Source organism: Carcharhinus amblyrhynchos, chromosome 23, assembly GCF_965287045.1.
Source record: "Carcharhinus amblyrhynchos chromosome 23, sCarAmb.v2.hapA, whole genome shotgun sequence".
NCBI classification, from domain to species: Eukaryota; Metazoa; Chordata; class Chondrichthyes; order Carcharhiniformes; family Carcharhinidae; genus Carcharhinus; species Carcharhinus amblyrhynchos.
Window position 1 is genome coordinate 9,529,859 of NC_137346.1, and position 72,089 is coordinate 9,601,947.

The 72,089-nt window shown below is 47.9% G+C and overlaps 1 protein-coding gene across 1 annotated transcript; it reads left to right on the plus strand.

The window, feature by feature from the left end:
• The first annotated feature begins 8,247 nt into the window (after positions 1-8,247).
• Positions 8,248-28,175, plus strand: mrps23 (mitochondrial ribosomal protein S23). The gene is made up of 5 exons (XM_080210796.1): positions 8,248-8,326; positions 11,720-11,896; positions 20,342-20,419; positions 23,372-23,495; positions 25,259-28,175. The coding sequence occupies exons 1-5, from the start codon at positions 8,283-8,285 to the stop codon at positions 25,403-25,405; spliced, it is 570 nt and encodes a 189-aa protein (XP_080066922.1). The 5' UTR covers positions 8,248-8,282; the 3' UTR covers positions 25,406-28,175.
• The last annotated feature ends 43,914 nt before the right edge of the window (positions 28,176-72,089 follow it).

Sequence of the window (72,089 nt, forward strand, 5' to 3'; positions counted from 1 at the left end):
AATCCCTGCAGTGCAGAAGGAGGTCATTTAGCCCATCGAGTCTGTACCAACCTCAATCCCACCCAGGGCCACAACCCCGTGCATTTACCCTAGATATTCCCTCGACACTACAAGGGAATTTAGCATAGCCAAACCACCTAACCTGCACATCTTTGGACTGTGGGAGGAAACCAGAGGAAAGCCACGCAGACACAGGGAGAACATGTAGACTCCACACAAACTGTAACCCAAGCCAGGAATTGAACCCAGGTCCCTGGTGTTATGAGGCTACCGTGCTGCTAATGTTGGGTGATTATCCATTGTGACCAGTGTGGGAAGGGGTAGTGGGTGACCTTTCCCCACTGCTCTAAGCCTCCTGTTGACCCGTGCTTTGTTCGGTCTTGCTGCCAAGAGTGATAGACTTTCTCCAGTGACCTGGACATCATTTTATATCCCAGTCTTTCTAAATAGTCGGTGCCATGTGTTTGGAAGGTGCTGTCGAAGAAACCTCTGTGAATTCCTGCAGTGCATCTTGTAGATAGTAGATGCGTTGGTGATGGAGGAAATGAATGTTTGTGGAAGGAGTGCCAACCAAGTGGAGCTGCTTTGTCCTGGATGGTGTTGAGCTTCTTGAGTGTTGTTGGAGCTGCACCCATCCAGGAAAGCGGGGAGTATTCCATCACACTCCTGAATTGTAGATGGTGTATAGGCTTTGGAGAGTCAGGAGGTGAGTTACTAGCCCCTGGCCTGCTCTGGTAGCCGCAGTTTATGTGGCTAATTGTAAGAACTGGGGGGCAGCCCCCTCAAACCTGCTCATTAAGATCGGGGGCTGATCCTCAGAGTTAGCTCCACCTTCCTGCCTGAGTCCCATGGGGTCCAAAAATCTACTGCTATGAATCTTGAATATAGTCATCCATCCCTCTCTGGGGTAACGAAAAGATCTGTACATATCTCTCTCAATCAGAGAGACAATTTTCCTCCCACGGTCAAAAGATGTGCAGGTTAGGCAGATTGGTTGTGCTAAATTGCCCCTTAGTGTTAGGGGGATTAGCTAGGGTAAATACGTAGGGTTATGGGGATAGGGCCTGGGTGGTGCAGACTCGATGGACCGAATGGCCTCCTTCTGCACTGTAGGATTCTATGATTTTATGATGTGGATAGCAGTGCCTGACACTAGCCAGCCAAACAGAAAAATGAACCCAGCCAGAGATGATAAAAATAGCCCATGTAATGAAAATGCAATTTGACGTATCCAGTCACTGTAAATCAATGGACTCTGAAACTAATGTATACAGTTAAACCCTGGTGAACACACATCAGTTGGAAAAAATACGTCTGGAAGCAGGATTTCTGCAGCCTGCTTTTTTTATATATATATTTACATTTTCGGGAAGGGAAATTGGCCATTTTTGCTTTAGCTCATTTAATCTGTCTGACTGTAGCCAAATCTGAGTGTAACACTTTATTAGACATGAAGTATATTCACATCTTACTTTTTAATATGTGAAGGATGTTAGGCGTACTGGGTACTGAAAGCCCATAACCAAAAAATACTGTCTGATTCATAAATTTGACATGATGGGAGTGATTTGGTAGATTAGAATGGAGAGCTGAGACGTGGTCTGTGTTTAGATGAGGTGGTTTCGATGTGAAACTTTGCTTTGCAGGGTCCATTCTCCCAGGGCTAAGGAAATATATTTTGTTAATTCACTAGTGGGTCCCTTGCGAATCTGCACACAGTGAGTAAAAATAGCTAATTAATGACGGTGGCACAGTGGTTAGAACTGCTGCCTCACAGTGCCAGGGACCCGGGTTCAATTCCAGCCTCGGAGTTTGGACACTCTCTCCATGCCTGCGTGGGTTTCCTCCGGGTGCTCCAGTTCCCTCCCGCAGTCCAAAAACCGTGCGGGTTAGGTTGATTTGGCCGTGCTAAATTGGCCCTGGCGTCAGGGGGATTCGCAGGGTCAATGTGTGGGGTTACGGGAACAGGGCTTGGGTGGGATTGTGGTCGGTGCAGACTCGATGGGCCGAATGGCCTCCTGCATTGTAGGGATTCTATGAAAGTGTTCAAACAAAGGCATGGTAGCACAGCGGTTAGCACTGCTGCCTCACAGTGCCAGTGACTTGGGTTCAATTTCCTGCATTGGGTCACTGTCTGTGTGGAGTCTGCACGTTCTCCCCATGTCTGCGTGGATTTTCTCCGGGTACTCCAGTTTCCTCCCACTGGTGCGTTGGCCATTTAGCATAGCCATGCTAAATTCTCCCAGGCACCAGAGTGTAGTGACTAGGGGATTTTCACAGTAGCTTCATTGCAGTCTTAATGTAAGCCTACTTGTGACACTAATGAAAAAAACACTACTTAATCCAAAGTTTCTCTGATGTTTAAATCCGGGTCAGTTGCAGCAGTGTCCTGTAGACGAGTTAGTTTGGCACAATTGGCTGGACGGCTGGTTAGTAATGCAGAGCGACAGTGTGGGTTCAATTCCCGTACCGGCTGAGGTTATTCATGAAGGTCTCACCTCCTCAACCTTACCCCTTGCCTGAGGTGCGGTGACCCCCAGGTTAAAAGGACCTCCAGCCAGCCATGACTCCTTTGCTTTTGCCTGGAGACTAGCATCATTGAACGGTTGCAGCACAAGGAGGTCACTCGGCCCTTTGGGTTCATCGTGCTAGCTCTCTGTAAGAGCGATTCACCTAGCCAATGTACAAAGTACAGCTCAGGAACAGGCCCATTGGCCCTCGAAGCCTGTGCCGATCATGATGCCCTAATTAAACTAAAAAAGAACCCTCTGCCCTTACTCGATCTGTATTCCCTTCCTATTCATGTCCCCATCTAGATGCCCCCTAAATGATGCCAATCTGCCTGCTTCCACTAGCATCGCGTCCTGGTTAACATTTCTCCCACGAAAATAAATACTTAGTTCTTTCTCACAACGGAATTGGCAATCACAATTATCCAGGACAACTTACTGCAGATGCTGGATTCTGAAACAAAAACAGAAAATGCTGGAAAAACTCAGCAGATCGTTCACCCCCAGCCCTGCAGATGTTTTCTCTTTAGGTAATAAGCCAGTCCCCTTTGAGAATCCACGATTGATCCTGCCTCCAGCACACCCCGAGCCGGTGCATTCCCGACCCAAACCATTTGTTGCGGTTTCAGAAAAAAACTTTCTCTTCATGAGCCCCTCTCACCAGTCACCGGTTACTGACCATGCAACCCAATGTCAGTGTGCGTGCTCCACGTTAATCTACGGTGACTGAGGGTGATTGTAACTCTCCAGCTCGCACGCCAGCTCACTATCCCAGTTTGGTCCAAATTTGAGGTTTAGTACTGCCAACTTTCTCCTGTGTTTTGGGGAATGTAAACATTGAAGAAACTCTTCACTTGTATCCAATTTCAACAGAATTTTTTAAAACGCTTGCAATTTTGCTGGTGCAGTTAATCAGCTGTTGCCCTGCTGCAATGCTCCCTTCCCAGGGTGGCAAGAGGCAGCTCTTGTCTTCCTCTCAAGGCATAGCGTGATGCAGAAGCAAAGCCTTGTACACAAAGTTTTAAGAGCATCGTTTCCCACTCCAGTCTCTCATTTCAAATTATTTATAAAAATAAAGTGGCATCACACAGTTTTATTTTGACATGGAGCTGAAAATATAAAAGCCAAAAGGAAATTAAACCCCAACTAACCCAATCCTCCCCCATCAAACAGCAATTAAACTCCAACTGACCCAATCATCCCCCATCAAACAGCAATTAAACACCAACTGACTCAATCTTTCCCATCAAACAGCAATTAAACTCCAACTGATCCAATCATCCCCCATCAAACAGCAATTAAACTCTAACTGACCCAATCATCCCCCATCAAACAGCAATTAAACTCTAACTGACCCAATCATCCCCCATCAAACAGCAATTAAACTCCAACTGACCCAATCATCCCCCATCAAACAGCAATTACACTCCAACTGACCTGATCTTCCCCCATCAAACAGCAATTAAACACCAACTGATCCAACATTCCTTCACCGAATGATAATTAAATTTTAAGCAACCCTAAGGCACATTTAGCCTTATTTTCCCTAACATGAGCACTGGCCTTTAAGAAACAAGGGAACTTATCAGCTAAGTAATGACTTCAATCAGTCCACTGAGGTTGGTGTATTGGAATATGAACTCCCTGATTAAGGAGCCAATTGGTGGGCCAATCAGAGAGTCTTTTCCTTGTATTTGATGAGGAGTGTCAGTTCCTCTGGCACCCCTGGAAGTAGACTGCTGACTGATAGCACTCTGTGTGCTGCTGTTGGAATTGTAAATAAAAGGGTTTTGGTGAAGGGACTCCAAAGACTTATTACAGGAATTAAAATGGTGTTCGGAATCCAACTTCCAATAGATAACATTACATCAACTAAAATTAAATGAGAACAAAAAAAATTTAAAAGCTAAATTGTTTACAATACATAATACACTTTAAGTTAAAAAATGTTAGCGATGTCTTAGAAGAAGTATATTGTCTTAACGTTAAAACAATGGCAGATTGGGACTGCATGCTGCTCGCTACGGCCTGGAGGGTCCAGAGCTACAGGCTGTATCTCCTGGGGCTCCTCTGACAACACTTTCCAAACCCATAACCTCTCCCATCTAAAATTTCAGGGGCAGCAAGTGTATTGGAACACCAACACCTGCAAATACCAAACCACCCTGACTTGGAATTATGTCACTGTTCCTTCACCATCATAGAAACTAGGAGCAGGAATAGGCCAACTGGCTCTTCGAGTCTGCCCCGTCATTCATTTTGATCATGGCTGATTATCAAATTCAATATCCTGATATCCCCCTCCCTCCCCTTCCCCATATCCCTTGATATACCTGTCCTTCTGAGGAAATTGTTATCAATGTACTGCTCCGAGCTGTTCTATTTCTGTAATGCGTGATTTGTCATGACAGATTATTGTGAAATTAGCGCATCTCATTCTATTCTCCCTAAAAAAAACTCTCGTGAACCAGCGAGGCAGTCAGACAGAAAACAGGTTTATGAACTGAGGAGTGGTTAAGATGGATGGAAAGCCCCCTTTACAACCAGACAGCCAGCTCTGAACAAAGGCGGGGAATTCTCTGTTCTTTTTCAAACCATTCCATCAGGGAGTGCAGCCTGACTCTGTCTCTTAGGAGAGAAGATGTTCCCTCTCAGAACTGTGCTGTGTTACATCACCAACGATGGTGGCACGCTGGCACAGTGGTTAACACGGCTGTCTCACAGCGCTAGGGAACCCCGAGTTCGATTCCCACCTTGGGTCACTGTCTGTGCAGCGTTTGCACGTTCTCCCCGTGTCTGCATGGGTTTCCTGCGGGCTCTCCGGTTCTCTCCCACAGTCCAAAGGTGTGCTGGTTAGGGTGCATTGGCCGTGCTAAATTCTCCCTCAATGCACCCGAACAGGCGCTGGAATGTGGCGACTAGAGGATTTTCATAAGTAGGTTCTTTATATAACTTAACATCTGGCCAGATATTACCAAACTTTAAATAGTACCCGCCTCTCCTCCTACTTCTTGATTATTTTACAGCCTGGGGTTTTTCCTCTGCATTGGTTAAATTTACCTGGATCCAGTTTCTCGATACTTTATTAAGTAGCTGATACCTCCCCTTCATGGAGAACCCCGTTTGTGACACTCATGTAGAGTCATAGAGGTTTACAGCGTGGAAACAGGCCCTTCGGCCCAGCTTCTCCTTGCCACCCCTTTTTTAAGCTTGTCCCAATTGCCCACATTTGGCCCATATCCTTCTATACCCATTTGAACGTCTAAGTGGATTTTAAAAGACAAAATTGTACCTGGGGAGTCTAAAACTAGAGGGCATAAGTTTAAGTTGAGAGGGGAGAGATATAAAAGGGTCAAAAGAGGCAATTTTTTTACGGTGTTTGAGTGGAACGAGCGGTAGTAGTAGAGGCGGATACAATTTTTGTCTTTTAAAAAGCATTTAGACAGTTACATGGGTAAGATGGGTATAGAAGGATAGGGGGCCAAATGCGGGCAGTTGGGGCTGATTCAGTGATTTAAAAAAAAGGGTGGCATAGACAAGTTGGGTCCAAGGGCCTGGTTCCATGCTGTAAATCTCAATGACTCCATGACACAAAGCAGGAACTCACCCAGACACGGGGAGAACGTGCAAACTCCACATGGACAGGCAGCCGAGGCCAGAATTGAACCCGGATCTCTGGCACTGTGAGGCAGCAGTGCTAATCACTGTGCCAACATGTCACCCATTCGTTACTTTCAGTTGTAATGGAAGTGGGGAGTAGCACTGCTCCAAACAGTTTGCCCTGGGGGTTAATGGCTGAAGGATCAGGCTGGGGAAGGAGAGAGCAACATAATAAGAGTTGAAAATGTACAACCTCCTGTGTACCAGAGACGGGTTGTATGTTCTGATCTGCGACTTCCTGAGCATACTTGAACAATACTTAATCATTTACTGGAACCATGACACATGGTCACTGAGTCAGAATGTTGTGGGTTCAAGTCCCATTCCAAGACTTGAGCACAGAAATGCAGGCTGACATTGCAGTGCAAGGGAGCTGCACTGTCGGAGGTACTGGCCTTCAGATCTGATTTTAAACTGAGACCCCCACCTACCCTCTTGGGGATATAGAAAGGACCCCTTTGCCCTACCCTCAGATGAGAAGGCCCTATGTCCCTCAACCAACATCACAGAATAAACAAATCAACCTGGCTGTTGTCACATTGCTAACTATGAGATCTTGCTGTGTACCGGGTGCTCTGGTTTCCTCTCAAAAGCTTTCTAGTTTTCCTCGAAAGCTTGTGAGTTTACTATCAAATAAATCGGTTGGACTTAAACCTGGTGTTGTCAGACTTCTTACTGTGTTCCTCTCACAGTCCAAAGATGGGTGGGTTAGGTGGGTTGGTCATGCAAAATTGCCCCTTAGTGTCAGGGGGACTAGCTAGGGTAAATGCATGGGGTTATGGGAATAGGGCCTGGGTGGGTTTGTGATGGGTGCAGATGGGCCGATTGGCCTCCTTCTGCACTGTAGGGATTCGGGGATTCTATGACAAATTGGTTGCTGTGTGTCCTATTTTACAAACACAGCTTTACTTCAAAAAGTACTGAACGGTTGCCTAGTGTTTTACAATATCGTGAGGTGGTGAAGAACGAATGCAAATGTTTCTGTCACCTGTAGATATAATTCCAGTGATACTTTAAACATAACCGGGGTAATACTCATGTTATAGATCACTCACGTGGCATTGTAGTCTGGAGCAAAGGCTCCAACTTTAACACCAACACATACAGAATCTTTCCCGCTCTTCCTTAGTAGGTTCAGGCTAAAACTTGTTTGGCAGCGCACTTTTCCATCGCCACCTCGTCCTGGAGTGGGACTCGAACCTGCCACTGCTGGGTTAGATGAGGCAGAGACACTACCCATTTTCACAGCAACTTCATTGCCACGTTAATGCAAGCCTGCTAGTGACAAATAAAATATATAAACTTTTAACACTGTGCCACAAGATGTACACTAAATATATATATATGTACACTATCATCTCTATATAAATACACACAGACTACATATATATATACACACATATATACACACATATACATATATATACACATATATATATATACACATATATAAAATAAATATACAGATATAAAATAAATATACACATATATATACACATATATAAAATAAATAAACTTTTAACACAGTGCCACAAGATGTACACTAAATATATATATGTACACTATCATCTCTATATAAATACACACAGACTACATATATATACACACATATATACACACATATATATATATACACACATATATAAAATAAATATACAGATATAAAATAAATATAAAATAAATATACACATATATATACACATATATAAAATAAACTTTTAACACAGTGCCACAAGATATACACTAAATATATATATATGTACACTATCATTTCTATATAAACACAGACTACATATATATACACACATATACATACACATAACACACAATGTATATAATTCTATATACCATTCATAATATACAGTAGTTATAAATATAATGTGTATATAATTTCTGTGATGCTGTCAATGTGAGCTCACAGCCCCAGTGTGTATTTCCCTGTGTGTGTGCTGGGTGGGGGGAGTGGCTGGGAACTAGTTGCTGATCGATGAGTAGGTGCTGGATGGATTGAGCCTGGCTCGGGGTTTGATTGTAGGGGCTGGAGGAGTGGTGATTGTTTCCGGGTGAGAGTGCAGCAGCAGCAGAGGCAGTGAGGACACACACAGAGTGAGCATGGCTGGCAGCAGGCTAGAGAAACTGGGCACCATCTTCACCAGGTGAGGCTGCAGTGAGCAGCAAGGGGCTCACTCACTAAAGACTGCCTTAACTCAGGGAGCTGGCTAAAGGTGGAGCAGATCTCACCCCCCACCCCTAGGACAGCCCTGGGTCAGATTCTGGGTTCAGGTCCCAGCACTGAGGGCAGTGCTGCACTTAGTGTGAGACTGTGCTGAGGGCAATGCTGCACCGAGGGCAGTGCTGCACATAGTGTGAGACTGTGTTGAGGGCACACTGAGGGCAATGCTGCACCCAAGGCAGTGCTGCATATAGTGTGAGACTGTGTTGAGGGCACACTGAGGGCAATGCTGCACCCAAGGCAGTGCTGCATATAGTGTGAGACTGTGTTGAGGGCACACTGAGGGCAATGCTGCACCCAAGGCAGTGCTGCATATAGTGTGAGACTGTGCTGAGTGCACACTGAGGGCAGTGCTGTGCAGAGCGCAATGCTGCACTAAGGGCAGTGCTTCACATAGCCTGAGACTGTGCTGAGAGCACACAGGGCAATGCTGCACCGAGAGCAATACTGCACTGAGGACAGTGCTGCACTGTCAGAGGTGCTGCCTTTCTGATGAGATGTTAATGTGATGGATTGCCTGCCTTTTCAGGTGGGTGGGAAAGATCCCATGGCAATCTGAACTAATACAGATGTTCTCTCCAGTACCCTGGCCTTCAGTTGACAAAAATATCCAATCATTATCATATCGATTTGATTTATTATTGCCACATGTATTGGTATACAGTGAAAAGTATTGTTTCTTGCATGCTATACAAAGTGTACTGTTCATAGAGAAGGAAAGGAGAGAGTTCAGAATGTGTTACAAGGCTGTTATCGGGAGCCTGTGCACGCTGCCTGTATACAAAGCTGGCTTCTGTGTTTCCTACATTACAACACCTACTGGCACTTCAGAAGCACTTAATTGATGGTAACACAGCTTGAGATGTTCTGAGGTAATGAACAGCCTTGTATTGATGCAACCTCTACCCCCAAGGTTAACAAAGAGAGTGAGTGAATGCAAGTTCCCCTCCAAGTCACTCACTATCCTGACTTAAGACATATATCGCCATTCTTTCACTGACACTGGGTCCAAATCCTGGAATTCCCTCCCGAATAGCACTGTGGGTGTACCTACACCACATGTACTACAGCAGTTCAAGAAGGTATCACAGCTTGGTATGGTTCCTGCTCTGTCCAAGACCATAAGTAACTGCAAAGGGTCGTGAATGAAGCCCAGTCCATCATGCAAACCAGCCTCCCATTCATTGACTCTGTCTACACTTCCCACTGCCTCAGAAAAGCAGCCAGCATAAAATCAAGGGTCCCACGTACCTCGGACATTCTCACTTCCGCCTTCTTCCGTCGGGAAAAACATACAAAACTCTGAGGGTTACATACCAACCGACTCAAGAACAACTTCTTCCCTGCTGCTGTCAGACTTTTGACTGGACCTATCCTGTGTTAAATTGATCTTTCTCTACACCCTAACTATGACTGTAACACTACATTCTGCACTCTCTCCTTTCTTTCCTTATGAATGGTATGCTTTGTATAGCGCGCAAGAATTAATACTTTTCATTGTATACTAATACATGTGACAATAATAAATAAAATCAAATCAAAAAAGGCAGCTGTCCACCACCACCTCAAGACCAGCAATGCTTCAAATTGAAACATAAGTGGTAGTTTTGCTCCTTTGATACAGGTGCATTGACCCCATTATTTAGTCCTTTACAGCAGACAGAATAAATTAATAGGTCCAGAATAAACTTGAAACCATTGAACCCAAAGCAGAAAATGTTAGAGAGCAGCAACAGTGTTCTAAATGGAGTATGACAGGGACGCACTGTGACTGGGGCAGCGTGGTGGCACAGTGGTTAGCACTGCTGCTTCACAACGCCAGGGACCTAGGTTTGATTCCCGGCTCGGGTCACCATTTGTGCAGAGTCTGCACATTCTCCCCATGTCTGCGTGGGTTTCCTACGGGTCTCTGGTTTCCACCCACAGTCGAAAAGATGTGTGGGTTAGGTGCATTGGTCGTGCTAAATCCTCCCTCAGTGTACCCAAACAGGCGCCGGAGTGTAGCAACTAGGGGATTTTCACAGTAACTTCATTGCAGTGTAAGCAGACTTGTGACTAATAAAGTAAACTTTAAAACTTAAACAGTCATGATACTGAATTTATTAAATCTGGCCATCCCTAAGCTGACAAACTAGAAGAAGTGATGGCGAGAGCTGTCGGTGTGCCGTCAGCAGCGAGATGCTTTATTAACACTGAGCGGGGAGGGCAAGCAGACATTGGCCTGAAGTGATCTGAAATGGCACAGCAAGCTCCCAGTGGCCAGCCACTGTAGTCTGGCGAATCCCAGCCACTGCCCAACAACAGTTAGCAACAAAATCAGAGACCTGTTAACATCCTGGGTAGAGAATTTCTACAGCTGTGAAGTGTGAACCTGGCTTTGGTTCTCCGAGGCTGATAGATCTGTTCTCTATTTACTCTGTCAATCGTTTCCCAAGTAGAACATAAGAACTAGGAATTTCAATAAAATCATGGCTGATCTTTTCTTGGACTCAGCTCCACTTACCCGCCCGCTCACCATAACCCTTAATTCCTTTACTGTTCAAAAATTTATCTATCCTTGCCTTAAAAACATTCAATGAGGTAGCCTCAACTGCTTCACTGGGCAGAGAATTCCACAGATTCATAAACCTTTGGGGAAAGAAATTCTGCCTCAACTTAGTCTTAAATCTGTTCCTCCTTATTTTGAGGCCATGGCGCCTAGTTCCAGTTTCACCCGTCAGTGGAAACAACCTCCCTGCTTCTATCTAATCTATTCCCTTCGTAATCTTATTTTTTCTACAAGATCCTCCAGCTTGGACCATCAACATTATTGGGCCTGTACTCGTCGGAGTTTAGAAGATTGAGAGGGGATCTCATTGAGGCATATAGGATTCTCAGGAGGCCCAACAGGGTAGCTACTGAGAGATTGTTTCCCCTTGTGGGAGAGTCTAGGAGCCAAGGACATAATCTCAGAGTAAAGAGTGGTCGATTTAAGACAGATGAGGAGGAATGTCTTCTCTCAGTTTAGCGAATCTGCGCAATTCTTTATCGCAGAGAGGCTGGGGTATTAAATATGTTCAAGGCTGAGATGGACAAGACTTTTAATCCACAAGGGAATCAAGGGTTATGGAAATAAGTCAGGAAAGTGGAGTTCAGGATTATCACATCAGGTCAGTCACAAACTCATTGGTGGAGTGGATTCGATGGGCCGAATGGCCTACTTCTGCTCCCACTTCTTATGGTCTCATGTTTTAAGAATTCAGGCTTTGGGTTAAGTTCGGTTTGTTGTGGTAAACAGAGTCCTCTAATTCTGCCTTTGCTGCTGTTTAAAATGTAGGGTCCGTGATTTGTTGCGTTCCGGGGTGATGAAGGAGTCAGAGAAACCTTGCTGGTACGATGTTTACGCTGCCTTCCCTCCCACACGGGAACCCGTCTACCAAAAACCGAAGGAGAGCTTCGGAAAAGTGCAAGACCCAGTTCAGGAGATTTTCTATCAGGAAGACATCATTCGGGCGTAAGTCCTGCCTGCGTCGCTGAGAATGTTCTGGAAAATGCTGCAGATGCTTGTCCTGTCAGGCGCAGTGGGCGGAGGGAGGGGAGCGGGCGGCCAACGTTTGCAGACCTGTGACCCTTTCTTGGAACTGGGGAAAGTAAGAGCTGTGGCAGCTTCTAAACAAGCTCAAAGGCAGGGAAAAGGTGGGCAGGGGAGGAGAGAGATTAAGAGGGAAGGTTTGTGATGGAGTCGAAGGCAGAAGCGATTCAGTAATAAATAGGGAACGGTACAGGGACAAATAAAGCAATGGAGCTGTGCATGGTGACAGCAGAACCATTCCCTGCACCACCACCCGATCTGTACAGCTTCTCCCACTTAACCAGTGCTCCCTCGCCGCGATGCCTATTGATCACCTTTTCCATTGTTCCTCTCAGTCGTCCATTCCTCTTCTGATCCGATCATAGAATCCCCGCAGTACAGAGGGAGGCCTTTCGTCCCATCGAGTCTGTGCTGACAACAGTCCTCCCCAGGCCCTATTCCCGTAACCCTGCTAATCCCCCTGACATTTGAGTCAATTTAGCATGGCCAAATCAACCTAACTCACACAACGTTTGGAGTGTGGGAGGAAACCCACGCAGACATGGGGGAGAACATGCAAACTCCACACAGATAGTAACTGAGGCTGGAATTGAACCTGAGTCTGTGGCGCTGTGAGGCAGCAGTGCTAACCACTATGTCACTACCCTGCTGCTTTTAACTCTCCCACCACCACGTCTTTCCATTCAGTCGTAAGCCTCTTTCTGTTCTTCCTGGCATCATTCTCTCCATCGCTCGCCTCAGCACATTTCCCCTCTCCCCCTCTCTCTACACTTCCCACTACATCGGCAAAGCAGCCAGCATAATCAAGGCCCCCATGCACCCCGGACATTCTCTCTTCCAGCTTCTTCCATTGGGAAAAAGATACAAAAGTCTGAGGTCACGCACCAACCGACTCAAAAACAGCTTCTTCCCTGCTGCCATCAGACTTTTAAGTGGACTTACCTTGCGTTAAACTGATCTTGGGTCGCACAGTGGTTAACATTGCTGCGTCACAGTGTCAGGGAGCTGCGTTAAATTCGGGCCTCAGGTAACTGTGTGGAGTTTGCACATTCTTCCCATGTCTGCATGGGTTTCCTCCGGGTGTTCCAGTTCCCTCCCACAATCTAAAGATGTGCAGGTTAGGTTAATTGGCTGTGCTAAATTGCCCCTTAGTGTCAGGGGACTAATTGGGTAAATTATGGGGATGGGGCCTGGGGATTGTTGTCGGTGCTAGCATGATGGGCCAAATGGCCTCCTTCTGTACTGTAGGAATTCTATGATCTTTCTCTACACCCTAGCTATGACTGTAACACTCTCCTTTCCTTCTCTATGTACTTTGTATAGCATGCAAGAAACAATACTTTTCACTGTATACTAATACATGTGACAATAATAAATCAAATCAAAATCCACATCAGATGACTATATCGTTTGTCTCTTCTTGGCTACTTCCTCTGCAGTCTTTGCTCCTCTCTGCCCCCCTCGATGTGCTGGTTCCTGATCTTGTCTTTCCTCCTTCCTTACCTGAGAGTGGGTGAAAATCTACCGCAACTCTTAACTTAATACATGGAAGTGCTTTCTTTATGTGTGGAAACTAAGAACAAAGAAAATTACAGCACAGTAACAGGCCCTTCGGCCCTCCAAGCCTGCACCAACCATGCTGCATGTCTCAACTAAAGCCCCCTGCCCTTCCAGGGATCATATCTCTCTACTCCCATCCTATTCGTGTATTTAAAAGTCACTTTCGTATCTGCTTCCACTACCTCACTCAGCAGCGAGTTCCAGGCACCCACCACCCTTTGTGTAAAAGAAAAAATCCCTCGTATATCTCCTTTAACCCTTGCCCCTTGGGTCTTAAACCTGTGCCCCCTAGTAATTGACTCTTCCACCTGGGAAAAAGCTTCTGACTATCCATTCTGTACATGCCCTTCGTAATCTTGTAGACATCTATTAGGTGGCCCCTCACTCTCCATCATTCCAGTGAGAACAAACTAGGATATGTCAAGATTGCGTCAACTTATTTATCATCATCTTTCCTTTGGCCTTTCCCCGTGTCACACGGGCTTGCCACCATGTTGGTTGGTCACCTTGGTGTCAACTGTCCTTTTTCAGATTTGGCGGATGGTTTTCCAGTCAAACGCTCTTCCTGTCACTAACCCTTTCCTACATCCCTGGGAATCAGAACATGTCTGGCCAGAATTCACTTCCAGTTTCAGCGACTGGCACAGGCCCATTGGAACATGGATGCTCAACTTCTTTGGCCATGTCATGAATGCATCTTCCATCACTATCATGTCCTGGGGTGGGATTTGAACCCTGGGCATCTGGCTTAAAGGCAGGGACACCATCCACTGCGCCGCAAGACCCCCTACAATAACAACTTGTGTGCGCTTATGTCTTTAAGACACTGCACACTGTCCCTGTGTCTGCATGGGTTTCCTCCGGGTGCTCCGGTTTCCTCCCACAGTCCAAAGATGTGTGGGTTGTGTTGATTGGCCGTGCTAAATCGCCCTTTAGTGTCAGGGGATTAACAGGGTAAATATGCAGAGAGATGGGAATAGTGGGATTGTGGTCAGTGCAGACTCGATGGGCCAAATGGCCTCCGTCTGCACTGTAAGGGTTCTATGATTCTAGAACGGTGGTTCCCAACCAGTGAGCTGCGGTGTGAGGACACCACCCCACTCCCCCACCCCCAACACACGTGTGCTGCAAAAAGAAAACTCAAAATTCATGTAATTAAACTGAAACTGACCTTCGTCTTTAGCTCCGTGGTTGACAGCTCCAAGACCCAATGAATCTCAGGCCTCCCGTGCTTGCCTCAGCTGGAAAAGAGCTGCATGTGCGCAGTTTAGACTTTTTACATGGGATAGGCCCGTGCACATTGACCAACGGGACTTGGAGCTGAAGAGAAAGGTCCCTGTGTATCCTGTTGGCAAGTTGGGTAGACTAACTATAAATTGGGAGGTAGGAAGTTAGGATTTGGTGTTTTTAAAATTGTAAAATATTTAGGAGAAAGCATTGCACAGTCCCGATTAAAAGGTGGTGCTTGTTCTGTGCTGAGAGATAAAAAGAATGTAAGTATACAGAGAACCCAGACTGAAACATTACTATTGAACGGCCAAGCAGCAGTTTTTTTAGCATAGTGGTGTGCCATAGATAAAAGGTTAGGAACCACTGCCATACTCCAGAGCTCGGAGCCAAGGAACTGAAAGCACAGCCACCAATGTTTGAGTGACTGAAATCGGGGGTGCGTGTAATGAAGCAGAGGTTGATCCCCCCCCCGCCAACGCTTAACCACTCAAAGAGGAATACCTCGCCTCATACCCTGTTAAATGTGGGTGAGAAATAGTATGATCGACTCTTCAACAACTTTTAGTGGTTAAATCAAAATAACTACCTGAGACACACTCTGTAAAATCAACAAGTAACAGTTTATTTACCTAACAAACAGTGAACCGGTTTACTAAACCATTAACAAACTCAATAACACACTATTCTAATGGAATACTGTTTAGATAAATACAATTCCCATTTATTAAAACAAAATAGAACTTTTAGTCATTCTCTAAATTACAGCCAGGTTTATCGTCTTCCGGAATATTCTGCCGTCTTTGCTATCTTCACTATCGAGATGAGGCTTGCTTTTAAGACTTAATTGAGGCCATGAGAGCCAGCAGTTCTCCCTGTCTCTCTGAGTTGTGAGTGGTGACAGGTAGCAAGTACTGTCCCTGTTTGTCTCACTGCTCTCTGTCTCTTATATCCCTGATGACATAATCATATTTCCCACAATCTGATTGGTTCTCAGGTCACCAAAACATCAATTTCAAATCTAATAGGTTGCTGGTAGCTAAGTGCCTCATTTAAACTGGTTGGCTAAAATTCAAAAACAGCCTGTTGTCTTGGCAACACTACTGCCTGGCCTCTCGATACAAACGTTTCACTTTGGACTCTCTGTGTACTTATAAATTAAAAAAAAAACACAGTTTAATAGACAAGTCGCAACAATGCTCAAGAGGCCAAAGTTCGAAGAGCACAGAGAGGCACCTCTGGTGGCACAGTGATTAGCACTGCTGCCTCACAGTGCCAGGGATCCAGGTTCGATTCCCAGTTTGGGTCACTGTCTCTGCAGAGTTTACACATTCTCCCCGTGTCTGCATGGGTTTCCTCCTGGTGCTCCGGTTTCCTTGATTTGAAAATCCACACCCTGTTTTCAAACCTCTTCCTCTCCGGTTTTGTGGATGTTGCCAACGTAGGTCGGCAGACATGAGAATGATAGGAGAACGCAGGTGATTGGGGACCGGTGTGTGTGTGTGTGGGTGATTGGGGACCGGTGTGTGTGTGTGTGGGTGATTGGGGACCGGTGTGTGTGTGTGGGTGATTGGGGACCGGTGTGTGTGTGTGGGTGATTGGGGACCGGTGTGTGTGTGTGGGTGATTGGGGACCAGTGTGTGTGTGTGGGTGATTGGGGACCGGTGTGTGTGTGTGGGTGATTGGGGACCGGTGTGTGTGTGTGGGTGATTGGGGACCGGTGTGTGTGTGTGGGTGATTGGGGACCGGTGTGTGTGTGTGGGTGATTGGGGACCGGTGTGTGTGTGTGGGTGATTGGGGACCGGTGTGTGTGTGTGTGTGTGTGTGTGTGGGTGATTGGGGACCGGTGTGTGTGTGTGGGTGATTGGGGACCGGTGTGTGTGTGTGGGTGATTGGGGACCGGTGTGTGTGTGTGGGTGATTGGGGACCGGTGTGTGTGTGTGTGTGTGTGTGATTGGGGACCGGTGTGTGTGTGTGTGTGTGTGTGTGTGGGTGATTTGGGGACCGGTGTGTGTGTGTGTGTGTGTGTGTGGGTGATTTGGGGACCGGTGTGTGTGTGGGTGATTTGGGGACCGGTGTGTGTGTGGGTGATTTGGGGACCGGTGTGTGTGTGGGTGATTTGGGGACCGGTGTGTGTGTGTGTGTGGGTGATTTGGGGACCGGTGTGTGTGTGTGTGTGGGTGATTGGGGACCGGTGTGTGTGTGTGTGTGTGTGTGTGTGGGTGATTGGGGACCGGTGTGTGTGTGTGGGTGATTGGGGACCGGTGTGTGTGTGTGTGTGGGTGATTTGGGGACCGGTGTGTGTGTGTATGTGTGGGTGATTTGGGGACCGGTGTGTGCGTGTGGGTGATTTGGGGACCGGTGTGTGTGTGTGGGTGATTGGGGACCGGTGTGTGTGTGTGTGTGGGTGATTTGGGGACCGGTGTGTGTGTGTGTGTGGGTGATTGGGGACCGGTGTGTGTGTGTGTGTGTGTGTGTGTGGGTGATTTGGGGACCGGTGTGTGTGTGTGGGTGATTGGGGACCGGTGTGTGTGGGTGATTAGGGACCGGTGTGTGTGTGTGTGTGGGTGATTGGGGACCGGTGTGTGTGGGTGATTAGGGACCTGTGTGTGTGTGTGTGTGTGTGTGTGGGTGATTTGGGGACCGGTGTGTGTGTGTGTGTGTGTGTGTGGGTGATTTGGGGACCGGTGTGTGTGTGTGTGTGTGTGTGTGTGGGTGATTGGGGACCGGTGTGTGTGTGTGTGTGTGGGTGATTTGGGGACCGGTGTGTGTGTGTGGGTGATTTGGGGACCGGTGTGTGTGTGTGGGTGATTGGGGACCGGTGTGTGTGTGTGGGTGATTGGGGACCGGTGTGTGTGTGTGGGTGATTGGGGACCGGTGTGTGTGTGTGGGTGATTGGGGACCGGTGTGTGTGTGTGGGTGATTGGGGACCGGTGTGTGTGTGGGTGATTGGGGACCGGTGTGTGTGTGTGGGTGATTGGGGACCGGTGTGTGTGTGTGTGTGGGTGATTGGGGACCGGTGTGTGTGTGTGTGTGGGTGATTTGGGGACCGGTGTGTGTGTGTGTGGGTGATTGGGGACCGGTGTGTGTGTGTGTGTGTGGGTGATTGGGGACCGGTGTGTGTGTGTGGGTGATTGGGGACCGGTGTGTGTGTGTGTGTGTGGGTGATTGGGGACCGGTGTGTGTGTGTGTGTGTGGGTGATTGGGGACCGGTGTGTGTGTGTGGGTGATTGGGGACCGGTGTGTGTGTGTGGGTGATTGGGGACCGGTGTGTGTGTGTGGGTGATTTGGGGACCGGTGTGTGTGTGTGTGTGATTGGGGACTGGTGTGTGTGTGTGGGTGATTGGGGACTGGTGTGTGTGTGTGGGTGATTGGGGACCGGTGTGTGTGTGTGGGTGATTGGGGACCGGTGTGTGTGTGTGGGTGATTGGGGACCGGTGTGTGTGTGTGGGTGATTGGGGACCGGTGTGTGTGTGTGTGTGTGTGTGTGTGGGTGATTGGGGACCGGTGTGTGTGTGTGGGTGATTGGGGACCGGTGTGTGTGTGTGGGTGATTGGGGACCGGTGTGTGTGTGTGTGTGATTGGGGACCGGTGTGTGTGTGTGGGTGATTTGGGGACCGGTGTGTGTGTGTGGGTGATTGGGGACCGGTGTGTGTGTGTGTGTGTGTGATTTGGGGACCGGTGTGTGTGTGTGGGTGATTGGGGACCGGTGTGTGTGTGTGGGTGATTGGGGACCGGTGTGTGTGTGTGGGTGATTGGGGACCGGTGTGTGTGTGTGGGTGATTGGGGACCGGTGTGTGTGTGTGGGTGATTGGGGACCTGTGTGTGTGTGTGTGTGTGTGTGTGTGTGTGTGTGTGTGTGTGTGTGTGTGTGTGGGTGATTGGGGACTGGTGTGTGTGTGTGGGTGATTGGGGACCGGTGTGTGTGTGTGGGTGATTGGGGACCGGTGTGTGTGTGTGTGTGTGTGTGTGTGTGTGTGCGTGTGGGTGATTGGGGACCGGTGTGTGTGTGTGGGTGATTGGGGACCGGTGTGTGTGTGTGGGTGATTGGGGACCGGTGAGTGTGTGTGTGTGTGTGTGTGGGTGATTGGGGACCAGTGTGTGTGTGTGTGTGTGTGTGATTTGGGGACCGGTGTGTGTGTGTGGGTGATTGGGGACCTGTGTGTGTGTGTGTGTGTGTGTGTGTGTGTGTGTGTGTGTGTGTGTGGGTGATTGGGGACCGGTGTGTGTGTGTGGGTGATTGGGGACCGGTGTGTGTGTGTGGGTGATTGGGGACCGGTGTGTGTGTGTGTGTGTGTGTGTGTGGGTGATTGGGGACCAGTGTGTGTGTGTGTGTGTGTGATTTGGGGACCGGTGTGTGTGTGTGGGTGATTTGGGGACCGGTGTGTGTGTGTGGGTGATTGGGGACCGGTGTGTGTGTGTGGGTGATTGGGGACCGGTGTGTGTGTGTGGGTGATTTGGGGACCGGTGTGTGTGTGTGGGTGATTGGGGACCGGTGTGTGTGTGTGGGTGATTGGGGACCGGTGTGTGTGTGTGGGTGATTGGGGACCGGTGTGTGTGTGTGTGTGTGTGTGTGTGGGTGATTGGGGACTGGTGTGTGTGTGTGGGTGATTGGGGACCGGTGTGTGTGTGTGGGTGATTGGGGACCGGTGTGTGTGTGTGTGTGTGTGTGTGTGTGTGTGTGTGTGTGTGTGTGTGTGTGTGTGTGTGTGTGCGTGTGGGTGATTGGGGACCGGTGTGTGTGTGTGGGTGATTGGGGACCGGTGTGTGTGTGTGGGTGATTGGGGACCGGTGTGTGTGTATGGGTGAGTGGGGACCGGTGTGTGTGTGTGTGTGTGTGTGGGTGATTGGGGACCGGTGTGTGTGTGTGTGTGTGTGTGTGTGTGGGTGATTGGGGACCGGTGTGTGTGTGATTGGGGACCGGTGTGTGTGTGTGTGTGGGTGATTGGGGACCGGTGCGTGTGTGTGGGTGATTGGGGACCGGTGTGTGGGTGATTGGGGACCGGTGTGTGTGTGTGTGTGTGTGATTGGGGACCGGTGCGTGTGTGTGTGTGATTGGGGACCGGTGTGTGTGTGTGGGTGATTGGGGACCGGTGTGTGTGTGTGTGTGATTGGGGACCGGTGTGTGTGTGTGGGTGATTGGGGACTTGTGTGTGTGTGGGTGATTGGGGACCGGTGTGTGGGTGATTGGGGACCGGTGTGTGTGTGTGGGTGATTTGGGGACCGGTGTGTGTGTGTGGGTGATTGGGGACCGGTGTGTGTGTGTGTGTGATTTGGGGACCGGTGTGTGTGTGTGGGTGATTGGGGACCGGGGGATTGTGTGATTTGAGGCACAGGCAGCACGGTTTTGTGGATTTTCTCGGGTTTATGGCGGGTTGGATTGGGAGCGCGGCCAGGAGGGTGCGGAGGTAACGGACGCACGAATGCCGTCTTCAACAGCAGATGAGCTGAGACAGGGTGAATGTGGGCGATATTATGGAGGTGGAAGTTGGTCTGTGTGATGGTGTGAGAATGCCTGTCTGGGGTTATGTGGGCAACAGCAATTTAACCTGTTTCATTCTGAGGTCTTCTAAATTGCAGGAAATTCTACGAGGTGTATGGGAATGGGCCGCGGCCCTTTGATCTCACACGATCCAATTTTGTCTCCACATGCCAAAGGTAAATCCTTGTTTATGTTTCCACCTCCTTCTTTGATCCATCTCCAGCATCAAAATAAAAGCAGTGGAAACACACAGCCATTCTGGCAGCATCCGTAGGGAGAGAGAAACAGAGTTAACGTTTTGAGACGGTTGTGGTGATAGTGTGCATTTGATATAAATATATATGGGGAATGTTTAAAAATTCAGCCTTATTCTACAGGCAGCCTGTGTGTCTGGATGGAATGTAACTCAGATGCTGGGAGAGCAGGATAATTACTCAGTAGCTAAAAAACAGTTGCTTAATAGGGGCAATGTAACAAATCTCCATTCCAAAGATGTGCAGGTTAGGTAGATTAGCTATGCTAAGTTGACCCTTGGTGTCGGAGATTAGCAGGGTAAATACATGGGGTTATGTGGTAAGGCCTGGGTGTGATTGTTGTCTGTGCAGGCTCGATGGGCCGAATGGCCTCCTTCTCCACTGTAGGGATTCTGTGGTTCAATGGAAATTTATTAAGGTAGGATATCATTACTGGGGCTGATGATGCACTGTGAGCTCACCAGTTAAACACGATGATGTCCAAAGTGGGATTCGAGCCATGAACTCACTAAGCGTGGAGCTTTTTCCTAGCGCGCCTAATATTCCTCCCAAGTAATAACCCGGCCTAATGTGCTTAGCCACTGAGCTCAGCTGTATTCATGCCAGTGGGTAAGTCCCCTTTTCTGTATTTGTGAACTGCCATATCTGGATTCGAACCCACGACCCCCAGGAATTGGCCTAGCCCTCTGGCTTGCTAAACTAGTGACGTTTACCACCACACCACTGTCTCCTCTTAAATTCTGCCATGGTGGAGTACGAAACCGTGACTCCAGAGCATTAGCCTGAGCCTCTGAATGACTCGTCCAGTGACCTTACCTCCATGCACGCCCTCCCATCTCTGTGGCAGTGATTGGACGTGTAGTTGGCGGGATTCAATCAGGATTGGAGATTTCCCCAGTGGATTTCTTATCCATCGTTTTGACCACTTGGCCACGATTACTAGGCCCCCAAATCAGGGAGAGTGAAGAGTGCAGTGGGTAGGCTTTGAACCTATGGGCCAAATGGACAAAAGGTTCACGGTGGCATATTGGTTAGCACTCCTGCCTCACAGCACCAGGGACCTGGGTCACTGTCTGTGTGGAGTCTGCACTTTCTCCCCGTGTCTGCGTGGGTTTCCTCCGGTGCTCTGGTTTCTCCCACAGTCCGGCACCTGTTCAAGTACACTGAGGGAGAATTTAGCATGGCCAATCCACCTAATCAGCACGTCTTTGGGACTGTCTGGGTGCTCTGGTTTCTCCCACAGTCCCAAAGACGTGCTGGTTAGGTGGATTGGCCATGCTAAATTCTCCCTCAGTGTACCCGAACAGGTGCCGGAGTGTGGCGACTAGGGGATTTTCACAGTAACTTCACTGCAGTGTTAATGTAAGCCTCACTTGTGATACTAATCAATAAGCTTTTCTCCTGTCCCTAATTCATATGTAATCCTCAATGGATGTCCATTCTCTGCCTTCATCGCTCATCCACACAGCTTGGGGTGTGACATTAACTTACTACCTACTCTTGAGGAAACTAATCAAATAAGATTGGGGCGGCACAGTGACACAGTGGGTCACACAGATGTCCAGCAGCAGGAAGCGCAGTTCAGGTTCTGCAATGGAACCTGACTCCCCATCTAGATACACCTGGGGTGGCATAGTGGTTAGCACGGATGTCTCTTAGTGCCAGGGACCTGGGTTCAATTCCGGCCTTGGGTCACTATCTGCGTGGAGTTTGCACATTCTCCCCATGTCTGCATGGGTTTCCTCCAGGCGCTCTGGTTTCCTCCCACAGTCCAAAGATGGCCATGTTAAATTAACCCTAATGTTAGGGGCATTAGCAGAGGTAAAATATGCAGGGTTACGTGAATATGGCTTGGGTGGGATTGTGATTGGTGTAGTCTCGATGGGCCAAATGGCCTTCTCCTTTCTGTAATGATTCTATGATCTTGGTGTGAGATAGAGTATAGTGAAGATATGGATGGGGGGGGCGGTGGTGTGGGGAAACTGTTATCTATAAAGCATTGCTCTTTCACAGTGGAATATGGATTTGAGTTGTGATTTCTGACTGTACTGAACTGGGTAATCTCAGCCGGAGACCTTACTGTGAGGGCAGGGCTTTGGCACACCCACCCTGTTCTCATTCTCTGCCCCGAGACTGATATAGCAGGAGGGATCAGAAACAATCGGTGTCCCTTGGCAATACTCAATCTCTGGATTAGACCATTCAAAGCTGTTTTTCTTGAGTTATCAAATTGATTTAATGGAGCAACATAAATAACACGGCAATGTTCTTCGAATCATAAAATCCCTAGAGAAGGAGGCCATTCGACCCATTGCATCTGCACTGATTCTCTGACAGATTCTTACCCAGGTCCCTCCCCCGCCCTCTCCACCCCTGACATATCCCTTAACCCCACACATTCACCCCACTGATCCCGCTAACCGACACATCTTGGGACACTAAAGGCCAATATAGTTGGTGCTATAAAAACTAGAACGCTAAGTCAACTTGTGTCAAGTCGTAGTGAACTAAATTAGCAGGAATGGGATGAACAGGACAGCTCTTCCAAGGGGCCAGTACTGAGCTGATGGGCCAAATATCCCCTCCTGTGTTGTCCATAGTCTGTCACTGCAACGATCTGTTGGGCCAGTCTTCCAGATAAACTGACCACCGTTTTTCCTTTCTCTTTTGTTTGGAAAACCTCAATTTGGCGACTTATTTTTTTCATGACTCTACAAAAATTTTTACTGCACACACGGAATCTCCGTCTTAGCAGCTTGAGGGTTCCCTGCCACTTCTGCTCTAGAAGAGCGAGCGCATGAACCTCGGATCAGCAGAGTCCCCGTGACTGCGATGGTGGGAGCTCTCACCTCTCTCCGAACTTCCTCTTCCTAGGTTTGTGGAAAAGTACCAGGAGCTAGAGGCACAAGGGGAGGTTGATGAAGAAAAATTATTTGAGGCTACCAGCCGGGCACTCCTGGTGGAAGGAGTTGTGTTACGAAGGAGAGGCGGAGCGGGAGTAAGTATGACACAAATCCATTTACAGCCTGGCGGGGTTAGAGTGATTGGATGTGGCTAGGAGGTGCGGTCACCTCGATCAACTTCATTCAAGCTCAGTTACGGTGAGGTTAAAGGGGGCTTGTGACTACTCACCATAACTTTCCACTTGCGTTAGCTAGATTGTAGAATCATAGCGTCCCTACAGTGCAGAAGGAGGCCACTTGGCCCATCAAGTCTGTACTGACCACAATCTCACCCAGGCCCTATCCCCGTAACCCCATGCATTTACCCAGCTAATCCCCCTGACACCAAGAATCAACTTAGCATAATCAGCACATCTTTTGGACTGTGGGAGGAAACCAGAGCACCTGGAGGAAACCCACGCAGACATGAGGAGAATGTGCAGACTCCACACAGACAGTGACCAGAGGCCGGAATTGAACCCGGGTTCCTGGCGTTGTGAAGCAGCTGTGCTAACCATTGTGCCGCCCCTATCTCCACAGGAGAATGTGCCTTCCCTTGATCCACAGAGTATTGGAATCAAAATCCACTTCAAAGACTTGAGCCTCCAATTCTGATGAATCCCCCCACCCCAGCCCAGGAGTGCTGCACTGCCAGTGGTGCTGTCTTGAGATGAGACTTTAAACCATGCCCTCGTGAGACTAACACAAACATTTTCTGCAGGCCTGGTTGCAGGAAGCGTAGAAACTAGATGCGGGAGTAGGCTATTTGGCCCATTGAGCCTGCTCCATCATTCATTTTGATCATGGCTGATTATCGAATTTGATATCCTGATCTCTTCTCCCCATATCCCTTAAGCCCCGAGAGCTATATCCAATTTCCTGAAATCACATGGCCAGAACTACTTTCTGTGGGAGTGAATTCCACACATTCACCACCCTTTGGGTGAAGAAATTTCTCCTCACCTCAGTTCTAAAAGGTTTACCCCTTCCCCTCAAACTATGACCCCTAGTTCTGGACTCCCCCACCATCGGGAAGATTGTTTCTGAATCGACCCTCTCTAACCCTGTTAGAATTTTATAAGTTTCTGTGAGATTCCCTCTCACTCTTCTAAACTCCAGTGAATATAATCCTAACTGACTTGGTCTCTCCTCATATGACAGTCCTGCCATCCCAGGAATTGGCCTGGTAAACCTTCGCTGTACTCCCTCTATATAGCAAGGACATCCTTCCTCAGATAAGAGTGGCACACTGGTTAGCACTGCTGCCTCACAGCACCAGGGACCCGGATTCAATTCCCAGCTTGGGTCACTGTCTGGAGCTCTGCCCGTGTCTGCGTGGGTTTCCTCCGGGTACTCTGGTTTCCTCCCACAGTCTGAAAGACATGCTGGTTAGGTACGTTGACCCGAACAGGCGCCGGAACGTGGCAGCTAGGGGAATTTCACAGTAACTTCATTGCAGTGTTAATGTAAGCCTTACTTGTGACTAATAAATAAACTTTAAAAAAAAATTTAGGACACCAAAACGGCACAAAATACTCCAGCTATGGCCTCACCAATGCCCTGTACAATTGCAGCAAAGCACCCCTATCCCTATCCTCAAATCCTCTCGCTATGAGGGCCAACATTCCATTTGCAAAGGAAGAGTAAAGGGAGTTCTTCCCGTTGTCCCAGTCTGTACTTATCCCTCGGTCAACAAATAAAACAGGTCATTCTTCTCCTTTTTCTGGGAGTTTGCCGTGTGCGCAGATTGACTTGTCAAAACAGACTCAGCGTATCCATCGATCTCTAACCCCCTGCCATCACCCGTTGCAACTTTCAGATCTCGGGTGTTGCGAGCGGCGGACCCCCGGAGGAGGAGAAGCGGGACCCCGTGTTGGATCTAAAACTGCACGAGCTGCTGAAGGGGATGCAGGAGGAGCAACAGCAGCAAACGCCTCAGACACAAGACGAGGCACAGCCGCATTGATGCCATTCTGTGCTGCAGACCAGAAAAAACTGTTCCTCACAAGTGGAAGTTAACAGTGCCTCCTCCAATCCCAGGGACTGCCCGCTGAAACGCCCAAACAACCAACAAGAACGTATTCCTGTGTCTCGTGGTTTGGTTAAAGTGTAAATCTAACCCTCGGCACTAAAACTCAGCCCTCTGAGCGATCCCAGCTTCTTATTAAGGCCATTAACTCCTTAAATATAACCTGTTATTTAAAAACAAGAATCTTAATTCTAAGTAAAAGTTGTTGTAAATGACAGTGGCATTTTTTTTGCAATAGTTTATTGAAAGAAAACCAGCCATAGCATGTCTGAAATAAAGGCTGATCACTGCAGACGAGACATAGGAGCAGAATTAGGCCACTCGGCCCATCGAGTCTGCCCTGCCATTCAGTCAGGGTTATTTTTTCTCATGCTGGAATCTGAAACAAAAACAGAAAATGCTGGAAGGTCTCAGCAGGTCTGGCAGCCTCTGTGGAAGTCATGATGTGGAGCTGCTGGCATTGGACAGGGGTAAACACAGTAAGAAGCCTCACAACAGTGATAATGGGATAGTAAACCTTGTGCGTTTACTATCAAATAAACTTGTTGGACTTTAACCTGGTGTTATGAGACTTCTTACAGCCTCTGTGGAGGCAGAACAGAGCCCCAACTTCAGCTCCCCTCGTAGGATGGCATCATTGTTTCACACAGTGCAGAAGAGGCCCATCGAGTTCACACTGACACGTGAGAAATACCTGCGCTCCCACCTAATCCCATTTACCAGCCCATAACCCTGAATGTTACGATGTGCCAAGTACTCACCCAGGTACTTTTTAGAGGATGTGGGGTAACCCACTTCCACCACCCTCCCAGGCAGCGCATTCTGGATCGCTGGGTAAAAAAGTTTCTCCTCACATTCCCCCAAACCTCCTACCCCTCACCTTGTACCTATGTCCCCTCATGACTGACCCTTCAACTCGGGGAAACAGCTGCTCCTTATCCACTCTGTCCATGCCTTCACCATCTTATATCATTTAAGGTACCATCAGGACGTTGGCACTAGGAGTACTCAATCTTCCAAACTTTATTACTTGTGCATGAGGAGAACATGCAGTGGGATACACTGCTTGGTGTTCTGTCGATTCATACAGATATATTGCAGTTATAATTAATTACAGCGATTGAGAAACAAGCTGCCTTCTAATCCTTAATTCACATACATAGTCCATCAATCATAGTATAGCATTTTGTCCCTACTTATCCAATAGAAAACTGAATCCTTCCAGTCCATCGTTAGAATAACATATCATCGTATCTTGTTTTTGGTATGAGTTCTTGTACTTATCTTTAGTTCCTGTGACCACGGCAGGGAACACAGTGTTTAAGAAATTGACGCAAGGTGAGATTAGTCACTTAAAACATAGAACAGTACAGCACAGTACAGGCCCTTTGGCCCTCAATGTTGTGCCAAGCTATGTTCAAACCCAAGATCAAGCTATCCCACTCCCTATCATTCTGGTGTGTATCCATGTGCCTACCCAATAACTGCTTGAAAGTTCCTTAAGTGTCCGATTCCACTATCACAGCAGGCAGTGCATTCCACACCCCAACCACTCTCAGAGTGAAGAATCTACCTTGGACATCCCTCCTATATCTCCCACCATGAACCTTATAGTTATGCCCCCTAGTAACAGCTACATCCACCTGAGGAAATAGTCTCTGCACGTCGACTCTATCTATCCCCCTCATCATCTTATAAACCTCTATTAAGTCGCCTCTCATCCTCCTCCGCTCTAAACAGAAAAGCCCCAGCTCCCTCAACCTCTCCTCATAAGACCTACCCTCCAAACCAGGCAGCATCCTGGTAAATCTCCTTTGCACTCTCTCCAATGCTTCCACATCCTTCTTATAGTGAGGTGCCCAGAACTGAACACAATATTCCAAATGTGGTCTCACCAACGTCTTCACCAAAGCCACTTCTCTGAAGAAACAGCCGCTGGCCTCACCCAGGGCCTTGTCTGTACATGAGCACTTTCCATTCTTGCTGACAGAGGTGCCTGCTGTAACTTAATTTTGATGTGGAGATGCTGGCGTTGGACTGGGGTAAATACAGTAAGAAGTCTCACAACACCAGGTTAAAGTCCAACAGGTTTATTTGTAGCAAACGCCACTAGCTTTCGGAGCCATACCCTATTCTTATGAGGGCATCTTTCAGCTTCTGGAGGTGTCTGTTGCAATCCTTATCTGGGCAGATCCTGTGTCTATGGAGGACTTGTCCATAGGGGATGGCTTCTTTAACATGTTTAGGATGGAAAGTTGGAGAAGTGGAGCATCGTGAGGTTATTCATGAGCTTACGGTACAGGGAGGTGCTGAGGTGACCATCCTTAATGGAGATGCGTGTGTCCCAAGAATGCAGCCGATTCCGGAGAGTAGTCCATGGTGAGTCTGATGGTGGGGTGGAACTTGTTGATGTTATCATACAGTTGTTTCAGTGATCGTTCACCATGAGTCCAAAGGAAGAAAATGTCATTGATGTAGCTAGTGTAGAGCATCTCTTTAACCTGTGCTTAGCACTTTCTCCACTCACATTGTCTGTACCTTTAAGACTTGACTACCTGTAAAGACTTGCATTCCAATCATTATTCTGTAAATTGAGATTGTATCTTTATATGCCCTGTTTGTGAATAGAACTCCCACTTACTTGACAAAGGAGCAGTGCTCCGAAAGCTAGTGGATTTTGCTACCAAATAAACTTGTTGGATTTTAACCTGGTGTTGTGAGACTTCTTACTGTAACTTAATTTCCTCAGCGCACCTCGATCAGGTCACCTCTGTCTCCTCTGCTCTGAGGAAAACAAGGTTAAAGTCCAACCAGTTAATTTGATAGTAATCTCACAAGCTTTCGGAAACACTGTTCCTTCACCAGGTGTGTGGAAGGTTCCTTGGGATCTTGTGGGATTACTGTCAAATAAACTGGTTGGACTTTAACCTGATGTTGTCAGACTTCTTACTGTCTTTGCCCCAGTCCAATGCCGGCATCTCTACATCCTGAGGAAAACAACCCAAGCCTATCCAACCTCTCTTTGTAACTCAAATGTTCCATCCCAGGCAGCATCCTGTTCAATCTCCTCTGCACGCTCTCCAGTGTAATCACATCCTTCCGATAATGTCCTACAACAGCCTTGCCCTCTAACTCTGGGGTTTCTGCCCAGATCCCTCTCCAGTCATCCACCTCTCCATTTTGAGTCTCTCTTTTGGCTGTACCTTTAGATCTTTGGTAAGCTGACTGCCCCGATAGGGTCGGAGTGGGATTGTGTTTGCTTGTGCTCTTGCGAGATGCTTTGGGCTGTTTTGTCAGGCTGCAGGCGCTACATAAATGCAGGTTTTTATCCAGTCTGGCCAGTGTCTGGAAGAGGAAAGATAGAATTCACCCGTACAGATTAAGCTTTAAGGTCAATGTTAACAGAAGCCAGGTTAACAGCTCCGCTGGGGGTGGGGGAAGATTGAAGGACAGTTAGTGGGAGCTGAAATTTTCAGGTGACTTCATTATCATTCATTTTTGTTTTAAATTCTTACTCCCTCCTGGATTACTGTGCTAACTAATTAAATAATTACTGAGGTGGAATTAATTCATGAAGTGACATTTTCTGCCCTTTTTTTTTACAAAAATCTAATTATTTCCCTGTGAGTCTGTCTTATAGGCAGTGTGCTGTGCTCCCACAGGCTCTGACAAGCCACAGATAGCGGCATTGTGAAGAGGAATGGGAATTCTGTGGTCTGTTGGAACGTTTGTATGTGGGGATAGGCTGAGAAGAGAGTCTGGCTCCGAGAGATCAGAATGCCCAGGTGTCGAGTATGTTTATCTATTTCTATTCGTTCAGGGGATTCGCTGGCTGGTCTAGTATCTATTGCCCATTCCTAATCGCCCTTGAACTGAATGGCTCTCTGGGCCCCGTTCTGGGTGGCACGATGACACAGTGGTTAGCACTGCCACCTCATAACTACAGGGACCCGGGTTCGATTCCCAGCTTGAGTCACTGCCTGTGTGCATGTTCTCCCCGTGTCTGCGTGGGTTTTCTCCGGGTGCTCCAGTTTCTTTCTGCATTCTAAAAGATGTGCAGGTTAGGTGGATTGGCCAGGCTAAATTGACACAAGATGTTTAGGTTAGGGGGATTAGCAGGGTAATGGTTGGGGTTATTACCCACAGGGATGGACCTGGGTAAGATACTCTGTCGGCGTGTCAGTGCCAACTCGATGGGCTGAATGGCCTTCTTTCACACTGTAGAGGTTCTATGATTTCAGAAGACAGTTGAGAGTAAATCATGTTGAGTCTGGAGTCACATGTAGGTCAGAACAGGTAAGGACAGCAGATTTCCTTCCTTAAAGGATACCAGTGAACCAGATGGTTTTTACAACAATCAGTTCATAGAAATAAAGAAGATAGCAGCAAAGGGAGGCCATTCAGCCCTTTGAGCCTGCTCCGCCATTCATCACGATCATGGCTCATCATCCAACTTAATAGCCTAATCCTGTTTTCTCCCCATAACCTTTGACCCCATTTGCCCCAAGTGCTATATCCAGCTGCCTCTTGAATATATTCAATGTTTTGGCCTCAACTACTTCCTGTGGTAATGAATTCCACAGGCTCACCACTCTTTGGGTGAAGAAATGTCTCCTCACCTCCGTCCTACCCCAAATCCTCAGACTGTGACCCCTGGTTTTGGACTCCCCCCACCATCGGGAACATCCTCCCTGCATCTGCCCTGTCTAATCCTGTTAGAATTTTATAAATCTCTATGAGCTCCCCCCTCATTTGTTTGAACTCCAGTGAAAACAATCCTAACCTATTCAATCTCTCCTCATACATCAGTCCCACCATCCCTGGAATCAGCCTGGTAAACCTAATCATGATCAGATTTGTAATTAATTTTAATGAATTAATGGGTGGCACAGTGTTTAGCACTGCTGCCTCACTGCGCCGGGGACCCGGGTTCGATTCCCGGTTTGGGTCAGTGTGTGGCGTCTGCACGTTCTCCCCGTGTCTGCGTGGGTTTCCTCCAGGTGCTCCAGTTTCCTCCCACAATCTGAAAGACGTGCTGGTTAGGGTGCGTTGACGCGAACAGGCACAGGTGTGTGGCGACTAGGGAAATTTCACAGTAACTTCATTGCAGTGTTAATGTAAGCCTTGTGACTAATAAATAAACTATAACTTTTTACAGTCCTCAACTCTCCGCAGCCTCCTTCCACCTTCCCAAATCTCGCTGTCCCTTCTTGAAGTAGGTTGAGCCATGGAATCATAGAATCCCTACAGTGCAGAAGGAGGCCATTCGGCCCATTGGGTCTGCATTGACCACACTCCCATCCAGGTCCTAGCCACATAGTCCCATGCATTTACCCTGCTAATCCCCCGACACAAACTCCACAGTCACCCAAGGCCAGAATTGAACCCAGGTCCCTGGCGCTGTGAGGCAGAAATGCTAACCACTGTGCAACCCTGCCGCCTGTGCTAATGGCATCAGCTAATGGGAACAACTTTTAGAACCTAGAACACTACAGCACAAACTGGCCCTTCGGCCCACAAGTTGCGCTGATCATATCCCTACCTATCAGGCCTATCTATAACCCTCAATCCCATTAAATCCCATGTACTCATCCAGAAGTCTCTTAAAAGACCCCAGCGAGTTCGCCTCCACCACCACCGACGGCAGCCGATACCACTCACTCACCACCCTCTGAGTGAAAAACTTATCCCTGACATCTCCTCTGTACCTGCTCCCCAGCACCTTAAACCTGTGTCCTCTCGTAGCGACCATTTCAGCCCTGGGAAATAGCCTCCGAGAATCCACCCTATCTATACCTGTCAACGTCTTATAAACCTCTATCAGGCCGCCTCTCAATCTTTGTCTCTCCAGGGAGAAGAGATCTAGCTCCCTCAACCTATCTTTGGCTATTTTCCTAAGCCAGTGCATTTTGGGTGGCAGAATCCCGGCCATACATTTACCCCATTAATCCCCCTAACCCAGCACCTTTGGACACTAGGGGAATTTAGCATAGGCAATTCACCCAACCAGCACATCGTTAGACACTAGGGGAATTTAGCAAGGCCAATCCATCTAATCGACACATCTACAGACACTACGGGACAATTTAGCATGGCCAATCCACCTAACCTACACATCTTGGGACATACAGGGTAATTTACCATGGCCAATCCACTTAATCCGCACATCTTTGGGCTGTGGGAGGAAACTGGAGCACCCGGAGGAAACCCATGCAGACACGGGGAGAATGTGCAAACTCCACAGAGACAGTGACCCAAGCCGGGAATCAAACCCGGGTCCCTGGCGCTGTGAGGCAGCAGTGCTAACCACTGCGCCACTTTTAAATTCATACCCTGATTCATTCTACCCCCTCTTTCCCTCAGGGGAAAAGCTCTGCGTTCCCAGAGACCTGCCTGAGCTCAGGGAGGGGTGAGACTGGGAATAGTCAGTGCGCACAAACAGATGCTGCCTCCCTGAGACAGCTCGTCAGAGCCAACCACCCCCACCCCCGTCTAGTTCTGCCGCCGCTCCTTTTTGTTTCAGACACGCGAAAAGCCAGAGGGATAAAGCTTTATATTCTATTCCAGTCAAAGAAAACAGAAGAGGTGACCCGGTAATCACGCTGTGTCTGCGGGGGGAGAACATTTTTCTTAAATTTCCACCGAGATTTCTTTGCCTCGGTGTAGGTCAGGGATGAGAGGTTTTAACATTTCGAGCATACAGAGTGAAGAGTAGTTTTAATGAAGTGACAGAAAGATTTAATCTTCAGAAAATCTCCTGTGAAAATCAATGCTCAGAGATGCGGAGCCCTCTCGCAGAGTTGCGTGACTCGTCATTCTCAGTTTTGTTCACTAGGTAGCAGCAACGTCTAACGTTCCTCCTGGTGAGTTAGTGCACAACTGCTTTCTATCAATACCCCATCATCTTTTTAATACAAACACCCTGGAATCGACACGGCTGCATTGCATTCGCACTCGGATTGGAACAAAGAACAACACGGCACGGGAAACAGGGGGACATGGGCAAATCGCCTCATGCCTCATCCTTTACTGATGACCAGTGAGACAGGGGCTTAAGGAGGGAGGAACCCTCTTGCTCTTTCTCCCCCTCTCCCTCAGGCCAGCTGAGATCAGCCTCACTTGGCCTTGGCAGTTGTCTCCACGTAATCCCAAGTACGAGAAGAGGGCAGCACGGTGATTAGCACTGCCGCCCCGGACAGTAACATAGGGCGGCACGGTAGCGCAGTGGTTAGCACTGCTGCTTCACAGCTCCAGGGTCCCGGGTTCGATCCCTGGCTCGGGTCACTGCCTGTATGGAGTGCACATTCTCCTCGTGTCTGCGTGGGTTTCCTCCGGGTGCTCCGATTTCCTCCCGCAGTCCAAAGATGTGCGGGTTAGGTTGATTGGCCATGCTAAGAAATTGCTCCTTAGTGTCCAGGGATGTGTGGATTAGTGGGTACAATATGTAGGGATATGGGGGTAGGGCCTGGGTGGGATTGTGTTCGGTGCAGACTCGATGGGCCGAAGGGCCTCTTTCTGCACTGTAGGGTTCTATGATCTATGATAAAAAAGTAGAAAGGGTCGAGAGCTTCAAGTTCTTAGATGTCCAGATCACCAACCTGCCCTGCTCCCTCCCATGCCGACACTGTAGTTAAGAAAGCCCACCAATGCCTCTACTTTCTCAGGAGTCCAAGGAAATTTGGCATCACTCTTTTACAGATGTACCATGGAAAGCATTCTTTCTGGTTGTATCACAGCTTGATATGGCTCCTGCTCTGCCCAAGACTGCAAGGAACTACAAAGGTCATGAATGTGACCCAACAAACCAGTTCCCATCCATTAACTCTGTCTACACTTCCCGCTGCCTCAGCAAAGCAGCCGGCATAATTAAGGACCCCACGCACCCCGGACATTCTCTCTTCCACCTTCTACCATTGGGAAAAAGATACCAAACTCTGAGGTCACGTACTGACCAACTCACGAACAGCTTCTTCTCTGCTGCTGTCACATTTTTGAATGGACCTACCTCGCATTAAGTTGATCTTTCTCTACACCCTAGTTATGACTGTAACACTACATTCTACACTCTCTCCTTTCCTTCTCTATGAACAGTGTGTTTTGTCTATAACGAGCAAGAAACAATACTTTTCAATGTATCCTGATACACGTGACAATAATAAATCAAATCAAAATCAAACATGGTAGATAGGAGCAGGAGGAGGCTATTGGCCTCTCGAGGCTACTTCGCCATTCATTATAATCATGGCTGATCATCCAACTTAATAGCCTAATCCTGCTTTCTCCCCATAACCTTTGATCCCATTTGCCCCAAGGGCTATACCCAGCCACCTCTTGAATGCATTTAATGTTTTGCCTCACAGCTCCAGGGACCTGGGTTCAATTCCCACCTTGGGTCACTGTCTGTGTGGAGTTTGCACATTCTCTCCATGTCTGCGTGAGTTTCCTCCGGGTGCTCCAGTTTTCGCCCACAGTCCAAAGATGCGCAAGTTAGGTTGATTGGACATGCTCAATAGTCCCCTAATGTTCTGGGATGTGTAGTTAGAGGGATTAGAGGGGTAAATGTGTGGGTTTACAGAGATGGGATTGTTGTCGGTGCAGATTTGATGGGCCAAATGGCCTCTTTCTGCACTGTAGGGATTCTGTGGGTTTCTATGTCCATGCTGTGAATGGGCAGCACAATGATTAGCACTGCTGCCTCACAGTGTTGGGGACCCAGGTTCGACTGCGGCCTCAGGTGACTGTCTGTGTGGAGTCTGCACATTCTCCCCGTGTCCGTGTGGGTTTCCTCCCACAGTCCAAAGATGTGCAAATTAGGGGGATTGACCATGCTAAATTGCACCTTAGGTTAGCAGGGTTATGGAGTAAGCCTGGGGAATAGTCGGTGCCGACTCAATGGGCTGAATGGTCTCCTTCTGCACTGTAGGGATCCTATGATAAGGTATAGGAGCAGAATTAGGCCATTCAGCCCATTAAGTCTGCTCTGCCAATCAATCATGGCTGATACTTTCTCATCCCCCATTCTGCTGCCTTTTCCCCATAATCCCTGATCCCTTTTTTAATCAAGAACCTATCTATCTCTGTCTTAAAGACATTCAATGACCTGGCCTCCTCTGTGACAAAGAGTTCCCCAGGTTCACCACTCTCTGGCTGAAGAAATCCCTCCCCATCTCGGTTTTAAAGCATCATCACTTTAGCCTGAGGTTGTGTCCTCTGGCAAAACACACATTCTCTCTTAATCCCATCTTTCCTTCCCTCAAGATCCTTTGTATAGATTATTTATTACTAAATTCAAACGTTTGAACTCACAGTTTTTAGTTTAGACTCTGCTCAGCTTGGGTTTCCTCTGGGTGCTCCGGCTTCCTCCCACACTCCAAAGATGTGCAGGTTAAGTGGATTGGCCATGCTAAATCGACCCTGGCTTTGGGGGGATTTAACAGGCTGGGTGTGTGGGGTTGCGGGGATAGGGTGGGATTGTTGTCAGTGTGGGTTCGATGGGCCGAATGGCCTCCTTCGGGATCCTATGAATGAAGGCCAACAAGCCTTCCGAATTGCTTGCTACACCTGCCTCTCCACTCTCATTGACCGGTGAACAAGGACACCCAGATCCCCTTGGTACATCCACTCTTCCCAAATATATATCACCTTTTGAATAACACGATTAAATAACTGCGGGGATGTGGAGAGGGAGTGGGTCTAATGGGAGTGCAGGAAGAGCTGGCACAGAGTAACGGGCCAAATGGTCCCCTGTGCTGTATTATCCTCAGTAAGAAGTCTCACAACACCAGGTTAAAGTCCAACAGGTTTATTTGGTAGCACGAGCTTTTGGAGTGCTGCCCCTTCATCAGGTGAGTGTATTATTCTGGTAGGCGCTTGAAAACAAAGATGGAAGAGGCTCTCTGAATCTCCGATAGGGACAATTAATAAAGCATTCAGTGTCACGTACCGCAAACTGATCAGATAATCCTTTTGTGACATTACAGTCCTTTAAATTTCACCGACTGCGACAGGTTTTAAGAAAATAAATTGTGTCGTGCACATCCAACAGGAAAAGTTTAATTAAACAGGACACAAAACATCGCTCTTTTATCTAAACTCCACCCCCCCCAGGGTGAAATATTCAGAGGGTGCTTTTAACACCAAAAGACTTTATTAAGTGCCTCATTCTGAATATTAAAGAGACACGTCTCCCACCATCGACATCCTCCAACAGAAATCAAACATTAACCCAAACATCAAAGCCAATTTACTGCTGGCTGCTGGAATCTGGGACAAAAACAGGAAACGCTGGACAATCTCAGCGGGTCTGGCAGCATCTGCGGAGGGGGGTGGAGAGAGAGGATAGAACCAACGTTTCGAGCCTGGGCCACCCTTCGTCAGAGTGGAGTTTAAATGATTAACTTTCCTGTTTTGCTGTCAGATACTCGTGAAGGGCAGGATTTTACAACCGAGCTGGGGCGAGACTGAAAATTCCCACCCGGGGTCAGCAGAGATTTCCGTTGTCAGACCCGTTGTGGTAGAATTCCGGCCAAAATGGCATTTATTTAGACGTCGAGGGGGGGCATTGGGGGGGAGGGGGGGGGGTAGGTACGGGAGAGTGGGGGGGATGGTCACGGGTGGCACGTGCCATGTTTTGATGAGTGTCTGAGAGAGGGGATTGCATTAACGTACAGAGTGGCACAGTAGTTAGCGCTGCTGCTTCACAGCACCAGGGAACTGGTTTCGATTCCCAGCTCGGGTGGCTGTCTGTGTAGGATTTGTACGTTCTCCCTGTGTCTGCGTGGGTTTCCTCCGGGTGCTCCGGTTTCCTCCCACAGTCCGAAAGACGTGCTGGTTAGGGTGCATTGACCCAAACAGGTGCCAGAGTGTGGCGACGAGGGAAATTTCACAGTAACTTTGTTGCAGTGTTAATGTAAGCCTTACTTGTGACCCTAACAAATAAACTCGACTTTAACCGGTGAAGCAGCCTTCAGGTGACTGATTACCTGAGTGGATAATTCGGTTCCTGGCGCTGTTTTTGCTGAACCGCTGCCTCCTGCTGGCGCCATCAAGCAACAAACCGAAAACAAATGGCTGCTTTGTTCCTTCACCCTTAGGACCACAGAATCCCAACAGTGCAGAAGGAGGCCATTCGGCCCATCAAATCTACACCGACTCTCTGACAGAGCCTCTTACCCAGGCCCTCCCCACAACCCTATCCCCGTAACCCCACACATTTACCATGGGATAATCCCCCTAATTTACAATTCTCCCTCAGTGTACCCGAACAGTAAGAAGTCTCATAACACCGGGTTAAAATCCAACTGGTTTATTTGATAACACGAGCTTTCAGCGCGCTACCCCTTCATCAGGTGAGTCTGCCCAAACAGGCACCAGAGTGCAGCGACTGGGGAATTTTCACCGTAACTTCATTGTGGTGTTAATGCAATGACACTAATAAATGAATTTAAATCTAGCTTACACACCTTAGGGTAATTTAGCGTGGCCAATCAACCTAACCTGCACATCTTTGGACTGTGGGTGGAAGCTGGAGCACCCAGAGGAAACCCACGCAGACACGGGGAGAACATGCACACTTCACACAGACCCGAGGCCAGAATCGAACCCGGGTCCTTGGTGCTGTGAGGCAGCAGTGCCAACCACTGTTGCATACCGTGCCGTCTATGTATATATATTTAAGGGATCACGGAGAAGCAATAGACAGAAGGAAAGTGCCACCCATGAATATGACAGATATATATATACAGGGAAACCGGACAGACAATAGGGAGAAGGGAAGAGCTGCCATGCTGCCCACGGACCATCACGGAGCATCCCAACGGATATCGAGCTCCAGTGGTAACGCACTGTCAGCCAAACTAAACCCCCACCCTCCACTCCCGCTCCTCACCAGCGTGACAGCTGATCTGTAAAGTTCACTTTCACACCAGGCAGTGCATTAGCCCCCCCCCCCCGCTCCCCCCCACAACCCCTCTGAACAAACCTGCCAGCTATTAACAGTATCTGTTATTATAAGAAATAATAGATTACTGTGGTGTGATCTGAAAGCAGTAATGTAATCTCAAGGTTCAGATGACAGTTCAGTCGAGTTTTTTTTTCGCTCCCAGTTTGTGCTCTATAATGTCATTTGGACCCAGGAATTAGATTACTGCCTTGAAACAGCTCCCAAGTATCCATTATCCTTGCATGTACTGAGGATATTGTAATGGTTTGCACATCTCCATGTGCCATTTAATATATCAGAGCAATGTGTGCCAGATCGAGTGATTCAATGTGAGGGCAGAATCAACTGCTCTGCGCGTTTTGTCAATCGACATGACTAAGTGACAGGTTACTGTTCTGAAATTGGCAGTCAGTAATTAGAGATTAGTCACGGGCAGGACTGAACCAGATACAAGCTATTAGCATTTCCAAATGCCAGGTTTCAGCTACAGCTGTACATTATATCTGTTTATTACCATTCCCCGGCTTTGTTCGAGATGCGAACTAGCCTCCGATTTGTCAAAAGGGAAGTATGAGTGGGTCCCGATATAACGCATTATTAACTGGCAATGTTCGGCTCCCCACCGCCCCCACACCCCCACCTCGTGGGAGTCACTGTTTAAGCAACAAACGTACGGATGGGAAATTAAAGGCTGCCGAGGTTTATCGTCATCTGCATTACCTGTTTACTTTTCCGAAACTGGGAACAGATGGTGACACTCCCGCCTTTAAGACAAAGCGGAGGACTCCAGCTATTTAAACGGCACTGTTTCGGGTTTGAGACATTGAAGGTTCGTGTGGCAGGAACCCCACAGGGCTCCCCTTGTCAGCTGGACCGCGCACTCTCGAACGGCTCCCTCAGATCTGGGGGAACCGTACAGCCTTAAGGTGCCCCAAAAAGGTGGGGCCCATGCGTAGGCGGTGGAGGGAGCCAGTTACAGTTAAATCAGCAAAGGACAAAGAAAAGTACAGCACAGGGATAGGCCCTTTGGCCCTCCAAGCTCGTGCCGATCACAACACCCTAAATAAACTTTGAAAAACCTCCTGCCCTTACTCGGTACTTGGGGGTGGCACGGTGGCACATTGCTTAGCACTGCTGCTGCCTCACTGTACCAGGGATCCAAATCCGATTCCCAGCCTCGGGTCACTATGTATGGAGTCTGCACATTCTCCCCATGTCTGCGTGGGTTTCCTCCAGGTGCTCCGGTTTCCTCCCACAGCCCAAAGATGTGCGAGTTGGGTGGATTGGCCATGTTAAATTGCCCCTTATTATTAGAGAGGGCTAGTTAGGGTAAAAGCATGGGGTTATGGGGATAGGGCTTGTGTGCGATTGTGGTCAGTGCAGATGGGCTGAATGGCCTCCTTCTGCATTGTAGGATTGTAAGATTCTATTCAATGTATCCCTCTATCCCCTCCCTATTCATGCACCCACCCAAATGATTCTTAAATGCTGCTAATGTGCCTGCTTCCACCACCTCCTGTGGCCACACGTTCCAGGCACCCACCACTCTCTGCGTGAAAAACTTCCCTTGCATATAGCCCTTAAACTTTCCCCCTATCACCTGGAACCTGTGCCCCCCCGTGTAATCGACACTCCCACCCTGGGAAAAAGCCTCTGACTATCCACCCTGCCTGTGCCTCTCATAGTTTTGTAGACCTCTATCAGGTCTTCCCTCAGCCTCAATGAAAAAAATCCTAGTTTATTGAACCTCACCTTATAGTCAACACCTTCGAGAGCAGGCAACATCCTGGTGAACCTTCTTTGCACTCTCTCCAAAGCTTCCACGTCCCTCTGGTTGTGGTGACCAGGACTGTACACAATACTCCAAATGGTGCTAATCCTCAATGCATTGACTGTCAGCTGGACTGTGTTTACCATGTCTAGTGCGACCGCACCCAACAGACGGGGAATCGAAGCCTAAACAGGATCAGTGAGCAGAAAATTCTAGCGCTAGCCCAGACTGACCAAAGTTAGGAATCACGGTCCCCTCTATCCTAGCCATTCCAAGCACCCTCTTGACAGAATGCTGGCGCATGGTTAGCACTGCTGCCTCACAGCGCCAAGGACCAGGGTTAAGTTCCAGCCTCGGATCGTTGTCTGGGCAGAGTCTGCGCAACTTCCCCGTGTCTGCGTGGGTTTTCTCCCGGTGCTCCAGTTTCCTCCCACACTCCAAAGATGTGTGGATAATGTGGATTGGCCATGCTAAATTTCCCCTTAGCATCAGGGGGATTAGCAGGGTGAATGCATGGGGTTGCGGGGATAGGGCCTGGGTGGGGTTGTTGTCAGTGCAGAATCGATGGGCCAAATGGCCTCCCCTGCACTGTAGGGATTCTACGATTCTCCCAAGGCCTTGAACATGATATCTCCTCCCAAAGTGTGCGCACCCTTCCCATAAGTCCATATTTTCGACACCTTCCACTGCACTGAATGGCCCTAACCAAAGTCGCCAGTGACATTCTACGTGACGGTGACCATGGTAACCCATTTGTTCCTCATCTTTCTCAATCTGTCTGTGAACTTTCACCTGGGCTGATCGCATCACCCTCCGCTGCTATCCCGGGTGGGAATGTTCTCAACTCGTTCCAAAATCTACTCAGAGGCTATCCTGCAGTTGTTCCTGTTCCTGTTCCTGCGCTATTATCCCCAGAGATATCTATGAGAATCACAGAACCCTTCACCACAGAGAGGCCACTCAGCCCATTGAGTATGGGCTGGCTGTTTGACAGAGATAGTTTGGCACTCACATATTTTTCCATGACACATACATAAAAACATTTATTTATTAGTGTCGCAAGTAAGGCTTACATTAACACTGCAATGAAGTTACTTTGAAAATCCCCTAGTTGCCACATTCTGGCACTTGCTCAGGAGAATTTAGCACGGACAATGCACCCTAACCAGCACGTCTTTCAGACTGTGGGAGAAAACTGGAGCACCCGGAGGAAACCCATGCAGACACGGGGAGAATGTGCAGCTTTCACACAGACAGTGACCCAATCGAACCCGGGAATTCTGCACCAGGTCACCCATCTCCTAACTCTTCAAAGACCATCTACAAGGCAAAACTCAGGACTTTACCAGAATACTCTCCACTTGCCTGGATGAGTGCAGCTCCAACAACACTCCAGAAGCTCCAAGCAATCCAGGACAAAGTAGCCCACTTGATTGGCACCCCATCCACCACCTTCAACATTCACTCTCTCCAACACTGACGCACAGTAGCAGCAGTGTGTACTATCTACAAGATGCACTGCAGCAACTCACCAAACCTCCTTCAACAACACCTTCCAAACCTGCAACCTCAACCAGCTAGGACAAAGGCAGCAGACACAGGGGAGCACCAATACCTACAAGTTCCCCTGCAAACTCCTCACCATCCTGACTTATATCTATATCACCGTTCCTTTACTGTCACTGGGTCAAATCCCTGGAACTCCCTCCCTACCAGCACTGTGGGCGTACCTACACTGCAAAGGACTGCAGCGATTCGCGAAGGCAGCTCACCATCATCTTCTCAAGGGCAACTAGGGATGGGTAATAAATGGTGGCATTGGGGTTGGGTGGTGGCCTAGTGGTATTATCACTCGACTATTAATCCAGAAACTCAGCTAATGTTCAGGGGACCTGGGTTCAAATCCCACCAGAGCAGGTGGTAAAATTTGAACCCAATAAAAAATACCTGGAATTAAGAATCTACTGATGACCATGAAACCATTGTCAATTGTTGAAAAAACCGACCTGGTTCACTAATGTACTTTAGGGAAGGAAATCTGCCATCCTTACCCGGTCTGGCCTACATGTGACTCCAGAGTCACAGCAATGGGGTTGACTCTCAACTGCCCTTGGGCAACTAGGGATGGGCAATAAATGCTGGCCAGCCAGTGACGCCCACGTCCCATGAATGAGTAAAACAAAAGCCAAGTGATCCTCACAATCCACAAATTAATATTTGGAAAAAGCTTTGTTTTGGTTTTATTCTGTGTTGATATTGGGTTTGAGCCCTGCTCTGTTATTGTGGACTGATAGAATAGAGGTTCACAAATAGTTTATTTTATCAATTTTGTCCCTCGCAGTGCTGGTTATTTGATTTGTTTCCTGTTGTTCTGTTTTATTGACTGTTTAAAGTTTACAAGAGAGCTTTTACAGGATTAATCTCCTGCTTGCACACTGCTGAAAATAACGACACAATACTCCGCACACCAGCAGTGTGTGGAGTACTGTGTTGTATTACTATTTCCATTGCTCTAGAAAGGTGCCCAGAGTCCAAGTGTGATGATCTTCAGTCAGCCAAATGGGGATTGCCACGCTAAATTGCCCCTTAGTGTCAGCAGGATTAGTGGGGTAAATAAATGGGGTTACAGGGATAGGGTCTGGGTGGGTTTGTGTACCAGAATGAACTCCCTGATTGAGTCTTAACCTGTTCCTGGGCCTAGCAAGGTGATCCATCTACAGGCGATCGAGGGGGTCATCTAACCCAACTGTCTGCCCCTCTACCACGGCTATATTCGCGGCTGGGTGTCCCTGGAGAGGGAGCATGCAATTCCCAAGAGCACACTCGATGCCTTCCGTGCCCGCTGGGCACCGCAGGGACTGGGGTGTATCATTGACCCCTTTAATCACATTTTAATTTGATGTTGTAAGTTTCCTTTTCGCTTTATCTTTTGTTTCGGGCGGTTCCCCTCCTTTTAGGGAGCTGCCCCTTGTTGAGTTGTCCCTGAGTTAATTTGGTTTTGTTTATTTGGTGGACACAAAAGGATATCCCTGATTAACTCTCAATTGTTGGCACAATCAGGGAGTCTCACGTTCCCTATTTAAAGCAGGTGTGTCAGTCTCTCTGCCTGCTGAAGCAGGGAGCGCACAGGGAGCACTCTGAAATATGGTGAGTCTTGAAAATAAAGAAACTTTTGGTGATGGGACCTTCACCTCTGTGGATTTATTACACAAGGCAAACAAAATGTTCCAGTGTGGCGGTGCTATTAGAACATAGAACACAGAATGGTACAGCACAGGAACAGGCCCTTCGGCCCACAATGTTGTGTCGACCATAAAAACCCATCTGGTTCACTAATGTATTTTAGGGAAGGAAATCTGCAATGGGCGGCACAGTGGCACAGCGGTTAGCACTGCTGCCTCACAGCGCCAGGGACCCAGGTTCAATTCTGACCTCGGGTCACTGTCTGTGTGGAGTTTGTACATTCTCCCCGTGTCTGCGTGGGTTTTCTCCGCGTGCTCCGGTTTCCTCCCACAGTCCAAAGATGTGCAGGTTAGGTTGATTGGCCACGCTAAATTGCCCCTCAATGTTAGGGGGATTAGCAGGGTAAATATGTGGTGTTACGGGGTGGGATTGTTGTTGGGGCAGACTCAATGGGCCAAATGGCCTCCTTCTGCATTGTGGAGATCCTACGATTCTATGACCATGATGCCAAATTAATCTCTTCAACTTCCCCTTGATCCACATCCCTCTATTCCTGCATATTCATGTGCTTATCTAAAAGCCCCTTAAATGCCCCTGTCGTATCTGCCTCCACCCCTAATGTGGTCACATCATTTTCAACAGCTGTCTTCCACCACACACCTGCGTTCCTGTGCTTTCGGGTTGCCAACTGCGACTGAATGTGTTCCTGGAGGTTCTATTACATGACTTGCCCCCATGAGTCGGCCAACACACCCACTCTTGGGATGCACTACACCGATTGGACAGCAAAAACACAGGTCTACCCAACTGGGTGATGCTTGACTGTCAGACAGACAGTCTCCCCCTCTCCCATTTTCAATATGTCTACCCGGTAAAGAGTCAAGTTCAAAGAAAGTGACAACGGAAGCAACAAATCCTTTTTGGATGTCCCAGTGATTTGATTTGATTTATTATTGTCACATATATTAACATACAGTGTAAAATATTGTTTCATTGCGCGCGATGCAGTCAAAACATACCGTACATAGAGAAGGAAAGGAGGGAGTGCAGAATGTAGTGTTACAGTCATAGCTAGGATATAGAGAAAGATCAACTTAATGCGAGGCAGGTCCATTCAAAAGTCTGACGGCAGCAGGGAAGAAGCTATTCTTGACTTGATTGGTTCAGACTTTTGTATCTTTTTCCTGACGGAAGAAGGTGGAAGAGAGAATGTCCAGGGTGTGTGGGGTCTTTAATTATTCTGTTCTTGAATCATAGCGTCGCAGAGGTTTACAACATGAAAACAAGCTCTTTGGCCCAATTTGTCCATGCAACCTTTTTTTAAACTCCTAAGCTAGTCCCAATTACCCATGTTTGGCCCATATCCCTCTATACCCATCTTACCCATGTAAGAGTCAGTTGGTACGTGTCCTCGGATTTTTGTATCTCTCTCCCCAGGGTCATAGGTTAGAGGGCAGAGATTTTTCTCCAGGGTGGCACACAGCAGTGTGAAGATTAATCTTCAATTAATCAGACCCCAGGCCGATCCTGGAGAGTTGGCAACTGTATTGTGTTTCCATGCACAGTTAAGGATGAAGATCTTTTTCTAGCTACTTGGCCAAATGGATCCAGGAAATGGTGTTGTGGTTTGAGCTTAGCGGATCGCACTCTATGTCAGAAGGTTGTGGGTTCAAGTCCCACTCCAGAGGCTTTAACAAAAATGAAAGCTGTCGTGCCAGTGCTGTACTGAGGGAGTGCTGCACTGTTGAAGGTGCTGGTTTCCATTCAATATTAACATGTGGTTAACATGTGTTTTCCCTCTCAGTTGAACACAGAAGACTTTGTGGCTTTGTTTCAAAGGGGAAGGGGTGCTTTTCTTTATTTGTTCATGAGATGTGGGCATCGCTGGCTGGGCCAACACTTATTGTCCATTCCTGAGGGCATTTAAGAGTCATCCACATTGCTGTGGTTCTGGGGTCACATGTAAGCCAGACTGGGTAAGGACGGCAGATTTCCTTCCCTAAAGGACATTAGCAGCAAAGATTTACTAGGATGCTACCAGGACCTAATGGTTTGAGTTATAAGGAAAGGCTGGATAGACTGGGACTTCTTCCCTGGAGCATAAGAGGCTTAGGGGATGATCTTATAGAGGTCTTTAAAATAATGAGAGGCACAGATAAGATAGATAGTCAACATCTTTTCCCAAAGGTAGGGGAGTCTAAAACTAGAGGGCATAGGTTTAAGGTGAGAGGGGAGAGAGTCCAGAGGGGCAATTTTTTCACAGAGGGTGGTGAGTGTCTGGAACGAGCTGCCAGAGGTAGTTGTAGAGGTGGGTACAATTTTGTCTTTTAAAAAGCATTTAGATAGTTACATGGGTAAGATGGGTATAGAGGGATATGGGCCAAATGTGGACCATTGGGAATGGCTTAGTGGTAAAAGCAGAGCAGCATGGGCAAGTTGGGCTGAAGGGCCTGTTTCCATGCTGTAAAACTCTATGCCCTGGATGGGTTTTTATGACAATTGATTTTATGGGCGTCTTTTAATTCCAGAATTCAAATTTCACCATCAGCTGTGGTGGGATTCGAACCTGGGTGCCCAGAACATTAGCCTGGGTTTCTGGATTACTAGTCCAGTGCCAATACCACTACAGCATTGCCTCCCTCCCCCAGGTTATTCTGTGTGTCTTGGGCTGTTATTGATCCCTCAATCAACATCAGAAGAAAATCAAGATGATTCTACTCATTATCACTGCTGTCCCATAGAATCCCTACAGTGCAGAAAGAGGCCATTCAGCCCATCGAGTCTGCGCCGACTGCAACCCCACCCAGGCCCTATTCCCGTAACCCCATGCATTTACCCTAGCTAATCCCCCTGACACTATGGGGCAATTTAGCATGGCCAATCCACCTAACCCGCACATCTTTGGACTGTGGGAGGAAACTGGAGCACCCGGAGGAAACCCACGCAGACACAGGGAGAACTCCACACAGTCACCGGAGGTTAGAATTGAACCTGGGTCCCTGGCACTCTGAGGCAGCAGTGCTAACCACTGTGCCACCATGCCACCCTACGCGGGATCTCTTTGTGGGATCCTGCCAAGTATGTACACTGACTGTTTCGTTACTACACTCAAAAGTACTTCATTGATTGTGAAGTGCTGTGGGACTTGCTGAAGTTGTAAAAGGCGCTACATAAACACAAATATAAGTGATGATATATAATATAAAAATGATTTCCGCCTCCGGACAGAATGCTGGACTCTGATGAAAGACTTGGTAATCATCTTGGAGGGATTGCAACAATCCTGCATCTGTGGCGTTTGCTGAAAACATGAAGATATTAAAACCATATTGTAAAGCTGACAGCCAATTTAATTCTGAGTTAGTGTCAGCAGGTATCACTAAATAATCTAATTGCGGTTGTGCCAGCGAGCGGTATTAGTGACAGCTTTTGTTTACCCAAGCAGGCTGCCTCCAGTAAATTTTCTCCTGATTCCCAGATAGAGTCCATGTCCAGCTCCGCAAATTGTATCGTGTTTCTGACCCCACTTCCCCTTAAGGCGCTGTTTCCAGACGCTTTGCCCAGTGCTGAGTGCGTTTATGCATCGACTGGTACCGCACAGAAATGTCTCAAAGCTTTCCACTCTATGAAGTGACGGTTCCGGGGTGTGGTAGGCTGTCATTGTCTGGTTTAAGATCCCCACAAACTAGCAAGATCGATTGGGACAACCCCCAATAAACCCCCCACACACCCAGTCTTGCAATTCATAGAATCCCTACAGTGCTGAAGGAGGCCATTCAGTCCATCAATTCTGTACCGACTCTCCAACAGAGCATCTTACCCAGGCACACCCTCCACCCCATGTCCTTAACCCAACATTCACCCCACCAATCCCCCTAACCCAATGCACCTTGCCACACTAAGGGGCAACTTAGCACAGCCAAGCCACCTAATCTGTGCATGTTTGGAGTGTGGGAGGAAACTGGAGCACCTGGAGGAAACCCATGTGGACACGGGGAGAACATACACGGGTTGTAGGCTGAAGTTGTCTTGCGCAGTTGGAGTAGCGATAAGGATATCAGCATTGACGTTGGCACCTCTGAGTTACATCGATGTATATAGGCGATGTCGGTGCGTTGGGAGAGTGCTACATTGTTGGAGGTGCCGTCTTTCAGGTGCAACATTGGACCCAAACCAACTGCTCAAGAAAATGAGAAGAGCAGAAAGTTCATCCAGGCATTGAGTAAGGACAAGAATCAGGTTCAGTTCCAGCACCAACCCACCCTCCAAGTGTCCATACAAGAGGAATGGTTCTTCCTGTACGGATGCTGCCTGATCTATTATTTCTGGCCATTTCTGCTTTTAGTGATGCAAAGAATGGCATTTGAGTGAAGAATAATGAGCCATGGAATGGTTACAAGCCAGAGGAGGCCATTCAGCCCATCATGACCATTTCATTTCTCCGCAAGAGCAACTCATCTAGTCTCGCCTAAGGCTATAAGATATAGGAGCAGAATTAGGCCATTCGGCCCATCAAGTCTGCGCCACCATTCAATCATGGCCAATACGATTCTCATCCCCATCCTCTTGCCTTTCCCCCCAACCCCCCATAACCCCTGATCCCCTTATTAATAAAAAACCTATCTATCTCTGTCTTAAACAAACTCAATGACCTGGCCCCCACAGCCCTCTTGCGGCAAAGAGTTCCACAGATTCACTACTCTCTGGCTGAAGAAATTTCTCCTCATCTCAGTTTTAAAGGAGCGTTATTTCACCCAGAGGTTGTGCCCTCAAGTTCTAGTCCTTGTCTTTCCCACCTAGCCTTGCAAACCCAGATAAATACCGCACACTCTTCAATGCCCGGATGGAATTGGTGTCTCTGTCTGTCGGATTCCCAATCCCAAGCACTTGGGGTCTTTTCAGTAGAGAAGGGAATGAACAGGGGAGTGCGGTGCTCATTGCACGAGAATACTGACTAACACTCAAATCAGGGCTGCGATGCGCACTCGAACCAGGTACAAAAGCTAGTGACCATGGGACAGTTAGCTACTCTGTAGCGCTTTCAGATCATTTTTATAATTATAATTTTATAATTAGTAACCGTAAGTCTGCAATGATACACAAAGCACCATACACTTGGTGGGAGCATGCCCATTTTGCGCATGTGTGAACCTGGCTGTCGCTCCCAATTGTTTTATAATGTGAGCCTGATAACTGATCTGTACTCACTGAGCTTGATTGGTTATGTCTGGGCGTTGACTCAGAGAGACAGAAGCTGAGCTGAAGCATGGAGCAGACGTTTTAAAAGCACCGTAAAGTCAGTTTCTGCACGCTTAGAAACTAGTGTCAGCGGTGATCAGAGATATAACACATGACAAATCCCACAACAGTGGCCTCATTTCACACCTCACAAGTGCAAGACACTGAATTCAGCAGGAATGCATGTGGAATGGAGAGGTAAATTCGTAAGGGAGAAGGTTGCTCCAGCTCCTGTCGACCAATGTAACCGAGAATCATAGGATCCCTACAATGCAGGAGGAGCCATTCGGCCCATCAAACTTGCACTGTCAAAAATCCACCCAAGCCCTATCCCCCATAACCCTAAGTATTTACCCTGCTAAACCCCCTGACACCTAGGAGCAATTTAGCATGGTCAATCCATCGAACCTGCACATCTTTAGACTATGGGAGGAAACTGGAACACCCAAAGGAAACCCATGCAGACCATAAACCATAAGACAATAAGATATAGGAGCAGAATTAGGCCACTCGGCCCATCAAGTCTGTTCCGCCATTCAATCATGACTGATATTTTTCTCATCCCCATTCTCCTGCCTTTTCCCCATAATCTTTGATCCTCTTATTAATCAAGAATCTATCTATACTCAACGACTTAGCCTCCAACAGGTTCACCATTCTCTGGCTGAAGAAATTCCTCCTCATCTCTGTTTTAAAGGATTGTCCTTTTAGCCTGAGGTTGTGCCCTCTGGTTCTAGTTTTTCCTACTAGTGGAAACTTCCTCTCCACGTCTACTCTCTCCAGGCCTTGCAATATCCTGTAAGTTTCAATAAGATCCCCCCTCATCCTTCTAAACAACAAATACAGATCCAGAGTTCTCAACCGTTCCTCGTACAACAAGCTCTTCATTCCCGGGATCATCCTTGTGAACCTTCTCTGGACCTTTCCCAAGACCAGCACATCCTTCCTTAGGTATGGGGCCCAAAAACTGCTCACAATAATCTAAATGGGGTCTGACCAGAGCCTTACACAGCCTCAGGAGTTCATCCCTGCTCTTGTAGTCTAGCCCTCTTGATATAAATGCTAACATTGCGTTTGCCTTCCTAACTGCTGGGAGAGACCTGGCAAAATCTGGCCCAAGTGAGTGTGCGTATTATATTTTGTTTTGTTGCCATTTCAGGGGTACCTTGACACAGCGGTCGTGATTGAAGTGACAATATTCTGCCAGTCCGCCACGGCTCCCCACTCTGCCAACATTGCCTCCACCCTGTGCCATCCTTGCAGACGCTGGCCAGAAGGCGAGTGGGCAAAACCCCAAAAGCTGCCAGTTAAACTGATGGCTCGTCTGATTAAAAGTGAACGGGACGTTTTAAATTCCAACGATATGAGAGGGAGAGGCCGACGTATCGGTTGAAGATTTTAAATCTAAAAGCACCTGTAGCCTGGTCCATTAATCACCCATTAACAAGGCGCAATCTTAAGAACAGGAGACTTTGCGTTAATTAGCCGAGGTTTAAATGGCACCTCGATAGCTGATGTGTCGATTTCCTTCAGCAGCACATCTGGCTGGAACTCTCCACCTCCTGCTCAAATGATGTCTAGCTGTCAAACACCTCGTCACATCTCCACAGGTTACTGTATTTAAAGGCATGTAGCCTGAGTGTAATTTACAGCGAAACAGGGTCTCTCACATCAGTTGGTGACTGTGAGGAGATTTATTCTCTCCTGGAACAATGATTAGAATCTGCCTTTTTTTTTTATCCAACATCTCCTCGGATCTCCCCCCGTTGCAGTGGTTCCAGTGTGAAAATAAATAACGAAGAATTCGAGGTAAAGCTATTTAACAGCACGCTGAGCTGATCCGAGGACAGGGTGGTTAGATGATTACTTCTCTAAGCCCCTGGGGGAGGTGTTGACGTGGGGGTAATCGAGTTGGGTTAGCAATTCCCTAGGCCCAGCTAAGGTACAGCTTCAAATCCCACGATGGCAGCTGGTGGAATTTGAATTTGACGATAATCGAGAATTTAAAGTGTTTTCGTAGAATCATGCAGTGCAAGAGAGGCCCTTCAGCCCATCGAGTCTGCACCGACACCTGACTTCCCACCTAATCCCATTTACCAGCACTTGGTCCATAACCTTGAATGTTCTGACCAAGTTCTCTTCCAAATACTCTATAAAGGATGTGAGGCATCCTACCTCCACTACCCTCCCAGGCAGCGCGTTCCAGACCGTCACCACTCTCTGGGTAAAAAAGGATTTTCCTCACATCCCCCCCCAAACCTCCGGCCTCTCACCTTGAACCTGTGTCCCCTCATAACTGACCCTTCAACTCAGGGGAACAGCAGCTCCTTATCCATTCTGTCCATACTCCTCATAATCTTATGAATCAGAGGGGGGTGTTCCATTCTGGGATCTTCCTGTCCAATTATTGGGATTGTAACATGTGTCACAGTATAAAACCATTGCTGAGTGTTGTAAAAAAAACCCATCTGGTTCATTAGTGTCCTTTAAGGAGGGAAATCTGCCTTCCTTATCCGGTCTGGCCTATATGCGATTCCAGGGCCATTACAGTGGTTGACTCTTATCTGCTCTCTGAAATGGTGCAGCAAGCAGACTGTTGGAAGTTAGGGCGTTGCCAACAACTCCAATATCCCATGAAAGAATATATTTTTAAAAAATGATCCAGCAATTTGTGTGAGGAATGATGGAGGCTCCTATTGATTTCCAAGATGGCGCCAGATGGAGACGGCTTTTTTCAAGCTGTGCCCAGCAAACCTTAGAATTCTATCCTCTACCCTCGTTCTATGCTTCCAAAACTTCATGCTAACTCTTTTAAACTCTCTAACAACACTTTAATTCAACATCTTACACCCTAGATGTGATTGTAACACTACACTCTCGACTCTCTCCTTTCCTTCTCTATGAACAGTATGCTTTCTCTGTATAGTGCGCAAGAAATAATACTTTTCATTGTATTCCAATACATGTGACAATATTAAATCAAATCAAATCATTTAACCAATTCTGGCCTATTTGTGCATTCTGAATTTTAATATTTCCACCACGGTGGCACAGTGGTTAGCACTGCTGCCTCACTGCACTAGGGATCCCAGCTTAGGTCACTGTCTGTTCAGAATCTGCGTGTTGTCCCCGTGTCTGCATGGGTTTCCTCTGGGTGCTCCGGTTCCCTCCCACATTCCAAAGATCATTCACAGGATCAAAGAATCCCTATAGTGCAGAAGAGGCCATTTGGCCCATCAAGTCTGAACCAACTCTCTGAAAAAGTATCTTACCCAGGCCCTCTCCCGCACCCTATTCCTGTAATGCCACACATTTACCATGGATAATCCCCCTAACCTACAAATCTTGGGACGTTAAGGGTCAATTTAACATGGCCAATCCCCCTAACCTACAAATCTTGAGACATTAAGGGTCAATTTAACATGCCAGTCCACCTAACTCACACATCTTTGAACTGTGGGAGGAGACCAGAGCACACAGAGGAAACCCATGCAGACACAGGGAGAATGTGCAAACTCACACAGTGATTCAAAGCCAGAATTGAATCCGGGTCCCTGGCGCTGTAAGACAGCAGTGTGAACCACTGTGCCACCATGCCATCCCATGGGCAAGTTCGGTGGATTGACCATACTAAATTGCCCGTCAGTGTCCAAAGATATGTAGGTTAGGTTGATTAGCTATGGTAAATGCACAAGATTTTGGGAATGGGGAGGGTTGGGCCAGGGTAAGATGTTCTTTTGGAGAGTTGGCGCAGACTCGATGGGCCAAATTGCCTCCTTCTGCACTATAAGACCATCGGACCATAAGACATAGGAGCAGGATTAGGCCACTCGGCCCATCGTGGCTTCAACGCCATTCAGTCATGGCTGATATTTTTCTCATCCCCATTCTCCTGCCTAATAAATAAAGCTGTACACCTTTGGACACTAAGGAACAATTTAGCATGGCCAATCCTCCTAACCTGCACACCTTTGGACTGTGGGAGGAAACCAGAGCATCCAAACAAACCTATGTAGACACGGGAGAACGTGCAGGCTCTACACAGACAGTGACCCCAGGCTGGATTGAACCCGTGTCCCTGGCGCTGAGAGGCTGCAGTGCTAACCATTGTGCCACCATGTAGGCCAGACTGGGAGATGGCAGATTTCCTTCCCTGAGGGAGGGGAGTAGTGAACAGGATGGATGTGGAAGCTATTGAAAGGGTGCAGAGGAGATTTACAAGGATGTTGCCTGGATTGGGTGGCATGCCTTATGAGGACAGGTTGAGGGAGCTCGGTCTTTTCTCCTTAGAGAGACGAAGGATGGGAGGTGACCTGATAGAGGTGTATAAGATGTTGAGAGGTATAGCTCGGGTGGGTTCTTAGAGGGTTTTTCCAAGGGTTGGAATCGTTGCTACGAGAGGACACAGGTTTAAGGTGCTGGGGAGTGGGTACAGAGGAGATGTCCAGGGTAAGTTTTTCACTCAGAGGGTGTGGGGTGAGTGGAATCGGGTGCCGTCGGTGGTGGTGGAGGCAAATTCGATAGGGTCTTTTAAGAGACTTCTGGATGAGTCCATAGGACTTAATAGAATTGAGGGTTATAGGTAAGCCTAGTAGGTATGGATATCACCAGCGCAACTTGTGGGCCGAAGGGCCTGTTGGTGCTGTAGTTTTCTATGTTCTAGGATGGGATTTTAATGACAATTGATTCACGGCATGGGCATCATTAGACTTTTAATTCCAGATTTTTTAAAAATTCAAACTTCACCGTCTATCACGGGGGGATTTGAGCCAAGCTCTCTGGAGAATTTCCCCGGTTCGCTAGATTAATAGCCCAGTGACAATACCACTATGCCACCATCTGCCCCCCACTGTAGGAATTCTATGGCTCTATGATGTAAGCTACCTGTTCCCTCAACTCTCTCCCTGCACCCCTCTGCCTCTCGATCTCTCTTTCCTTCTCTAAGACACTCCGTCAGTCATCTGCCCTCGTATCACCTCATGTGGCTGAGTGTCCAATGTTGCTTGAGAATGCTATGGTGAAGAACCTTGGGATGCTTTATTATGTTAAAGACACTATTTAAATGTGATATATCGTTATTAAACAGCAGGAAAGTATTTCAGAGCTGGAAGTCTGAAATAAAAACAGACGATGATGGCAGCTTCAGCGAGAGAAATAGATCACATTTCAGGTCAATGATCCTTTATCAAAACCCATCTAATTCAGTTCAGCTCAGTATGAAAGGAAGGAGAAGAATTTCACAGACAATGAAATAGCAATGAAATGCCAGCAATCTGCACCAGATAAGATGCCACAAACTCAATGAGATAAATGAACAGTTCACCCATATTGGTGGAGTGTTATTTTTTATTCATTCATGGGATGTGGCCAGAATTTATTACCCATCCCTAAGGGCAGTTTAATGCTATGGATCTGGAGTCACACATAGGCCAGGCCACTGAAAAAGGACAGATTTCCTTCCCCAAAGGACATTAGTGAACCAGGTGGGTTTCTCCAACAATTGACAATGGTTTCACGATCATCAGTAGATTCTTAAATTCCAGACTTTTTTCATTGAATTCAAATTTCATCATTTGCCATGGCAGGATTCGAACCCGGATCCCCAGAACACTACCCTGGATTACTAGTCCAGTGGCAAAGGACTACGCCGCTGCCTCCCCAAAGGGATAAATGTTGACCATGACTCCAGGTGAATTCCTCAGCTCTTTTCTGAATAATACAATGGGATCTGGACGGCCACTTGGAGGCTCATAGAACCCATACGTTGCAGAAGGAGGTCATTTGGCCCATTGTGTCAGCACCCCCCACTGTCCAGCAGAGCCCACTTCCAGGCTCACATCCCGCCTATCCACATAATCACTAAGGGGTAATTTAGCATGGCCCATCAACCTAACCCACATATCTTTAGACTTTGGGAGGAAACGAGAGTACCTGGAGGAAACCCACACAGACACGAAGAGAACATGCAGACTCCACACATTCAGTCACCCAAGGCCAGAATTGAACTAGTAGCACAGAGGTTAACACTGCTGCCTCAGGACCCAGGTTCGATTCCTGGCTTGGGTCACTGTCTATTCTCCCCGTGTCTTTGAGTGCTCCGGTTTCCTTCTCTAGCCCGAAAGATGCACTGGTTAGGTGCATTGGCCATGCTGAATTCTCCCTCAGTGTACCCGCACAGGCACCAGAGTGTGGTGACTAGGGGATTTTCACAGTAACTTCATTGTAGTGTTAACATAAACCTATTTGTGACGCTAATAAATAAACTTTAACTTTGAACATAAGGGAGAAGGAAAGGAGAGGGTGCAGAATATAGTGTTACAGTCACAGCCAGGGTGTGGAGAAAAATCCGTTTAATATTAGTTGGTCCATTCAAAATTCTGATGGCAGCAGGGGAGAAACTATTCTTGAGTCGGTTGGTACGTGACCTTAGACTCTCGTATCTTTTTCTTGAAGGAAGAAGTTGGAAGGGAGAATGTCCGGGATGCGTGGGGTCCTTAGTTATGCTAGCTGCTTTGCCGAGGCAGTGGGAAGTGTAGACAGAGCCAGTGGGTGGGAGGCTGGTTTGTGTGATGGATTAGGCTTCGTTCATAACCCTTTGTAGTTTCTTGCGGTTTTGGGCAGAGTAGGAGCCATACCAAGCTGTTCCGTAGGAATCTGCCCAGCTGGCATCGGAGCACCCACTTTGGAGAAATGTCTACGTGCCAATGGGTGCAAGCTGAGCCTTTCCACAAATGACTCCGTAAACAGGTGTGACTCTATTTCAAACACTAATGGTTCAGAAGATAAACACCTTTTATCCACCTAACCCGCACACCTTTCAGACTGTGGGAGGAAATTGGAGCACCTGGAAGAAACCCACGCAGACACGGGAAGAATGCGCAAGCTCCACACAGACAGTGACCCAAGCACAGGAATCGAACCTGGGTCCCTGGCGCTGCGAGGGCAGCAGTGCTAACCACCGTGCCACCCCAGCAGACACAAAGGGCCAGAATGGCCTACTCCTATCCCCTTTTCTGATGCGCCGTCCAGCGTAGACCTGAGGGCAGGTTACCACCTTGTTCTTTGGACTCAGGGGGCTGGGGAAGAGTTTGTCTTTTGAAGAATGGACAGGTTGACATTGCGCTGAAAGAAGGCGATGGAGGAATTGCTCCATCTTGTGTTCCGGCACCTTCTACTGTCACTGCTGACTCAAGACACTCATTCACAGACTGACAGAGAAATCAGGCTGCCCCTGTGAGGAATGTCAATGATATTCACTGGGTGCTTTTTTCCTCTTTCTCAAGGGTATGTGCAGCAAGATTGAGTGTAGTGTAGATTGCTGTAGACTCCAGCCACATTCATTAATTGCTTCAATCTCCTTCTCCATGACAATCATATCAACTGTCAAATTATTACAGCAGATCTATTCATCCCACAAGAATTCGCAAAGGGAGAGAAAAAAAAGAAGGTTGCTGATGGTTGCGTGTTATCCCTCCAAGACAAGAACATTCAAAAGTGCCATCCGATGCTCATGAACTTAATGGTGCTGCCTAGCAACAGTCGTGACTGAGGAATAGGCAAGAACGCACTGCCCGCAGCAGATTCGAATCAAAAACCCATTCAATCTTCAGCTGTAAGTGACAGCAAGGGCATCTTCGCTATTGGTTGTCACAGCAAGTCAGGCTGACACCTCAGGGTCAGAGGACACTCAAGGTGTCGAGACTGAGAGTTGAGCACACAGCAGTTGGAGGCAGGATTTAGCGCGTGCAATTGTCTACATGACAAGATCTCACTTCCAGCTCTGTTATCAGCTAGAAGCGTTTTGACACTTTGGACACCCTGGGGGGAGGTGGGAGGGAGGCAAAATCAGGCAACAAGGCCACCTTCGAGCTGCTTCCTCCAACCACAGACTCCAAAGATGTGCGGGTTAGGTGGATTGGCCGTGCTAAATTGCCCCTTTTAAAAAAAATAAGTTTATTTGTTCGTCACAAGTAAGGCTTACGTTAACATTGCAATGAAGTTACTGTGAAATTCCCCTAGTCGCCACACTCCGTGGCCTGTTCGGGTCAATGCACCTAACCAGCACACCTTTCAGACTGTGGGAGGAAACCCGTGCAGACACGGGGAGAATGTGCAGACTCCACACAGACAGTGGTCCAAGCTGGGAATCGAACCCGGGTCCCTAGTGCTGTAAAGCAGCAGGCTAACAATAGTGCTACCGTGCCACCCTTTGTATCAGGGGGATTAGTCAGGGTAAATGCACAGGGTTACGGGGAATAGGGCAATGGGTGGGATTGTTGTCGGGGCATTCTCGATGGGCAGAGTGACCTTCTTCTGCACTGTAGGATTCTCTGATTCTTGAGGCAAAGGCCTGGGGCATTGTCGCCACACTCCAGCGCCTGTTCAGATACACTGAGGAAGAATTTAGCACGGCCAATGTACCAAATGATTGTCTAACAGCCGACATTGACTTGAGTGAAATGTCCTCACAGCGCCGGGGACCTGGGTTCGATTCCCGGCCTGGGTCACTGTCTGTGCGGAGTCTGCTCATTCTCCCCTTCAGGTGCTCTGGTTTCCTCCCACAGTCCGAAAGACGTGCTGGTTAGGGTGCATTGGCCGTGCTAAATTGTCCCTCAGTGTTACCCGAACAGGAGTGTGACGACTAGGGGATTTTTCACAGTAACTTCATTGCAGTGTTAATGTGAGCCTACTTGTGACACTAATAAACATAAACTTATAGGGAGAGGATCTTTTGCGTTTTAAACAGCTGGCACCATAACGGGGAATCAAATTTTGTATGTCGTGAATTAAGTTCTCCACTGTACCACCCAATCATTTTGGCCACAAAGCTAACATTTTATTTTTGTCATGACTTTAATCAGGCAATTGAGGTGGGCCTCTCAGAGTGTGAACTCCCTGATTAAGGGCCAAATTGATGGGCCAATCCGGGGAGCCTGTATTTAACCAGGCGTGTCAGTTCCTCTGGCACTCCGAGTGTAGACTGCTGACTGAAAGCACTCTGGATGCTGGTGTCAAACTTGTAAATAAAGGGGTTTTGGTGAAGGGGCTTCGGAATTTAGTGCAGTTGTGTCAAAGATATCGATCTAATCCTCCTGTACCGCCTGCTGCGGGAATCACCGCAAATGGGACAGATAATTTGGCAGATCAGCGAAAAGTCTGCTGACTTCGGGCAAGAATTTCCATTCGCAGGGTGGGCAGGACTGGAAAACCCCCACCTCATTAGGACAAGAAAAATACTGACCTCCAGTATAGATATGAAACAGAGGAGGCCATTCAGCCTTCCAACCTGTCCTGCACCATTCGGTTAGAACTGCCTTTGATCCATTTCCTTAGATAGTTTTAACTTCACAAAAACCCATCAGTCCCAGACTTAATTTTGAATTGATTCGTGGCCTCAACAAACTTCTAATTTCCAATTCCATTTCGTGTGATGAAGTGTTTCCTGATTACCCTCATAAATGGATTGGCTCTCACTACAAGAGTCTTCTATCTCTGAATCCCTCTATAGAATCCTACAGTGCAGAAGGAGGCCATTTGGCCCATCGAGTCTGCACCGACCACAGTCCCACCCAGGCCCAATCCCCATAATCCCACATATTTAACCGAGCTAATTGCCCTGACACTAAGGGGCAATTTAAGGAGATGTACCACTAAAGGGACTTACCTTGCATTAAGTTGATCTTTCTCCACACTCTAACTGTGACTGTAACACTATATTCTGCACTCTTTCCTTTCCTTCTCTATGAATGGTATGTTTTGTCTATATAGTGCACAAGAAGCAATACTTTTCGCAATATACTAATACATGTGACAAAAATAAATCAAATCAATTTAGCACGGCCAATCAACCTAACCCACACATCCAAAGAACAAACAACAACACAGCACGGGAAACAGGCCCTTCGGCCCAACGAGCCCGCGCCGCCATTTCAACAGTGTGAGTCCCCTCTTCCACCCATGACCCTTGTCTGTGCTTATATCTTTGGCAAAGCTTTGACAAAGGGTCACCTGGGCTCGAAACGTCAGCTCTTTTCTCTCCTTACAGATGCTGCCAGACCTGCTGAGATTTTCCAGCGTTTTCTCTTTTGGTCGCACATCATTGGACTGTGGGAGGAATCCGGAGCACCCAGAGGAAACCCATGCAGACACGGGGAGAACGTGCAACTCCATGTGACTGCAGAGCCACAGCAATGTGGTTAACTCTTAACTGCCCTTTAACCAGCAAGCCATTCAGTTCAAGGGCAATTAGAAATGAGTCAGTGACCCGAGGCTGGAATTGAACCCGGGTCCCTGGCATTGTGAGGCAGCAGTGCTAACCACTGTGCCACCACGCTATCCCTATCTACCTTACAAAACTCGTTTATCATCTTAAAGGCATCGAGCAGGGTCTCCCTTTTCAAATCAAGCAAATGCATTTGCGCCACCTGCCCCTGCAAGTTGACTTTCGCTGGTTTCATTCTAGTGGAACAAGCCCACCCCCGGGGAAATACTCCTTGGTGGGGTTGATGCGATTCCACACTAATAAAGACACAGCATCTTAGACACTTTGCAGGACTTCCCGTATCCATCTTTCTGGGGAGCGTCTGTTTCTGGCGGATCCCAGCCGTGTGCGTCCTGCCAGTGGGAGGTGGCCCGTTGTTTGCCAGCAACGGGATTCTGTGGTGCCGCCTCTGTCAATGGGAATTCCGTAGATTCCCACTGGCGTGAGTGGCCGGAGAATTCCGGCCTACATTTCAAACCTCGTTGCTCAAATCCCACCTCCTATCCTCGTCCAGCTCCAACTCATGTATACATTTCTAAAAAATTATTTCTTAGGATGTTGGAGTTGTTGACAAGATCAGTGTTTATCGCTCATTTCTAATTGCCCTTGAACTGAATGGCTTACTAGTTAAAGGACAGTTAAGAGTTAACCACATTGCTGTGGCTCTGGAGTCACATGTAGGCCAGGGGTAAGGATCTAAAGGACATTCGTGAACCAGATGGGTTTATACGACAATCAATGATATGTAATAGTCACCATTACTGAGACTAGTTTTCAATTCCAAATTGTTTTTTTAAATTAATTTAGATTCTACCAGCTGCCATATGAACCCCTGTCCCCAGAGCATTAGCCTGGGTCTCTGGATTACAATTCCAATGACATAACCACCACACCACCATCTTCCCACATAGAACATAGAACATAGAACATTACAGCGCAGAACAGGCCCTTCGGCCCACGATGTTGCGCCGACCAGTTACAAAACAATGACCCACTAACCTAAACCAATCCCTTCTCGTCCATAAACCTATCCACGGATCTCTTAAACGCCCCCAAACTAGGCGCATTTACAACTGCAGCAGGCAGGGCATTCCAATCCCTCACCACCCTCTGGGTAAAGAACCTACCCCTGACATCCGTCCTATAACTACCCCCCCTTAATTTAAAGCCATGCCCCCTCGTGCTAGATTTCTCCATCAGAGGAAAAAGGCTATTACTATCCACCCTATCTAAACCTCTAATCATCTTATATGTTTCACATATATTCTTATATATTTCCCACATAAACTCCCACTCAACCATCGCCTTGCTAATCTCCACTAATGACCTCTTACTTTCTGGCAGAATGACTTCACAAAATTGTACCTTATTCTTCAGGTGGCACAGTGGGTCAGTACTGCTGCCTCATCAATGCCTGGGTTCAATTCCAGCCTTGTCCATGCAGAGTTTGCACATTCTTGCCAAGTCTGCGTGAGTTTCCTCTGGGTGCACTGGTTTCCTCCCGCAATCCAAAGAAGTGTGAGTTAGGTGGATTGACCGTGCTAAGTTGCACCTTCTTGTCAAAGAGTGTGTGGATTAGCCATCACAAATTGCTCCTTATTCATAAATTTATAGAATCTTTACAATGCAGAATGAGGCCATTCAGCCTGTCAAGTCTGCATTAACTCTTCGAAAGAGCATCGTACTCAGGCCATATCCCCATAACCCAACATATTTACCCCACTAATTTCCTTAACCTACACATTTTGGGACACTATGTGTCAATTTATCATGGCCAATCCTCCTAACCTACACATCTTTGAAGTGTGAGGAAACCGGAGCACCTGGAGGAAACCCACGCAGACACGGGGAGACTTTGCACAGACAGTGACCAAAGCCAGGGATTGAACCCGGGTCCCTGGCGCTGTGAGGCAGCAGTACTAATGACTGTGCCACCGTGCCACCCCATAATCTTCCTCTCTTCTTCCTCTCTTCCATTTAGAAAAGGCACCTTGGGTAGCATAGATAAAATGGACCGAATGGTCTCCTTCTGTGCTGTGGTTTCTATGGTTCTGAAGCCTTGTGAAGCCTGGCCTCAGCACCAACATCTCCCTGGGTGGGATCTTCCAGCCTCGCTCGCCTCGAAACCCGGAAAATCCCACCCGAGGTTAACCAACCTTCCCATGGAAAATCCTTCCCCCTCGCCTGCTCCGATTCCCATGGCGGGCGGGATGGTAAAATTCCAGCTCCTAACTCCAGTCACTGCCCACGACACACCCTTCGGTTTTTGATGAAGTGAAATGGTTAATCCCTACGTGATTTTCATTTGGGCAACTTTCAGAAGTTTGGATAAAATACAGCTTCCAAACACACTGGTCCTGATTGTTTCTTTTCAACTTTTGTTTCTTACCTTTTTGCAATAAATATCTGTAAATTCCAGATACGAACTCGATGACCCAGCCCACGGTTTTGTTTGGAAGCGACCGGTTACATGGAAATTTATTATTAATATTCATCTTAAACTACCCGTGTTTCCATGCTGCCTGACTGGCTCAAAAAATATTACTCACTCTTTCCTGCACTTCTCTGACCTTCCCTCCTGAAGTGGGTCGCGCAGGTTGCCTGCTAATTGTAATGTAGTTATGATCTTTGCCCAGGAGACATTGTCAGCAGTCCACTAAGTTCACCAGCTGACACCTAACATAGAGATACCAACATTGACCTCCACATGGAGAAGTGTTGACCAACTGTTATAAGGGGTAAGCCCCACAGTTGGCCAGACACTGGAATCTCATGCAACCATAGAGTCATAGAGGTTTACAGCGTGGAAATAGGCCCTTCGGCCCAACTTGTCCATGCCGTCCTTTATTTTAAACCCCCAAGTTAGCCCCAATTGCCCACATTCGGCCCATATCCCTCTATACCCATCTTACCCATGTAACTGTCTAAATGCTTTTTAAAAGACAAAATTGTACCTGGTGAGTCTAAAACTAGAGGGCATAGGTTTAAGGTGAGAGATACAGAAGGGCAATTGTTTCACACAGAGGGTGGTGAGTGTCCACCATCTGCTGTGGCAGGATTCGAACTTGAGCTCCTAGAACATTAGCTGAGTTTCTGCATTAATAGTCTTGCAATAATAACCTCTAGGCCATCATCTCCCCTGTGAGCTAGTTCTCAGCATTTGAACCTTGGGTTCGATTCCTGGCTTGGGTCCACTGTGTGGAGTTTGCATGTTCTCCCCATGTCTGTGTGGGTTTCCTCTGGGTGCTCTGGTTTCCTCCCAATAATGTGCTGGTTAGGGTGCATTGGCCGTGCGAAATTCTCCCTCAATGTACCCAAACAGGCACCGGAGTGTGGCAACCAGGAGATTTTCACAGTAAGTTGAGGTAAGCCTACTTGTGACACTGATGCAGGCTTGCGGCTTAGAGGGCTGAAGGGCCTGTTCCTGTGCTGTATTGTTCTTAATAAATATACCTAAACTTCATACAGCAATCTGAAAGAAGCAATTTGTAGGAAATAGGTTTACCCTTGTCCGTCTGTCTTTATCTTATCTCACTTACTTACTCATATAGCCTAACTCCTTGTCTATATCTTATCTGTCTATCTAGCTATCTCTCTATTCACAGTTTATCTTATCTTTATCTTATCTCTATTTTATTTGGTCTTTTTCCGAGTGGCAGGCAGTGAATAGTAGGTTACTGCAGGGGCCCCAGTGCTTAGGCCCCAGCTGTTCAGGATGTATAAATGGCCTGGATGAGGGAACCAAATGTAACATTCCCGACACAAAACAGAATGGGATTATGAGTTGTGAAGAGGATGCAAAGAGGTTTCAGGGTGATTCAGACGAGCTGAGTGAGTGGGTACAGACATGGCAGGTGCAGTACAACACAGCTAAATATGGAATTATAACTTTGGTGTGACAGAGTATCATCTAAATGGTGATATATTTGGGAAGTGTGGATGTACAAAGGGAACTGGGTGTCCTTGTTCACCAATCAATGGAATTGGGAGAGGCAGATGCAGCAAGCAGTTGGGAAGGCAAGTGGCTTGTTGGCCTTCATTGTGAGAGGATTTGAGTTCAGAAGTAGGGATATCTTGCTGCTGTTATACAGGGTCTTGAGAGACCACACCTGGAGTGTTGGGTGCTCTATCTAAGAAAGGATGGCCGGAATTTTCCCAGCCTGCCTGCCATGGGAATGGGAGTGGGCGAGAGGCAGAGAATGGGAAAGTCCATCGATCTTAGATGGGATTTTACGGTTTCAGGGTGAGTGAGGCTGTATAATCCTGCCCAATATACCTGCCATAGCGGGAGTGTAGAGGAGGTTCACTAGATTGATATGGGTTTTGGCGGATCTGTGCTAGGAGGAGAGATCCGGTCGACTGGGCCTGTGTTCACTGGAGTTCGGAAGGAAGAGAGGAGATCTGATTGAAAGGTATAAAAGTCTAACAGGACGGGCCAGACAAATGCAGGGAAGATTTTTTCCCTGGCTAGGGAGACTAGAACTAGGGGGACACAGGCTCAGGGTACAGAGTAGACCATTTGGGACTGAGATGAGGAGAAATGTCTGCTTCAGAGTAATGAATCTATGGAATTCACTACCACAGGAAGTTCTGGAGGCCAAGTCACTGAATATATTAATGGCAGCAAGGGGGATGGCAAGTAAACAGGAACATGGTGTTGAGATAGAGGATCAGCCATGGTCATGCAGAGAAAGATAGAAGCTAGAAGCAGGAGTAGGCCATTCGGCCCGTCGAGCTTCCTCTGCCATTCATCAAATGGTTGATCATCGGATTCAATATCGTGATCCCCCCTTCCCCCCCCCATATCCCTGGATCCCTTTAGCCCCAATCAGCCTGGTAAACCTTCTCTGCACTTCCTCAACAGCAAGAGCATTCTTCTTCTGAAAAGGAGACCAAAACTGCACACAATAGTCTAGGTGTGGCCTCACCAAGGCCCCTGTGTAATTGCAACACATCCTTGCTCCTGTACTTGAAAACTCTCGCAATGAAGGCCAACATACCACTTGCTGTCTTTACCGCCTGCTGCACCTGCGCACTTACCTTCAGTGACTGGTGCACAAGGACACCCAGGTCCTGCTACAGATTTCCCTCTCCCAATTTACAGCCATTCAAATAGTAATCTGCCTTCTTGTTTTTGCTTCCAAAGTGAATACAAGTTTTATTGCATCTGCCATTGATTTGCCCCCTCACCCAACCTATCCAGATCATTCTGAAGGATCTCTGCATCCTCGTCACATTTCACCCTCCCACCCAACTTGGCATCGTTTGCAAACTTTGAGATGTTACATTTTGTTCCCTCATCCAAATCATTAATATATATTGTGAATAGCTGGGGTCCCAGCACCGATCCCTGTGGCACCCCACTGGTTACTGCTGCCAATTTGAAAAGCACCCATTAATTCCTACTCTTTGTTTCCTCTCTGCCAGCCAGTTTTCTATCCAATTCGATACACTTACCCCAATCGCATGCACTTTAATCTTGCTCAATAATCTCTTATGCGGGACTTTGCCAAACGCTTTCTGAAAGTCCAAATATACTACATCGACTGGCTCCCCCTTGTCAACTCTATTAATTATATTTTCAAAGAATTCCAATAGATTTGTCAAGCATGATTTCCCCTTCATAAATCTACACTGACTCTGTCTGATCCTGCCACTGCTTTCTAAATGCTCCACTATAAAGTCCTTGATAATGGATTTGAGAATTTTCCCCACTACCGATGTTAAGCTTACTGGTCTATAATTCCCTGTTTTCTCTCTATCTCCCTTTTTGAATATTGGAGTGACATTAGCGACCCTCCAATCTGCAGGGACTGTTCCAGAGTCTACAGAATCCTGGGAGACACCAATGTATCCACTATTTCTACAGCCACTTCCTTAAGTACTCTGGGATGTCGATTATCAGGCCCTGGGGATTTATCCGCCTTCAATCCCATCAATTTTCCCAGCACCATTTCTCTACGAATATTGATCTCCCTCAGTTCTTCCTCTCTCACTAAATCTTGCATTCTCCAATATTTCTGGCATCTGATTTGTGTCCTCTTTTGTGAAAGCGGAACCAAAGTGTGTATCCAGTTGCTCGGCCATTTTTTTGTCCCCTATTATGGGGAGACATGGGGAGAATGTGCAAACTCCACACAGACAGTGACCCGAGGCCAGAATCAAACCCGGGTCCTTAATGCTGTGAGGCAGCAGTGCTAACCACTGGGCCATTTATCCACCTATTCTTTATTGATAATCTTGCCCCCTTTCTTTCACACTCACACTTTTTTTTATTCATTCATGGGACATGGGCATCGTTGGCTGGCCAGAATTTATTGCCCATCCCTAGTTGCCCAAGGATAGTTGAGAGTCAACCACATTGCTGTGGCTCTGAAGTCACATGTAGGCCAGACCAGATAAGGACGGCAGATTTCCCTCAAGGTTTTTCCAACAATTGACAATGGTTTCATGGTCATCATTAGATTCTTAATTCCAGGTACTTTTTATTGAATTCAAATTCCATCGTCTGCTGTGGCGGGATTCGAACCCGGGTCCCCAGAACATTAGCTGAGTTTCTGGATTAATAGTCAAGCGATAATCTCACTAGGCCATTGCCCCAACCCACCGCACACACACCCACCCACCCACCCCCTGCCCGCCCAATAACATATTCACATTTAGTTACTGGATGCAATGATTTTAACAAAGAGAAAACCAATCATTTAGTCCTCAGTCTGTAGGAATTTCCTGCTTATTGACCTCACTGCTGTACAAGCATCTACAATGACCTGGAGTGCACACAGTGTGTTTGGGCTGTGACCTTAAAGGGACAGGTATGATTGGGAGCGAAACCACTGTCCCAGGCTCCAGGATTATCCACACACACGGTGATGGGAGACCCACTGATATAAAATAAACATTTTTAAAAGACTGAAAGATATCTGAAAGTCGAGTTGGTTAGGTGCATTGGTTATCCCTCAGTGTACCCGAACAGGCGCCGGAGTGTGGCAACTGGGGGATTTTCACAGTGACTTCATTGCAGTGTTAATGTAAGCCTACTTGTGACACTAATAAATGAAGTTTAAACTTAAGTTAAACTTTAAACTTTAAAATTTAAACTTCCAATTTTAAGACTGACGTCGATCAGAGTCTCATCCCAAAGCAAATTGCTTCTCAACTCAGACACTCTTGAAATATAATTTGTGGCAATCAGTTGCCTTTACTTGTTCGTCAGTATGGGCTGCTAGGCTTTATTACATGTTTACTCTGATTGCATCTCTGAGCTCTTGTTCACCTAGAACCTTACAAAACTCTCAACAAACTCGCAAACATCTGAATTCACTCCCACGCCCATCAATGCTGTCAGGGCAGGAAAATCAGTCTTTTGTCGGTGATATCGATCGAGGGCTCAGTATTAGCCAGGGCACAGCTCGTCTCCAAAATAATGCCAGGAGCTTTCTCATGCCCAGCCGTTTTCACCTGAGAAAGTAGAGACGCAGCATTGGTTAATGCCACAGCTGAACAACATGAGCGGCACGGTGGTTAGCACTGCTGTCTCACAGCGCTAGGGACCTGGGTTCGATTCCCGGCTTGGGTCAGTGTCTGTGTGGAGTTTGCACATTCTCCCCGTGTCTGCATGGGTTTCCTCCGGGTGCTCTGGTTTTCTCCCACAGTCGGAAAGATGTGTGGGTTAGGCGGATTGGCTGTGCTAAATTGCCCCTTAGTGGGGACTCTTCCTGTCCTGCCTGCCATGGGAACTGTAGTGGGTGAGGGGGGAGCCGGGGGTGGGAGGAGGGGGAGGCGATTGGTTGCAGACCATGCAAATATCTGCTGACCACAGGCGGGTTTTTCTGATTTTGGGGTGAGTACGGCCAGAAAACCCCACCCTTAGTGCCCAAAGCTGTGCCAGTTGGGTGGATTGGTCAAGCTGAATTGCCCCTTAGTGTCCAAAAGTGTGTAGGGTAGGTAGAAATTGTTAGGCTAAATTGCTCCAGAGAGATGTAGATTAGTGGCGAAAAATACATGGGACCATGGGGATAGTGTGGTAAGATGCTCTGTCAGAGAGTCGGTGCCGACTCGATGGGCCAAAAGGCCTCCTTCTGCACTGTGGGGATTCTACGATTCAGTGACAAGAGACTCTGGCAATGCGGCACACCCTCAGCATTGCACTGGAAACATCAGCCCGGTTTCAGATGGGAAGTGAGAGCACGGGTGATCTTAGAGAGGTCTACAAAATAATGAGGGGCACAGATTAGCTAGATAGTCAACACCTTTTCCCAAAGGTAGGAGAGTCTACAACTAGAGGGTATAGGTTTAAAGTGAGAGGGCAGAGATGCAAAGTGTCCAGAGGAGCAATTTTTTCACACAGAGGATGGTGAGTGTCTGGAATGAGCTGCCAGACGCAATAGCAGAGGCCGGTACAATTTTGTCTTTTAAAAATCATTTGTAACCGAAAGAGAAAATGCTGGAAAATCTCAGCAGGTCTGGAGGCATCTGTAGGGAGAGAAAAGATCTGCTGTTTCGGGTCCAGATCACCCTTTGTCAAAGGGTAGGATGGGTGTAGAGGCATATGGGTCAGTTGGGACTAGCTTAGTGGCTCCAAAAAAGGGGCAGCATGGGCAAGTTGGGCCGAACGTCCTGTTACCATGCTGCAAACCTCCTGTAAAACTCTATGACCCACCGAGCCGAGACTGGCTTGCCAGCAAGGTGGTCTCGGCGGCATTGGTGGGATCGAACGCCCAACTCTCCCACATCTTTCCGTTGTTGGAAACTTCTCCCCAAACTCCTGGAAAACCCAGTGGCATGGAGTGCAAGCGCTCCCGCAACATACACTTCACACCGAGAGACAGAGAGAGAGAGAAAAATCCTGAACTGTTCCTGGGAACTAATTCCTCTGTGAAATAATGCTATTATGCTGCAGAAATTAAAATCAAGTCTGTGCGTATAATGTTTGGCAGAGAGGGAATTGGGTTATAGTTGCTGTATGGAGCTGCTTGCTATTTCAGTCATTGCATTTAATTATGATTGGTATGTTAGAGCCCGCTGGAGCATAACAAATTGTCATTATGTTATTCGGCTGAGTGTAATTTAATTGCTAAGTTGTCACAAAAGCAATTATCCATCACTTATTTTGTTGCCATAACCACGTCTTTGAGAGCACCTGCCATCGCAAAGCGCCTCAGGGCAGCCTGCAGTTTCCAGCTCCTGGGTGTAGCCCCGGAGAAATGTGTTTCCAATGGACTTCAGAGATACTGCCTTCCCTGGGGGGAGAGGCGTGGGGGGGGGGGGTCACACTGCTGTTTCAAAACCTTTAATTTCCACCCCCCCCCCCCCCCACACACCCCCATCTCTTCCAGAGAATCGAATAATCAGAACTGACAGCACACAGGCAGCTGCTCAGAAGCGTTAATTTGGTCATTAACCCTTCTTATTGCCCCGGTTCAAGAGCCAAACCTGAGCTTTGGCCACTGTAATTGGTCTCAGTGCTCCGAGTTAGGGATAATAATTTGCTGCAGTTCTCAGTCCAGTGAGAGAGGAGGAAGTGTGAGTGCGTGTTCATGTGAGTGTGTGCCCGTGTGAGTGTATACCTGTGTGTGTGTGCCTGTGTGAGTGTATACCCGTGTGTGTGTGCCTGTGTGAGTGTATACCCGTGTGTGTGTGCCTGTGTGAGTGTATACCCATGTGTGTGTGCCTGTGTGAGTGTATACCCGTGTGTGTGTGCCTGTGTGAGTGTATACCCGTGTGTGTGTGCCTGTGTGAGTGTATACCCATGTGTGTGTGCCTGTGTGAGTGTATACCCGTGTGTGTGTGCCTGTGTGAGTGTATACCCCTGTGTGTGCCTGTGAGAGTGTATACCCGTGTGTGTGCGCCTATGTGAGTGTATACCCCTGTGTGTGCCTGTGAGAGTGTATACCCGTGTGTGTGCGCCTATGTGAGTGTATACCCCTGTGTGTGCCTGTGAGAGTGTATACCCATGTATGTGCGCCTGTGTGAGTGTATACCCGTGTGTGTGCGCCTGTGTGAGTGTATACCCCTGTGTGTGCCTGTGAGAGTGTATACCCGTGTGTGTGCGCCTGTGTGTGTGTATACCCGTGTGTGTGCGCCTGTGTGAGTGTATACCCGTGTGTGTGCGCCTGTGTGAGTGTATACCCGTGTGTGTGCGCCTGTGTGAGTGTATACCCGTGTGTGTGCGCCTGTGAGAGTGTATACCCCTGTGTGTGCCTGTGAGAGTGTATACCCGTGTGTGTGCGCCTGTGTGAGTGTATACCCGTGTGTGTGCGCCTGTGTGAGTGTATACTCCTGTGTGTGCCTGTGTGAGTGTGTACCCGTGTGTGTGTGCCTGTATGAGTGTATACCTGTGCGTGTGTGCCCGTGTGAGTGTGTACCCATGTGAGTGCATGTTCATTTGAGTGTGTCCTCATGTGCGTGTGTACCCATGTGAGTGTATACCCGTGTGTGTGCGCCTGTGTGAGTGTGTGCCCATGAGAGTGCATGCCGTGTGAGTGTGTATCCGTGTGTGTGTGCCAGTGTGAGTGTATACCTGTGTGTGTGCACCTGTGTGAGTGTATATCCGTGGGCGTGCACCTGTGTGAGTGTATACCCGTGTGTGTGCGCCTGTGTGAGTGTATACCCGTGTGTGTGCGCCTGTGTGAGTGTATACCCGTGTGTGTGCGCCTGTGTGAGTGTATACCCGTGTGTGTGTGCCTGTGAGTGTATACCCGTGTGTTTGTGCCTGTGTGAGTGTGTGCTCGTGTGAGTGTGTACCCATGTGAGTGTATACCCGTGTGTATGTGTGCCTGTGTAAGTGTACACCTGTGTGTGTGTGCCCATGTGAATGTGTGCTCGTGTGAGTGTATTCATGTGAGTGTGTGCCCATGCGAGTGCGTGCTCGTGTGAGTGCGTGCTCATGTGAGTGTGTGCCCGTGCGAGTGCGTGCTCGTGTGAGTGCGTGCTCGTGTGAGTGCGTGCTCGTGTGAGTGCGTGCCCGTGTGAGTGTGTACCCGTGTGAGTGTGTGCTTGTGTGTGTGTGTGCCTGTGTGAGTGTGTGCTCATGTGAGTGTGTGCCCGTGTGAGTGTGTACCCGTGTGAGTGTCTGCTTGTGTGAGTGTGTGCCTGTGTGAGTGTGTGCTTGTGTGAGTGTGCCTGTGTGAATGTGTACCCGTGTGAGTGTGTTAATGTAAGTCTACTTGTGACACTAGTAAATAAACCTAACTTACAGATATTGGGACACTAAGGGACAATTTAACATGGCCAGTCCATGCAACCTACACACCTTTTGCACCGCGGGGGAAAACCGGAGCACCCGGAGGAAACCCACACAGATACGGGGGCAACGTGCAGACTCTGCAGCCGAGGCCAGAATCACAACCGCACTCGGGCGAGGCTGGTAAAATTCCGCTCGAGGCCAACGGAGAATTCCATTTTACGAGCCGCGCCCACTCCGATTCCCAGGTGGGCGTGCCAGTAAAATTCCAGCCAGGAAGAGTGTGCAGATAGATAGCCACTGAAGTGGGGAATCGAACCCGGGTCCCTGGCTCTCTGAGGCAGCAGTGCCAACCACTGTGTCACCGTGATTAGCCAGGGAAAGCGTGTGGGATTACGGGAATAGGATGGAGGAAGGGGGGGGGTGGAGGGCAGGGTAAGATTCAGAGAGCCGGTGCAGACTCGATGGGCCAAATGGCCTCTTCTGCACTGTAGGGATTCAGAAGCAAATATGTAACAAAATCCCTGATGAATCATATATCAATGCAGATAATGTGTAATATTGAAAATAATGAGGAAATGTGTTGGGTAGACTTAGAGAGAAGGATTACTGGTCCCATTATGAGGGAACATCGTAGTTAGGGTCTTAAAAATAAGGTGCGATAATCCCCCGATAGCCTCCTCACCAGAATCAGGAGCCATGTGGTTTTGTGAGTCGCACGCTTGCTGTTACGTCTTGTTTACCACGCTCTTGTCATTTGCCTGTAAAACAAACTCTCGTAATTCAATGACCTTCCCTTCAGCACTTTGTTCTCAGTCCCCCCCCCCCCCCACCCCTCTTTTCTCGAGCTGTCCTTACTGATTTTCCAATTTTCCAACGCCATTTACAATTTGCGTAATTGCGATGTTGTGTACCGGGGAACTATTATAATTGTTTCATAATTTCACAAGGTTACAGGTGGTACAGTAATACCGCTCCCCCCGCCCCTACCCCCTACATCCCCCCCCCCCACTTCATACAAGGTCTGGTTAATTTTAGCGTCGTTGGCAACGCTGGCTTTCTGTGTTGCGTGGATTTTATCGTTTAATTGGATTCAGTGCGAGCACACTTGGTAAGAACGCTTATATTTTTGGTACAGTCTTTTTTAAACCCATTTAGAAAGACGTTAATATAAAAACCTCGTCCTTTGTTTTAAATCTCTGCATGCCATCGGCCCCTCTCTGTAATCTCCTCCAACCCCCTGGCCATCTTTGCTCTCCCCAAATCCTGGCCTCTTGCGCATCCCCAGTTTTAAGCGTTCTGCCTTTGGCGGCCATGCCTTCAGTTGACTAGATCCTAAGTTCCGGAACTGGGAGTCACCATGGCGCAGTGGCTAGCGGTGCTGCTTCACAGCGCCAGGGACCCGGGTTCGATTCCGGCCTTGGGTCACTGTCTGTGAGGAATCTGCACCTTCTCCCCATCTCTGCATGGATTTCCTGCCACAGTCCAAAGATGTGCAGGTTAGGTGGATTATCCGTGCTAAATTACCCCTTAGTGCCCAAAGATGTGAAGGTTAGGTGGATTATCCGTGCTAAATTACCCCTTAGTGCCCAAAGATGTGAAGGTTACGTGGATTATCCATGCTAAATTACCCCTTAGTGTCCAAAGATGTGAAGGTTAGGTGGATTATCCGTGCTAAATTACCCCTTAGTGCCCAGAGATGTGAAGGTTACGTGGATTATCCATGCTAAATTACCCCTTAGTGTCCAAAGATGTGAAGGTTAGGTGGATTATCCGTGCTAAATTACCCCTTAGTGCCCAAAGATGTGAAGGTTACGTGGATTATCCATGCTAAATTACCCCTTAGTGTCCAAAGATGTGAAGGTTAGGTGGATTGGCCACGCTAAATTGTTCTTTCGTGTCCAAAGGTGTGTAGGTTAGATGGATTAATCATGGGAAATTTATGGGTCTATGGGGATAGGGCGGGGGAGGCAGCCTGGGCAAGATATCCTATCAGAGAGCCACTGCAGACTTGATGGGCTGAATGGCCTCTTCTGCACTGTCGGGATTCCATGATTCTAATTCCCTCTCTGCACCTCCTTACCCTCCTCCCTGAAGACATTGAGGGCTACCTCATTGATCAAGCTTTTGGTCACCTGATCGTATATCTCTTTCTGTGACTCAGTGTCATACTTTGTTGAATAGTGAAACGCCTTAGGGTGGTTCGTCACATGAAAGATGCTATATAAATGTAACTTATTGTTGTTGCATCTTCTCTAACTTCAAGCTTCAAAGGCATGTGAGCAAAGAATTGTATTTTCCAATGTATACCAGAGGCCATTCAGCCCCTCCAACCTGTTCTGCTATTCACGAGGGTTCCCTGGCGGCAACAATGGGAAACCCCATTGACAGTGGCCGCATAGGAAGATCCCACTGACGACCAATGGCCGGTCACCTCTGCCGCCACCAAACATGTCGCGGGCTGGCACCGAAAATGCTACCCTCTCGCCCCAACTCCTTTGTCTGACATACCACAGGGAATGGAGTGGTGTGGGCAGGAGGGGGGAGCGGTGAGGCATTAATAGTCCCTCCGTCATGTATGGTTACCTTCCTTTGACCAAACCTCAATGAACGAGATAATCCGCAATGCTAAGGGAAAATAAAAAGGCAGTACGGGAGACAGCTGTGTGTTTGATTCCATCTTCATAGAATCCCTATAGTGCAGAATGAGGCCATTCGGCCCATTGGGTCCACACCAGCTGCTATCCCATCCCAGGCTCCATCCCCATAACCCCACACATTTACTCTGCTAATCCCCCTGACACTAAGGGGCAATTTAGCACGGCCAATGCACCTAACCCGCACATCTTTGGACTGTGGGAGGAACCTGGAGGAAACCCACGCAGACACAGGGAGAATGTGCAGACTCTGCACATGCGGCAGCCCAAGGCCAGAATTGAATCTGGGTCCCCGGCGCTATGACGCAGCAAAGCTAACCACTGTGCCACCGTGCCGCCCATAATTTAGTACAGCCAATGCACCTAACCAGCACGTCTTTCAGTC

What these genes read in the sequence shown, in the direction of transcription:
- mrps23 (XM_080210796.1), top strand. Translation starts at nt 8,283, where the DNA reads ATGGCTGGCAGCAGGCTAGAGAAACTGGGCACCATCTTCACCAG. An exon ending in CAGGAAGACATCATTCGGGC is followed by an intron (nt 11,897 to 20,341) that starts GTAAGTCCTGCC and finishes TCTAAATTGCAG; the next exon opens with GAAATTCTACGAGGTGTATG. An exon ending in TTTGTCTCCACATGCCAAAG is followed by an intron (nt 20,420 to 23,371) that starts GTAAATCCTTGT and finishes TCCTCTTCCTAG; the next exon opens with GTTTGTGGAAAAGTACCAGG.